We start from the raw sequence: 55979 nt of genomic DNA, 5'->3' as shown, positions 1-55979 counted from the left end.
TGGAGGCCGGTCACTAGTGGCGTTCCCCAGGGCTCGGTGCTGGGGCCAGTCCTCTTCAATATCTTCATTGATGATCTGGATGAGGGCATTGAGTGCACCCTCAGTAAGTTTGCAGATGACACCAAGTTAGGTGTGTGTGTCAATCTGCTCGAGGGTAGGAAGGCTCTGCAGGAGGATCTGGAGAGGCTGGACCGATGGGCCGAGGTCAACTGCATGAAGTTCAACAAGGCCAAGTGCTGGGTCCTACACCTGTGCGCAATAACCCCAAGCAGAGCTACAGGCTGGGAGATGAGTGGTTGGAGAGCTGCCAGGCAGAGAAGGACCTGGGAGTGATGGTTGATGGTCAGCTGAATATGAGCCAGCAGTGTGCTCAGGTGGCCAAGAAGGTCAACAGCATCCTGGCCTGTACAAGAAACAGCGTGGCCAGCAGGGCCAGGGAGGTGATCGTCCCCCTGTACTCGGCTCTGGTGAGGCTGCACCTCGAGTACTGTGTTCAGTTTTGGGCCCCTCGCTACAAGAAGGACATGGAGGTGCTCGAGCGAGTCCAGAGAAGGGCTACGAAGCTGGTGAGGGGCCTGGAGAACAAGTCTTAGGAGGAGCGGCTGAGGGAGCTGGGCTTGTTCAGCCTGGAGAAGAGGAGGCTCAGGGGTGACCTTATCGCTCTCTACAGGTACCTCAAGGGAGGCTGTAGCGAGGTGGGGGTTGGTCTGTTCTCCCACGTGCCTGGTGACAGGACGAGGGGGAATGGGCTTAAGTTGCACCAGGGGAGTTTTAGGTTGGATATTAGGAAGAACTTCTTTACCGAAAGGGTTGTTAGACACTGGAACGGGCTGCCCAGGGAAGTGGTGGAGTCACCATCTCTGGAGGTCTTTAAAAGACGTTTAGATGTAGAGCTTAGGGATATGGTTTAGTGGGGACTGTTCGTGTTAGGTCAGAGGTTGGACTCGATGATCTTGAGGTCTTTTCCAACCTAGAAAATTCTGTGATTCTGTTTTCCAATGGCTTCAGTTGCACCAAAGACCACTCCTACAGGATCTTAATTAAGATACACATTAAATAGAGAACATGCACCTGATCTATGAAAAGCTAGCTTTAAGCAGACTATTCCACATCAGGTAAGAATACCGGAGAAGAGGAGCATCAAAGTAGTGCTCAGCTGTTGCTGCTGCAAGTTTCTATAGGACACGCGGTTCCTGAATGTATTTAAAAGCAGCAACAACAAATAAAAACTGAAAAAAAAAAACACTGTAATACAGATCAGAACACAACATGGAAGGGGAACAAATTATACTAGTGTATGAAGCCTTAATTCTGACATTTTTCATTTCTGAGAGTCTGATACTGCAGCCTCAGTCACTATTATTTTCTTTCATTTACAAGGAAAAACTAGATAGGAGCTTCTAGTAGATCCCGGTTGTTGACTTTTGTTTTGAGTGAATGCCACTAGGCGGCCTCATACCTATGGTCTCAGGCTGTGTGAGCAAGCCACAGCTGTAAATCTAATCAGATTAATCTCTTCCATGCTTTGCATTATGCAGTGTATCTCTCATCCATTATTTCCACTCCTTCAATAATTTTTAATATGGTAATTTTTTTCCTAGTCTCTATATGGCTTTTTGGCTGTCACTTGAGTTTAGATTAACGTTTCTTGCCAAAGAACATAGTGCAGCACCACTGAAGTACCTTTTAAAGACAGGGAATCATTAGCATTTGCTTCTTCATATGTTTTTGCTAGAATATGACTAGTATGACTAGTGCCCCTGATGGGAATCTGAAACTGGGGTCTGTTCTAAAGTGTGCCTTTTTTTTTTTTTTTTTTTTTTTTTTCCCTCCTACATAATGCTTAGGTGGTAGGTAGCTTTCATTGATTTCAATGGAAGTTGAATAAGAAGATTCCTGTGAAAAATGGAGAGGGCACATCTTAGGTTCTTTTGGTACTAAATCTCATGTAGGCAAACAATGGACTAATCCCACTGAATTTCCTGTCTGTTTTAGCTGCATATCCTGTGGTAGAACAGCTGATGACATGAACAGATCTATTTCTGTGTTGGGTCAGACAGCGGTGTGCCTAACTCAGTATTTTGTCACTGTTAATAGCAGATACGTAGAGCAACATAGTAGAAGAGAACAATGAGAGTGATACTTACTTGGGTACTCTCCCATCTTCTAGTAATCTGTAGTTTAGAAGTTTTCCTGAGGTATATCTCAATGCACCAGCACTCCATTAATTGGCCTAATTATTTTCTAAATCTTAAGAAAACTTGTGTCACCTATAAAACCTTATGGCTCTGCAAGTTCAAGGAGGAAACATTTCCTCATTTCTGATTGTCTCGTTTGATTTGATTGAGTGTTGTGATCCCTTTCTATTACATGCTCATGCTCAAGGAAATTCTGGTTCCCTACTGTTTCCCTTTAACTGTTGAGAATTTATAAACTTTTGTACTCTTTTCTTTCTTTTCCACTTTTGAAGTTCTGTTATTGGTCTGTAGCAGCTGCTTTGTACCTTTTTGCCTTTTGCAGTCTCTTTTCCTGTTGTATCCTTTGTCCATTTGATGGTGGGTAAGAGTAACTGCATATATAGCAATCAAGGGTTGGGCTTATCGTGGCTTTACAGAGTCCTTCAGTGGTGCTTGCCTGTTTAGCTTTGTATTCCTTTTTTCTAATAATTCCAAACATTTGATGTTTTTATTATATTTTATTTATTTTGACGGCTACTGAATAATGATTAGATGGTTTCATGGTATGCTCATCACGTGAAGCCATGCTAAAATAAGATTCAATTTCATCTGTGATTTTTATCCCTGCTCATTTATCGATGAGAGGGTCTTACTTCGTATCCTATCTCTAGTGTCTTACCACCTGCAATATTTTTTTTCTGTTAATCTTCAGTTTGCAATTACTGGAGGTGCTTTAAGTACATAGAATCTAGAGGCACAGGTTTAACACCGTTTTGAGGGGAGCTTTTCGAAGCAGTATGAAGAGGGACGTGTTGTTTTCCACGCTGTCCACAAGAGGTCACTGGTGGAGCAGAAAGCAGCAACGGGTCTTCAAAAGCATGCGGCTTGCCTCTAATTTGCAGCTGGCTCCTGGTCAGTCTTTTTCATTTCTGATCTCTGCTCTGGACAGAAAAGCTTTTCCTTTCACTGGGGCTACAGGGCTGGATGCGGTAGTTCTAGTGGGGGTCTTATGAGGATAGAAGGGGAGAATCATGACCTTCAAGCTGCTGGCAACACTTATGTTTATGCAGCCCGAGGTATGATTTGCCTTTGGAACTGCAAGTGCACCCTTGGCTCGTGTCCAAATCTCCACCAGTCGGTATGCCACTGTTCCTGGCAGGGCTGCTCTCAATGAAATTAGTGCCTGATCTGTACCGATACTGGGGGTTGCTCCAACACAGATGCAGGACTTTGCACTTGTCCTTTTATTTCATGAGGTTCACCTGGGCCCATTTTTCTAGCCTGTAAGGATTTGGACTTAAGGTTTCTTCAGAGACTATGTATTCTAAGTAATAACGATTCTGGTTTGGACTTGCTGCTAATTGCAGGTGTATTTATGCTGAAAATGTGGTAACTCTTAAATTACTGTGTAGTGCTCCAAGTTGGAACAGGTGACTTGTATAGAATTAAATGTTCCTGTCTGCTTCTTTTTTTCTCACTTTTTTTTTTTTTCTTTTCATTCTTGACTCATTTGGAAAGCCTTAAAACTTTATTCTTAGAAGACAGATGGTTAACAACTCAGAAGAGCAATCCCATTGACAATAATTATTCTGTAGTTACCTCTACCTATATGCTGTTTTCTTCCACTCTAACTCCCTAAGTGATGTATAGTCCAGCAAAGGTACTAGAAGAGATCAGTTCTATATGGAAATAGGAGATCAAAAAACTGCTATATTTAAAATAATTCAAAGTTCAGTGTGCACAAATAATTTGTGGCAATGTTACTGCAGCCTTTCTGAGGTATGGAGGCAGAAGATGAAGGACACTATAAAAAACAAAGGAAATCTGGTGGGAGAGCTGAGAATTTAGTGGACAGCATCTTGCTGTGGCTTCCTTCTATCCTTTAATGACTAGTTATAGCATGAAAGTCACTCTAAACAACATTCTTTCCTGAAAGAGCTTACAAGATTGGTAACATAGAAATTCTTATAATAAAGAAATGAGACCTAGTGCTCTCTTCCTGTGTGCCTCTTTTTTTTTTTTTTTTTTTTTCATTTTTTTTCTTTCTTTCTTACGCCTGTTTTGACACACATTTCTATTTTGGCTTTCATATAAATCAACAACCATAAATCACAGCTGATCTTCTAAGACTGCAGAGAGTGTTCTAAGGTGAAGGGGCAAAGCGTGTTTGATTTTTGGTGAAAACTAGAAAGTGGAAATTAAGTTTTTCTCATTGTCACTAGGGAATCTCATTTAGATTCCAGGGATTTTGTTGCTGGAATTTTGAGTTGGAGCTGGGCATAGAGCTCAGCCACATCGATTTTGAGCAACTATCAGATTTTGAGTGCTGCTTTAAAACCTGGGTGGACAAATACAGATAATTGGGGGTGGGGGGGAAGAAGCCACCAGGTAAAAAAAAAAAACAAAAAACTCAATGAGTACAGAACATATGGAGAACACACGTGATAATATCTTCAATTTTAATTACAAAATGAGTGAATCCTGGCAGTGTTCAATCTCCTTGTCGGCAGAACCTCTACATGTCTTCCTTCTGAGAGGAAAACATGATTCATACTGATGGAAGTTTCAGTGCTAATATGGATTTAAATACAGCTGGAGAACCTTAAGGCTTGTAAACCAAATACTGTGATAAGTGTGCCCGTTGATAGTGTGGGGACTTAAAGAGAAGTAACGCCTAACTGATTTTTGGCTTAATGCAGTTTTTTGTTATGATGTGCAAGAGAAGACTGGTGATGCGTTAAGGACACGTGAAGATGTTTCTAATTTGGAAAGTTTGGGAAATACCTGTGAGGGTGAAAGCAAGAGAATGAACATTCAAGACTTCAGGAATGTGGAAGAAAAAAAAAAAGAATAAAAATGTCAATGAGTAAAAAATACAGCCCAGTCCAGTTTTGGGAAGAAAATCCTCAGCCATGAAGTGTGAGGGAATTTATTGGAAAGAAATAAGTGGAATAGGTCTGAGGGTTATAGTGCATGGTGCACATGGGCCTACTTTGCAGATTAAAGGTTGGAAGCATGTCTTGGGATGGTGATGAAGGACATAATAGTGCTAATGACAATGACTGTTTAACCCAGTTAATGAACTTTCATCCAGACTTACCATTCCTGAAGCCCATGGGTTTAAAATATTTCAGAAACAATAAGAAAGTGTGATTCACAGAATCCTTTCTTGGCTAGAATAAGATTTTTCCTTGGCTTGGACCATCTCTTTCTGCTCCAGTTCCAGTTGACTGTCCTTCCTCATGCTAGAAGCCTACTGGTGTTCATTGGAGCCTGCCCTGTAAGCTGCTCGTTTTCTACCATGGTAGGTAAGCATTCTTGAGTTTGCTGCAGATGGTGGCAGAAATGCTGCAGCCTTCAGCTGTATGGGTGTTTTGCTCAGTGTTTCCTTGTTAGCAGTGGAGGGTGTCAAATGTGCTTACTAGCAAACTCCAGAAATTCTGCATCTTAGAAAGAATCTAATAATCTCCCTCTCTCCTTTCTTCAGTGTATCACAGTGGTACTGTGCTGCAATACAAGACCAGCAAAGGATCATTATTTGACCCTGAAAGAAAGTGGAATAGTACAGCTTTTGCCTCCTCTCTCCCGTCCCCACTCTGTACATCCAAGCCGTGCAGAAACCACTCCCATTACCCAAAATATATTTTGTCCACACCTTTAAACACATATTAAGTATTTTAAAAAAACAAAACAAACAAAAACCAAAAACAACAACAACAAAACAACAAAAAACAAACCACAATGTTCAATCACTTGTTAAAATACTATTGTAGTATGCTTGTACTACTTGACAAGATATTTCTAACCCTGTGCATTTACCTCTTTCACCCCGTTTCCATTTTGTTGTGCTAGAAAACAGGTCTGTACCTGCAGTCACTGCTTTTGCAGAACATTAGCTGTGTCTTTATCTTTGGTGTAGGTATTTAGGCTATCTGTATTTGTTCATTTGCCTTGCCTAGACCCATCATGCGCAGTAGGTGCTTTTTTTTTTTTCCTTTTTTTTTTTTATTTTTTCTTCCATTCCCTCTGATTGTCTTTTTTATGTTAGTAAAACATGCTGTGTAATAAATTTGGCATATTTCAGTTGTGATCTTAGTGGAGTTCACAGCAAGGAAGCTCTTACATCCAAGCTGTTACATCCCTGTATATGGTGGTGTGGGAACCTTGATCTTCTACGCCTTTCTTCCTGGCATTTTACACTATAGTTAATTTGTTGGCCCTTGTTCATTTTCTGTACCACCGTCTACAGATTTTGCAACAAAATCTGTAATCTCTTGCTAGCTTTTTTTTTCTTTCCCAGGATGAATTTGTCATCTTTTCTAGTACTATTTGTGTCCTGAAAAATAAAGAAAGGCTTCTTTCTTGGATTTCCATAATTTTCCATAATTTTTTTTTGACAAAAACATAATCTGTATGCTTACTAAAAATGCTTTTATCTTTTTAAACAGTGTTTATGAAAAAAAAGTAAAACTGGAATGATTTAAAAAAAAAACAAAACAAAAAAAACCCACCCAAGCTAATAATCTAATTTGATGCTGGGATTCATATTTTGTTTCCAGCTTCAACCTGCTGCTCCCCACCACAGAGATACTACTGCTGTGTTTAGGTGTCTCTGGATTTAGATGGCAGCTAAGCAGAATTTTTAAAGTTTGCCACTTCAGCCTTTAATAGATTTTAGGTAGGAAAGAGAGATTTACTTATCAGCTTGAGATGATCTCCAGGTCCCCAATTTAGTTTCTGAGACTTGATTTCACTTAGTCTAGTCTCTTCAGTTGTTGGAAACAGAGACACACAGGCCCTCTCACCTGTAATCTACAATTGCTGGCATTTAGACATCCAAGGGCACAAATGCACACAGAATAGAGAGACCCTCACTGAGCACTATGCTTAGACAAGGAGTTTGATAGCATCACAGGACAGACTGGTATGTGTGTCTGTATCTTCACATTTATGAAGTACTTTTTTTTTTTCTTTTTTTTTTTTTTTTTTTTTTAGCTCCTGCAGTGACAATCATAGAATCACATAATGGTTTGGGTTGGAAGGGACCTTGAAGATCATCCAGTTTTAACACCCCAGCCATGGGCAGGGACACCTCCCACCAGACCAGGTTGCCCAAGGCCCCATACAGCCTGGCCTTGAACACCTCCAGGGATGGGGCATCCACAGCTTCTCTGGGCAACCCATTCCAGTGACTCACCATGCCTCACGACCCTCATAGAATGGAATTTCATCGTAATACGTAATCTAAATCTCACTTCATAGCCATTGCTTCTTGTCCTATTACTTCACTTTTTGACAAAAAATCCCTCCCCAGTTTTCCTGTAGGCCCCCTTTAGTTTCAGAAAGGCCGCTATAAAGTCTCCCTGGAGCCTTCTCTTCTCCAGGCTGAACAACCCCAACTCCCTCAGCCTGTCTTCCCAGGAGAGGTGCTCCAACCCCCTGATCATCCTTGTGTCCCTCTTCTGGACTCCCTCTAATACTTCCATGTTTTTCTTATGTTTTCTTAAAAATCCAAAAATGGCTTTCGCAGTCTAATTTACTTTAGATTTATCTCAATATTTAATGGCTTACTTCACTAATTATTATATTAATTAATAAAAAACAAGTCAGCCACTCGTTGTCCATAAATCAACATCAAGCAGATAGATAAAGGACCGAGCCTGCATTTTTATCCTCCCCTTGGGGAAAATTTCTGTGTGGAAAGGAGAATGTGTTTAGGAAAACAAAAAGACACATCAAAATGTTTTTTTGTGGGTTCCGGTAGCTGGAAGACCTACTAACACCTTTCTGTTTTTTCTAGGTTCACGGTTCTTCTAGCTGATGGTAATTGGAAATGTCTATGTTGTGACCAGAAACTCATTATATATGTATTTTAGGATTCAAATACTTTGTGAAGTAGCTCAAACTGAATTGCAGGTATGTGGATGGTAATAACTATTGTGGGGTGTTATCCTGCTATTTAGAGTTGTTTATTCTGCATAATCATATTATCATACACATATAATAGTAACCTTAAAACTTTTCATTATCACAGCTCTGCAGGGTTATTTTCCAGGGCCTCTGTTCTTAATATTTCAAGAAAATCCCACTCATCTATCCAACATTAACAGAATTCAAAGAAATATATATATTTTTGATGATACATTACACTGTTTTTCAGGAGATCTAAACGTGGGGAAAATGTACTTGCTAAATAAGGTCAGAAAGACTTTGCTGTGGAATACAGGCCACATTTTATTTGTTAATGTGTAGAAACAAGGCAGTTGTAATAGCTCAGTGTTGGGTGAGATCATAACTTGGAGTTACTACGTTAAATCATTCCAGGCACTGAGTGCCCCCAAGTCATATATCATGCCTTGCCTTTAAATTGATATTTTGGGTCTGGCTGGGATGGAGTTATATTTCCATGCAATGGCCCATACAGTGCTGTGCTCTGCACTTGTAGCTAGAACAGCATTGGTATCACTCCAGTATTGTGTCTACTGCTGAGCAATACTGGCACTGCATCAGGACTCTCTCCAAACCCCCAGAGCCAGCAGGCTGGGGGTGGGCAAGAGGTGGGGAGGGGACATCACTAGGGCAGTTGACCCAAGTCTGCCAAAGGGATATTCCATACCATGTGGCATCACACAGCAATAAAAGGTGGGAAAGGGGAATGGGGGGTGAGGGGTGGCAGCTCTCATGGTGGAAGTGTCTGTCCTCCAGAACAACCGCTATGTGTATTGCCCTGCTTCCCAGGATGTGGCTGAATGTCGCTCACTAATGGGAAATAGAGAGTAACTGCTTCTCTCTCTTTGTGCTTCTGCACGGCCTTCGCTTTTTTTTTTTTCCCTTTTCTTTATTTTCTTTCCTTTTTTTTTTTTTTTTTTTTTTCCCTCTCCCTTTTCCCTTTGATTAAATCATCCTTATCTCAAACCTTGAGCTCTTTGTTTCATATTTTCTCCCACTTCCTCTTTGAGGAGGTGGAGTGAGAGAGCGGCCATGGTGGAAGTTGGCTGCCCACCCGAGTAAAACCACCACAATTGACTGCTTTGCAACTTAACTTACTAAAAGTATGAGGTAGTCATTTGACTAATGCTCTATATAAGGTGAGATGCCATAGCTGTTTAAGATCACAAAACTTTCTGATAGAAAGAAAAGATAAAAATCAGATACTATGGGAGGATACTGAGGAATGCAGAATGTTTTTGGAACTGTGAAAAAAATCAGCTTTTTCATTCTCTGCCGTAAGGATCTTTCTAAAGTTCCAAGTGAGACATCCTTAGGGAGAAGCTTTTAGTCAGTTCTTCCTGGCCATTAGAGGACTGTGGTGTCAGAGGACTTGAAATTGTGCCTATTTCTCACAAATACAACATGGAAGATCATTTGATGGACAATGATAATTAGTGCTGAGCCCTTTCCAGTTCTGCCCTTTGTGGCAGAACTGGAAAGAGTCAAAAACCTGAACCAGGAAACAAACTCCGTAGCTTCTTGGAACTGTTTGTCCTTTATCCATGTTTTTCTTCCCCAGAGTTATGTGAGTTTGAAAGTAATTACATTCTACATGTGAGCAGTTGCATTTTTAACAGCAATCCCAACTGATAGTTCAGAGGCAACAGAAGAATCAAATAGAGCTCCTTTGGCTAAGTGAGACTCAACTTGTTCAGGACTTTTGAAATGGCCCTGATTTTTCTTCTCCATTTTAACATTCCAGCATTACTGTGCTGTTGTATGTATCCTAAAGCCTTATGTAAGTCAGACGCTTATGACCTCTTCCTTTTAACAGAATTTTAATTTTTCCAGAAGTGCATAAGTGGTGTGAGAACCCAATTCCAATAGAAACTTTGCTTATTTTGTAGGTGTTCTTGAAGTGGTGCAAAGATATTGTCTTTGAAGAGCTGAAAAATATAGAAAAGATACAAAGTATTTTCCTATATAGTATTTAAATTGTATTTATTTTGTATTTATTGAATTAAAGCAGACTTAAACCCCATGATACAGAATTGCTTTCTTATGTTTGAAGTACACAGAAGGATGTATGACTCAGTTCTAATGTTTTGTGATAAACTTGAGAAGAAGGAAGTGGTTGATGCAAGCACAGGTAAATAAGGAATTTTTGAACACCTTATTGGTATGGGACCTGGAAAAGACTGTGGTGGGATTTCTACTCTGTTGTACTGGAGAGAAATTCTGGTGGTTTTGCTGAGAAAAACTCACTGGTAAATAGTCTGGGGAATGGAATGTGCAGTTCATATAGATAACAGTGCTGTATAGCATATATATAAGTGGAGAGTGTGTAGAATGATTGTTGTGGTTTAACCCGGCTGGCAGTAAACACCACACAGCCGTTCGCTCACCCTCCCCCCTCCCTCTCTGGGATGGGGGAGAGAAATGGGAAAGTGAAGCCTGTGAGTTGAGATAAAGACAGTTTATTAAGACAGGAAAATAATGATAATGATAATAGTACTACTAATAATAATGCGTACGAAACAAGTGATGCACAATGCAATTGCTCACCACCCGCTGACCGATGCCCAGCCTATGCCAAGCAGCCGCCCCCCCCACCCCGGCTAGCCACCCCTATATATTGTTTAGCATGACGTCAGATGGTATGGAATACCCCTTTGGCCAGTTTGGGTCAGCTGTCCTGGGTCTGTCCCCTCCAATCTCCTGCTGCACCCCCAGCCTGCCCGCTGGCAGGACAGAGCGAGAAGCTGAAAAGTCCTTGGCTTAGTGTAAGCATTGCTCTGCAGCAATTAAAACATCAGCATGTTATCAGCACTCTTCTCATCCTAATCCAAAACATAGCACCCTACCAGCTACTAGGAGGAAAAATAACTGTCCTAACTGAAACCAGGACAATGATAAAAAAGATGAAATAATGCAGTGTATGCAGTGCAAATAGGTAAATAATGTGCTATTATGTGATATCAACCTCTAATCCAATTGAAAACAATTTCAGTGCTTAATTTAAAGGGAGTAGGTTTGTAAAGTGTCATTACACTGTTTGAAATTAAATAAGAAAAATCAAATAAACCAACCAATAGAAATATATTAGCACACACTTTAACATTTATATGGAAAGATACAACGTGCTGTTATGAATGTTATCATTATGCAGTCTGAATATGAAGGTGAGCTCACTAGTTAGGCATTCTCCATTCTCTAATTCAGCCATGTAATTCAAATGCAACATGCAAAATGAGGCTGCAGAGGCTGTCTAGTGTTAGCAAAGTTCTTGGAAGAAAGCAGTAGTTATTGATGGCTTTCAGAAGACATGGAAAAATCTCTCCTGTCCCACACTGTTACATCAGCTCTTAGAAACTATGACAGCTCACTGCTCCAGGACATTGAGAGACTTCTGGGAAGTTTTCTACACCTGAAAGAAGCTGTTTTCAGCTAATGGATGGACTCAAAGTAACTCATAGAATTATATAACATCTGAGTTGGAAGGGACCTACAAGGATCATTGAGTCCAACTCCTGGGTTCCCAAAGTCTACATATATTCACAGTTGCCACTTCCCAGGTGCAGAATCTGGCACTTGCTCTTGTTAAACTCCATATTGTTGCTGATAGCCAAGCTCTCTAATTTGTCCAGATCTTTCTGCAAGGCCTCATTATCTTCGATGGAGTCAACAGCTCCACCCAATTTGGTATCATCCATGAACTTGCTCAAAAAACCTTCAAGTCCTTCATCCAAATTGTTAATGAAAACACTGAAGAAGACTGAAGTGGGAACCCCATTCATGACTGGCCGCCAGCCTGATGTAATCCCATTTACAAGAACCCTCTGAGCCCGACCCATCAGCTAATTGTTCATCCATCTCATTATGCTTTTATCTAACTGTATTCTGGTCATTTTGTCCTGACGCTGTGAGAGACAGTATTGAAAGCTTTACTGAAATCCAGAAAGATTACATTGATTGATTTCCTTTGGTCAACTAGTTGGGTACTCTTGTAAAAGGAAATTAAGTTTGTTAGACATAACCTTCCCCTAGCAAACACGTGTTGGCTCTGACCAATGACTGTGCTGTCCTTCAGATGTTTTTCAGTAACTCCAAGAATAATCTTCTCCATAATTTTACTAGGCACTGAAGTGAGACTGACAGGCCTATAATTGCCAGGATCTTCTTTCTTGCCCTTCTTAAAAACTGGGACCACATTTGCCAGCTTCCAGTCAACTGGGATCTGGATTCCCAATACCATTGAAAAATAATTGAGAGGAGTCCTGTGATGACATCAGACAGCTCTCTGAGTACTCTGAGATGAATTTCATCAGGCCCCATGGACTTATATGCATCCAGGTGGAGCAGCAAATCCTGTACAAGTCTGGGGTTAACTGGGAGTTTATCATTCTCACAGTCATGGTCCTTCAACTCAGGGCAGCTGGGGTCCCAGGGCCCATCACTCCTGTTGAAGACAGGTGAAAAATGCATTAAATGTCTCTGCTTTGTATATGGCCCTATTGTTTAGGTGACCATCCTCATCAAGTATCGGACCAATGTTTGCTCTGGTCCTCCTTTTCCCAGTAACGTACTTTTAAAAAGCTTTTTTGTTGTTGTTGTTGTCCCCCACACTGCTGGCAAGCTTCTGCTATAATTGAGCTTTGGCTGCCTTGATTCTCTCTCTCTACAAAGGCGAGCAGCACCCCTGCAGTCCTCCCATGTGTGGTGGTTTTACCGTGCTAGGCAGCTGAACTCCACCACAACCACTCTCTCACTCCCCCTCCTTAGAAAAGGAGGGCAAGAAGTAAAGGAAAGAACAACTCACGGGTTAAGATAAGGATAATTTAATTAAAGTGAAAAATAATTATTAAGGAAAGATTATTATTAATTAAACAATTTAACTAAAGGGAAAAAAGGGAAAGGAGAAAAGGGAGGGAAAAAAAAAAAAGTAAAGGCTGTATGGAAGTGCAGAGGAAAGAAATTACTCTCTACTTCCCACAAATGAGTGATGCTAGACCACATCCTTGAAGCAGGGCCTCAGTGCATGTAGCCATTGTTCAGGACAGACATTTTCGTGAGAGCCCACCCCTCCCCTCTTCTTCCTTTTTCCACCTTTTATTGCTGTGTGACATCATATGGTATGGAATATCCCTTTGGTTGGTTTAGGTCAGCTGCCCTGGTGATGTTCCTTTCTCACTTTTTGCCCACCCCCTGGGAAGGTTAGAGAGAGTCCTGATGCTGTGCCAGAACTGCTCAGTAGCAGACAAAACACTGGTGTGATACCACTGTTGTCCTAGCTACAAGTGCAGAGCACAGCACTGTATGGGCTGCTGCAGGGAAAGTTAACATCCCAGCCAGACCTAGTACACCATGTTCTCCAACCTCACTTCCAGTGGCCATCCACTTTGTTTTTCTGAACAAAGAAAATCATGAAGATCTCTGCTCAGCCAAGCCAGCCTTCTGTCTCTCCAGCTTGACTTCTGACATTTTGGAATTGCCTGTTCCTATGCTCTTAGGAGGTGGTGCTTAAAAACTGACCAGCACTGATGGACCCCTTTATTTTCATGTCCTTTGATCCATATCCAGAAGCTCTCAACCCCATTGTTGACGACTGCAAGCTCCATACAGTCCAGTGCCTACATTATATAGAGCATCATCATCTTGCCTCACCTGCCCTTCCTGTCCCTTCTGAAGAGCCTGTAACCATCCATCACAACACACCAGCCACAGGCTTCTTCCCACCATGTTTTGCTTATGCCAGTGATGTTGTAGCTCTGGGACTGGGCCAAGGCTTCTATCTCCTCTTGCTTTTTTTCTCATGCTTTGTGCATTTGTATAGAAACATTTAAGATCTGCTTCACTTGTTCACTTCACTGGAACAGGCTCCCCAGGGAAGTTGTCACAGCACCGAGCCTGTCTGAATTTAAGAAGAGATTGGACTGTACACTTAGTCACATGGTCTGAACTTTTGGGTAGACCTGTGCGGTGTCAGGAGATGGACTTGATGATCCTTAAGGGTCCCTTCCAACTCAGGATATTCTATGATTCTATGATTCACTGAACCCAGCTCCTCATGGGGCAGACTGAAGGGTCTTACTAGCACACAGTCCCTCAATTTTTGGCATGCAGTCCCACAGTTTATCACTAGTGTGGTCTATTTTTGCCCCTTTCCCCCTTCAAATCTAGTTTAAAGCCCTATCAATCAGCTCTGCTAACTCCTGGGCAAAATCATTTTCCCCCCCTCTGAGAATGGTGCTCCTTATCAGGAACCAGTATGCTCAGTGTCATGTAGACCTTCCCATGATCTAGAAACCCAAAACTGCATCGGTGGCACCAGCCTCAGAACCACATCTCCTGGGCCTGCCTGTTCCTTTCAGTATTGATCCCCACTACTGTAAGGATAGAGGAAAACACTACCTGTGCATCTCATATTTCAACCAATAGACCCAAAGCCCTGAAGTCCCTTAGTCCCTTTTGATCACTGTTGGACTTTTCTTTGCTATCTCATCATTGCCAATGTGAAATAAACAATAAGGGGTAATAATCAGAGAGCTGTACCAAGCAAGTGACTTTCTAAGTGACATCTCTTACCCAAGCCCCAGGGAGACAGCAGAGTTCCCTATCCCTGTGGGTCAGGTCTGGACCACAAATTGGGCCCTCTGTTACCTTCAGAAGGGAGTCCCCTATGAGTCCCCTATGACTATAATCCTTCTTTTTTTTTTTTATTTCTTGGTGGGGGTTGTTGTTGTGTAGGGCATATACTGACTCGCCCTGGGCAACTTCCCCAACATGAATGGACCTTTGCCCACATCATTTGCCTGACCATCCAGTTCCCAGTTCCAGAGCCTCATAACTGTTGCGTAGGGGCACCTGGGAAGGTGACGTATGCAGCAGGAGGGTTCGCCTGCTGTGCCGAACAAGAACCTGCTTTTGACTTCCCCTTGCCTCTTAGATCCCTTCCTCTGCCTGGCGGTGAGGGGGTAAGGGAAACTTAATTTACTGTATAGTGGCTGGCTGAGGAGCCTGTCTCAGGGGTGGCAGAGCTCTACCCTACCACTCAATCTCCTTCTCGGACTTCCTGATGCTCCTCAGCCTGCCCACCTCCTCCCGAAGCTTTGCCACCTGGCAAAGCAGTTCTTCAACCTGGTCACATCTCCCACAGATGTTCTCACTGCTGCCATCCTGTACTGACATAAGAGAAGGGCACACTTGGCAGCTTGACACCTGAGTGGCAGCATGTTCCCCCCCCAGCTCTGTCTGGGAGGCTGCATTGGATGTGGTGGGTGCCAAACTCCAAGAGGCCATTGCCTTCTGTTGGGTGGATACCATCTCTCCCTGGTTGGGCTCTCCCTGCAGTGCCAACTGCCATGCCACACCCTGTTTGCCTGCTCTGTTCACATGGAGTCAGTCACCTCTCCTTGCCTGGAAGATAGTCACTAAAGCAGCTGCTTGCATTTCTGGTGGAACTCAGAGGATTATTGCTTTTTTCTGTAAAGACGAGAGCAAGATAGAGCTAATGTCCTGAACTGATTACTCTGCTGAAAATCATATCTTTTTGGTGAATTGGCTACATATGAAAAAATTCAGCTGCAGAATTTGTATGCCATCCAGGTGTACACATGCTAATCTCATAGTGTGCTTTAATTATATATAGTATATAACATTTCTAGCTGATAATGACCAGGAAATATTGAAGTGGCTCATATTTTATTCCAGACTTCCTTGTGTGATCATGTGCTTTGTTGCACAACAGACTTTGACATATATATGCAACAGCCCTGCTCAGACAGCATCCTTCCTGGTAAGCACTCAGTGAACTGCATTCTTTCTCTGACAGTGGTAATGTGTACAGTTGCATAAGAGCATGAATGAGAGAACACCTTTAAGCTGTACTTTATTACCATCAGTTCCATGACTCATTAGACTCAGTTAATTACTTCTGAGCAGTCCTTGTTTCTATTTGACTGAGAGGCATTTGAAACAGGAAATCTAAGAGGAAGACTCAGTGCGGACCTAGAACCAGGTACAATCTTCTGCCAGCAGAACCTAGAGTTTCTCTACACTTATAATGGCACCGTGGAGAAGACCGCATAAAGTTGCACTGTTAATCATGAATGCAGGTTTTGTCTGTTATCTTGTGCACTTATTGCAAGATCAAAGAAAGGGAAGACATGATTCATTGGAAGTTAATCCTCGATCTCTAAATGGAAATCTTATCCTTGAGAGACTGAATCGTTTGGACTGGAACATTTATAACCTATGTAAGTAAAATGCTATGCTGCTTAACTTTTTTTTAGAGTTAGGTTTCTAGATTTTCTGAAGGACAGAATAACAATTAACAGCACTAATGTTTACTTGGATTTCCCTGGACATTAAATTTTTTCTTTCTTGCAATCTTGAAAAAGATGTGATAGTTTCTCAACTTACATGCAACACATTAAAGTCTTTCACAGTCATCACTGTGTTCTTTATTTTTGCATATTATACAGCTTCTTGCCCTGAACTATTAAGCAGTTTTAAGGCAATTGTACCAGTATACTAATCTCAAGTGGTTATTAAGCCTTTCATTATTTTGTTTGCCATAAAAATTTAGTTTCATGAAAAATAGGAAATGCTCCATTTCCTCAGCCTCTGCTGTGTGGGTGAGAAACAAGGGTACTTCTGACCAGCACTGTCTTTTTCCTCCATCCAACTCGAGCATATACACAGTAGAGTTGCTGTGAGGTAAATAGGTAGATGAACTTTACATCACCTGGTCAATTGGAGTGAATTTCAAAGCAGCATTTGCTAAAATTTGTGGTCAGGGTTATTTCTCACTTACAGTATTACAGTGCAAGGCCAACAGCATCCCAGCTGATGTGCTTATACATGAGGGATATTAATTGATCCCTCTTCTTTCTCACAGCAGGGTTTGTGAATTTTGAAGAATTGTGTTTTCAGATATTTGTTGTTGGACTGTTGGGAGGTGGGCACAACAGAGCCATCTGAATGACAGCTTGTAGTAGGTTAAGTTTGCCTGGCTTTTGTGCGCCCACTCAGCTGCTCTCACTCCACCTCAGCAAGACAGGGAGGCAATAGGAAGGAAAAAGCTCATGAATCAAGACAACAAAAGTGAGATAACTCAGTAATTACCATCATGGGCAAAACACACTCAGCAAAAGGGAGATTAATGTAATGTATTGCCTACTAACAACAGTGAGAAACTAAAAGCAAACAAAAAAACAACTCTTTCATTCATCCTCTTCTCTCTCATCCCCCCAAGTGGTTCAGGGAAATGGGGAATGGAGGCTGCGGTCAGTCACTGACACTTTGTATCCACTGCTCCTTCATGGTCATTCTCTTCTGCTCCAATGAGGGGTCCCGTGGGAGGCCATCTATCTCAAACTGATCCTGCGGGGGCTGCCCACAGTCAGCAGCTCTTCAAGAACTACTCCCACATGGCTCTGTACCACGGGGTCCATCCCCCAGGAGCAAAATGCTCCAGCACAGGTCCCCCATAGTCAGCAGCTCTTCCCAGACCCCTTGCTCCTGCGTGGTCTCCTCTCCACAGGCTGCAGCTCCGGCCCAGGGCCTGTTCCTGCGGGGGTTCTCCATGTGCCGCAGCCTCCTCCAGGCCACATCCACCTGCTCCACTGGGGGCTCCTCCATGGGCTGCAGCGTGGAGATCTGCTCCATGTGGGACCCATGGGCTGCAGGGGGACGGCCTGCTCCACTAGGGACCTCTCCATAGGCTGCAGGGCAACTTTGAACCAGAAGCATCTTCTCCAGGCACCTCCTCCCCCTCCTTCACTGACCTTGGGGGTCTACAGGATTGTTTCTCCTCCATTTTCTCACTCCTCTCTCCCAGCTGCTGCTCTGCAGCATTTTTCCCTTTCTTAATGATGCTTTCACAGAGGTGCAACCAGCATTTATTTGCTGAGCTTCGGCCAACAGCAGGCCCCTGCTAGCAGAGCCAGCTAGAACCAGCTGACATGGTGCCAGCTCCTGGTCTCTTGTCACAGAAGCTTCCTTTACAGCCTCCTCCACTACCAAAACCTTGTCAAGTTCACCCAGTTCAGGGCTGAAGATTTCAGATCTCTATTTTCTTTGGACTACTTTTGATTTCCTACTTTTTTGATTTAATTTGAATCTTATTAGCCTTAAGTAGTCTTAAGCTGAAGAAAACAAGGAAACCTTGAAGAATACAGGGAAACTGGTAGCCTTTAGCAAGCAGAAGCAATAGAGAGAAGAGATGAAAGCTAGAAAACTGGAAGGAGGAAAACAACTAAAGGAAGATTCCAGACTGACCTATGGTAACCTTTTCCCCATTACAGGGCATACATTAATAAACGCCATACATTATTTAAGTAGTCAAGAATGGCTGCCTTGGAGCTGGTGCAGCTGCAGCACCTGACCATGCGTTACAGGGAGATCTCAGGCCCTTGCTTTGCCAGGGGCGGCCCAGGACAGCCCCTGTCCTGTCGCTGTCAGGCAGAGAGAGGGGACCAAAAAGATGAGGAGGGACCAAAAAGTCCCAGTTCGGCGCTGCGGGCAACCCCCCTCCCTATCTACCTCGCTTCCCCAGGTGCCCCTCTGTAATAGGTTTGAGGCCCTGGATCTTGAAGGAGAGGTAGGTGAGGATATGGTGGAAGGCCTGCCTACAAGGTCACACAGGAAGAGGCAGTTGACACTGCCTCAAGATTGCCTTCAAAAAGAAAGAAAGAAGGGTAACTGTAGTAGGAGATTCCCTTCTGAGAGGAACAGAGGGCCTGATATGCAGAGTTGACTGTCATCGAAGGGAAGTCTGTAGTCTCCCTGGAGCCCAGATCAGGGATATCACCAGGACACTCCCCAGCCTGATGTGCTCAACAGACTACTGCCTGCTACTGATCTTCCAGATAGGTGGGGAGGAAGCCACATCCTGTAGTCTGAGGGGAATGAAGAAAGATTTCAAGGCCTTGGGATGGTTGGTGAAAGAGTCTGGAGCACAAGTCATTTTCCCTTCCCTCCTTCCGTTCTGGGGTGATGATGTGGGCCGAATAGAAGGATCCAGTCCATAAATGGTTGTCTGTGTGACTGGTGCTACAGGCAGGGCTTTGGGTTCTTTGATAATAGCTGGTTTTATAAGACACCAGGCCTGGCAATAATATGTGGGAAAAGTCACAGGGGCAAAAGGGTTCCAGGACAGGAATTAGCAGGGTTCATTTGGAAAGCTTTAAACTAAATCTGAAGGGAGAGGGGGTTGTAGCTGGTCTTTCACCGGTGGGGCAGCACTCTAGCAGTGGTGAAAAACGGGAGACCTCCCTAGGGTGAAATTGGTGTGCTCAGCTCACTCCCTGAAGTGCCTGTGCACCAATGCATGTAGCATGGGGCATAAGCAAGAGGGATTAGAAATCCATGTTCGGTCAGAAGACTATGATCTAGTGGCAATAACAGACATGATGGGACAGCTCACATGACTGGAATGTGGTCATGGATAGGTATGTCCTCAAGAAAGACCAGCCAGCAAAACGAGGTGGCGGAGTTGCTCTTTACGTGAAAGGGAGGATGTCCAGGGGGAGATGAGGAGTGAGTTGAGAGTCTGTGGGTGAGAATTAAGGGGTAGGCTGGCATGGGGGATACTGTTGTGGGTGTCTGATACAGGCCACCAGATCAGAATGAGGAAGTTGACAAGGCCTTCTACAGGCAGCTGATAGCAGCCTTGCAATCACAGGCCCTGGTTATTGTGGGGGATTTCAACTACCCTGACATTTGCTGGAAGGCCTACTCAGCCAGCCATCCACAGTCCAGGAGGTTCCTTCAGTGTATTGATGATAACTTCCTGATGCAAATGGTGGATGTGCCAGCTAGGAGAGGAGCGCTGCTGCATCTCGAAGGAAGGGCTGGCTGAAGCATTGAAGGTTGAGGGCAGCCTTGGTTGCAGTGACCATGAGATGGTGGAGTTTAGGATTTCATGTGGCAGGAACAGAGTACCAAGAAGAATCGCAACCCTGGACTTCAGTAGGGCTGACTTTGGCCTTTTCAAGCATATGCTAAGGGAAATCACATGGGACAAGGTACTTGAAGGAAAAGGAGCCCAAATAGCTGGTTAGCATTCAAGGACTGCTTCTTCCGAGCTAAAGAACAGAAGCAACAGGCAGGAAAGAGAGCCAGGAGACCTACATGGTTAAACAGGGCAGATTCAAGTGGAAGAAGAGATTCTACAAATCATGGAAGGAGGGGCTGGCCACTTGGGAGGAATATAAGGCTGTTGTCAGAATGTAAGGAGGCAACTAGGAAAGCTAAGGCCTCCTTAGAATTAAACTGTGCAAGAGGGGTCATGGACAACAGAAAGGGCTTCTTCAAATACATTGCAGATAAAACTAATACTAGAGGCAATTTAGGCCCACTAATGAATGAGGTGGGTGCCCTGGTGACAGAAGATAAAGAGAAGGTGGAGTTACTGAATGCCTTCTTTGTCTATAATCCCAGAGGCTCTCCTGAGGAGCCCCATGCCCCTGAGGTCCCAGACAAAGTCAAAATAAAGGAGTTTGCCTTAGTTGATGAGGGCTGGGTTACGGACCGATTAAGCAAGCTGGACATCTATAAGTCCATGGGTTCTGATGGGATGCATCTGCGGGTGCTGAGGGTGCTGGTGGAAGTCATTGCTAGGCCACTCTCCATCATATTATTTGCTGAGGGACTGCCCTGCTGGAAAGCAGTGAAGAGGAAAGGGACCTGAGGATCCTGGTGGACAGAGGGATGACCATGAGCCAGCACTGTGACCTTGTGGCCAATAAGGCCAATGGTATCCTGGGGTGTATCAGAAGGGGTGCAGTTAGTAGGTCGAGAGAGGTTCTCCTCCCCCTCTACTCTGCCCTAGTGAGACCACATCTAGAATACTGTGAACAATTCTGGGCCCCTCAGATCAAGAAGGACAGGGAACTGCTTGAGAGAGTCCAGTGCAGAGCCATGAGAACAATTAAGGGAGTGGAGCATCTCCCTAATGAGGAAAGGCTGAGGGAGCTGGGTCTCTTTAGCCTGGAGAAGAGGAGACCAAGGAGTGACTTTATTAACACTTATAAATATGTAAAGGGTGAGTGTCAGGAGGATGGAGCCAGGCTCTTCTTGGTGACACCCAATGATAGAACAAGGGGCAATGGGTGCAAGCTGGAACGTAGGAAGTTCTGCTTAAATATAAGCCAAAAGTTTTTTATGGTGAGGGTGAGAGAACACTGGAACAGGCTGCCCAGGGGGGTTGTGGAATTTCCTTCTCAGGAGATTTTCAAAACCTATCTGGACGTGTTGCTGTGTGACGTGATTTAGGTTTTCCTGCTCCGGCAGGGGCATTGTACTAAATGATCTTTCAGGGTCCCTTCCAATCCCTAACATTCTGCGATTAAGGGTAATTAACATATTCAAAAACACACATAAAAATGCAAATATATGGAAATGTGGAATTTGGTGTCATTGTCCACAACACCCTCCCCCCCCCGAAAAAAAAAGTATCAAAAGTAGCCAGAAATAATGTTTTACAAGTTATCTGTATATAAATAACACTGATTCAAGTCAGAGGTGTACTTGCTTTGCAAAAGATCACCAAGCACACAGTTCTGCAGAATTATTTAATTAACTATGTAATTAAGACCTTTGTGTGGATTCCAGCTCTCTGTGCTTATTGGCCATTGTTGGGGTTTAAACTGGTCAGCAGCTAAACACCACACAGCCGTTCACTCACCCTCCCCCCTCCCTCTCTGGGGAGAGAAACGGGAAAGTGAAGCCTGTGAGTTGAGATAAAGACAGTTTATTAAGACAGGAAAATAATGATAATGATAATAGTACTACTAATAATAATGTGTACGAAACAAGTGATGCACAATGCAATTGCTCACCACCCGCTGACCGATGCCCAGCCTATGCCAAGCAGCCGCCCCCCCCACCCCGGCTAGCCACCCCTATATATTGTTCAGCACGACGTCAGATGGTATGGAATACCCCTTTGGCCAGTTTGGGTCAGCTGTCCTGGGTCTGTCCCCTCCCAGCTCCTGCTGCACCCCCAGCCTGCCCACTGGCAGGACAGAGCGAGAAGCTGAAAAGTCCTTGGCTTAGTGTAAGCATTGCTCTGCAACAATTAAAACATCGGCATGTTAACAGCACTCTTCTCATTCTAATCCAAAACATAGCACCCTACCAGCTGCTAGGAGGAAAAATAACTGTCCTAACTGAAACCAGGACAGCCATGTGCACTGGGCACAAACCTATGGATAACATCATCACTTCATGGCAGTGGTAGGAGGGGTAAAGCAGCCAGAACCATGCTGGCTGTCATTGTTTTAACAGTCATGTTGTCTACACCTCCTCACATTAGAGCTAGATTTAATGCTAGGTAAAATAGAAGAACAAACTTATAATGTCCCAGTCATCAAGCCTGAAACTAGCTGTTTCAAATGGCATGTGGGGCACCTTTGAACTTAGTGAGGAATATATCGCATACAGCTTGGTCAGCTTTAATATCCCATATCCCAAACATTAATATCCCATAATGCCATGTTATTGTTGACACTTGCAACTGTTCTCATGGACACCAATAGTTATGTATATATTTTTTAGAGTATTTTAGAGCCATTTGAAAGAATTGATCTGAAGCCTTCACTTCAACACTTAGCCACAGAACCACAGATTAACTGAGGTTGGAATGCACCTCTGGAGATGGTCTAGTTCAATTCCCATGCTCAATGCATGATTAGCTAGAGCAGGCTGTCCAGGATATTGTCCAGTCAGGGTCTGAAATTTCCAAGGAAGGAAATGTGGAAACCTGTCTAGATTACCCATTCTTATTTTCAGTCACTCTAGCAGGCAAAAAAAGTATTTTAAAAAATTTTAAATGGAATTCCATGTATTTCAGTTTGTGCCGACTTCTTTTGTCCTTTCACTGTGTACTAGGAGAAGACTGACTTTGTCTTTGTTAGTCCCTTACATCAAATATTTATATTCATCAATTCAGCCAAGCCTTCTCTTCTCCAGCTCCCTTAGCTTCTCCTTGTAATACAGATGCTCTAGTCTTTTAGTTATCCTAGTGGTTCCTTGTAGGATTTGTTCCAGTGTGTCCATGTCTCTCTTGTTTTGGGAATCCCAGTACTGAATACATCCCTACACATGTGGTCTCATCAGTCCTGAGTAGAGGGAAGAATCACCTCCTTTGACCTGCTGTCACTGCTTTTGCTAATGTAGCCCAGGATACCATTGACATTCTCTGCCGCAGTGGTACTTTGCTGGCTCATGTTCAGCTTGTCCACCAGGATCTCCAGGCCCTTTTCTACAAAGCTGATTTTCAGCTAGAACTGGTGTTAGAATATGGGGTTATTCTCTTTGTACTTGGCTTTGTTGGACTTTATGATGTCCTTCTTGGCTCATTTCTCCATCCTGTTCAGATCACTCTGACTGGCAGGATGGCTCTCTGATGTATCAGTCCCTCCTCCCATTTTGGTATCATGTGCAGTCTTTACTGGTGTGCAATCCACCCCATCATCAAGGTAATTTATGACCATGTTAGATAGTACTAGACTGGTGTCCGTTTTGACTTTGTGGCACTGAACACAACCTTCTGAGCCTGTCTGAGCCCCATTGCTATCCACTTATCTAGTGCATATGTCCTCAGCTTGTGCATGAAGATGTTTTTAAAGACGTTGTCTTTAAAAAACATAATTTCATAAAAATGGTTTGGGCCTCATTAAAAAAAATTATGCAGTTTCCCTACTTCCTGATTTCTCAAACACTACTACTTCAGTGTATCTTGCTCTGTGTTTGTATAGAATTTGATGCGGGATATGTGGAATGTAATGTTTCAGAAATGATCTCAAGTAGAATGGAGGGTCTGATGCTACTCTCATGTGAATATCAATTTAGCTGTAACTTCATGGATCACTTCACCTATAGCACCTTGAGTAGAATTTGGCTTACTTATAATGGGGTGGTGGTTTCACATTGGTAAGAAGCTCAGCACCACCATGCAGCTTGCTCTCACTCCACGTCCTCAGAAGGACAGGGGGAGAAAATATGATCAAAAAAGACCCTCGTGGGTTGTGATATGGACAGAGATAAATCACTGATTACCGTCATGGGCAAAACACACTCAGCAAAAGGGAAATTAATGTAATGTATTGACTACTAATAACAGAGCAAAGATAACTAAAACCAAACTACAGACACCTTCTGCCCCATCCACCCTCTTCTACATCCTCCCCCAGAGCAAGGCAGGGGAATGGGGAATGGCGGCTGCAGTCAGTTCATAACACTTTGTATGGAAAGTGTTATGGACTTCCTTCCTTCTTCACTGACCTTTGTGTCTTCAGGGTTGTTTCTCTTGCATTTGCTCACTCCTCTCTCCCAGCTGTGCTGCATTTTTTTCCCTTGCTTGAATTTGCTCTCACTGAGGTGCAACCATCAGTGAGCTGAGCTCATTGATTCACTCTGGCCAGTGGTGGGTCCCTTTTGGAGCCAGCTGGAACTTGCTTTTATGCATGCTTTTAACATGGGGCAGTTTCTGGACTCTTCTCATGGGAGCCACCCCAGTAGCCCTCCACTGCCAAAACCTTGCCATGTAAGCACAGTACATTTTACCTCTTGCATCTGTAAAAAACATATTTTAAAATTATGATTAATATATACATTCATCACACAATCTTCACACACTTCACAGAAATCAGCAAAAAGAATTCTCCACACCAAAGTGAACATAACATCATCACACCTACAGAGCTGGACAAGTACACAAAGTCTACCTCTTGTCCATTTACCATATTGCCACAACACAAATTCACCAGTTATTACACTCTTTGGCAATGTGTGATGGTTTTACTTGGGTGGGCAACCGAGCTCCACCGCAACCACTCTCTCACTCCCCCTCCTCAAAGAGGAACAGGGAGAAAATACGATGAAAGGGGCTCAAGGGTTGAGATAAGGACAAGGAGATCGCGCAGTAATTATCGTGACGGGCAAAACAGACTCAGCATAGGAAGATAGTAAGATTTATTGCCTATTACTAATGAGCTAGAGAAGTGAGAAACAAAGGAAAGAAACCAAAGCACCTTCCCCCCCATCCACCCTCTTCCACCTCCTCCCCCTGAGCAGCACAGGGGAACAGGGTAATGGGGGTTATGGTCAGTCTATAGAAATTCTTCTCTACCACTCCTTCTCGGTCACTCTCATCCCCTGTGCTGTGGGGTCCCTCCCACGGGATGCAGTCCTTGCTGAACTGATCCTGCGTGGGCTTCCCACAGGCAGCAGCAGCTCTTCAAGAACTGCTCCAGATATGGGTCTGTACCACGGGGTCCATCCCTTGGGAGCACACTGCTCCAACCTGGGTCCCCCACGGGCAGCAGCTCCTGCCAGGTCACCTGCTCCTGCGTGGTCTTCTTTCCACGGGCTGCAGGTCTGGCCCGGAATCTGCTCTGGCAGGGGTCTTCCACAGGCCGCAGTCTCTGTTGGTGCAGGTCCACCTGCTCCACCGCGGTCTCCTCCACGGGCTGCAGTGTGGAACCCTGCTCCACTGTGGTACTCCATGGGCTGCAGGGGGACATCCTGCTTCACCATGCTCCTCACCACAGGCCGCAGGGGACTTCTGCTCCGGCGCCTGGAGCACCTCTCCCCCTCCTTCTTCGCTGATCTTGGTGCCTGCAAGGCTGTTCCTCTCCTCTCACTCTCCCAGCTGCTGTGGCGCAGCGTTTTTTTTTTTTTTTTTTTCCTGTCTTAAATATGCTCTCACAGAGGCGCAAACAGCATCACCTATTGGCTGGGCTCTGGTCAGCAGTGGGGCCCTTACCAAACATGGGGCAGCTTCTAGATCCTTGTCACAGAAGCCACCCCTATGGCCCCCTGCTACCAAACCTTGCCACATAAACCCACTACACAATATCCTGTCTATGGGTTGCCTGTTAAACTCTCTCAGTTACTGTCCTTACCTCAAGTTCCTTACAAACTACATGTTGGTAGCCGGAAAGGGCTGTGCTGCTTTATCTCTAGTAGGTTTAACTGGTCTAACACTGCTACCAAAACCTTGCCATGTAAACTCAATACAAATGGACAGTGTTCTCAACTGATGTTATAATCAATCCTCTTTCATTTTCAATCAGCTAAATCACTGGAGGAGGTCCATGGAAAAGTAAAACAAATAGAACATGATCAGAAGCTGCAATATATCTCCAGGACTGAAGTACGCCAAGCTGATAATATGAAAGAGGAAAAGAAGATAGTACATCATTTGTTGTACCCAGACTCAGCTCTGTTCAAACGCTGGGGTGCAGATTTAAGTGAAGAAGAGCAAACTGTTGCACAGGAGCTGTTCTTAAAATATGGGTATAATGTATATATCAGTGATCACCTGCCTCTGGACCGACCTATCACAGATACCAGATCTCCCAGGTACAGTATAAGCCCTCTCAATATTCACAAGGTGACATGAAATTAAGGAGAAAAGAATCTGCATTGTTTTGGAATAAGTTATTATAAGGTATTTTTCTAGAAATTAGTTGGTTCTTGAACTCAATAAATAATATATTTTAAGCAGACCAGTGGTACTATAGGAGCTGATGTAAGTAACCACTAGCAACCTTGTTAGGAATGAGTATCCATTCAAAAAGGAAACACATTTTTTTTGCATCATATGATAAGATACATGATTTGTTGCAAAATATAATATTAAACTGTACTGGAGTTAATTGGTATAAAGGTGGAAGAATGTCACAAATATACTGAGAGCCTACATCTTAGTACCTATAGATCCTTGTATGAAATTTGACAGAGTTTCAAATAATGTGGCATGTAAAATGGGTTGCAAACTGGGCCTGAGTTAACCATGTCACGTTGTTGGTTAAAAGGGAGTTGTCTTACTGGCAGCCCTCTGGATGATTTCAAGAGCAGGTTAGCCTAACAGCCACCAGTAATGACATAGACAGGAATTATCCTGTCAGGAGGTAAACGGGGTTCCCCTCTAAGCTCCTGTGGAAGAGAAGGACAAATCCCTTTTCTCAAGGTGAATAGTACCACTGGTTCCTGATCCTGTTGCTTGGAGCTGGTTCCATTTGGGCCCTTGATTGTGGGTGTCCTCTGAGTCTTGCATCAAGCCTTAACTCTGGTGCATAATGTCAGTTTTCTTCAGAAATTGTGTTAAAATTGTTCTTCTATTACAGCTGTAAAAAGAAGACATATCCCAAAGACCTTCCAACAATTAGTGTTGTACTTATATTTATGAATGAAGCACTGTCAATCATCTTACGTGCAATTACTAGTATAATTAATCGAACACCTGCTCATTTATTGAAAGAAATCATCCTGGTAGATGATTACAGTTCAAATGGTAAGTGACCCAGGGAAGGCAGAGTCTTGCAAATGTATGCTGCTGTTGTGTCAAATTAAATTTGGTGGCCGTTAGTATACACACAGGATTGACTACTCAAAATTAAGACACAAATTGAGCATGTGAGAAAAAACACACCTCTTTAGTAGCCTGGAAAATGTCAATAAGGAACAGCATGATGCGCTGCAAGTATTTGAAAAAGGTTAAAAGCAGAAGTTAAAAATTTATTATCCTGGGCTCGTAAGACAAATTATGAAACTAAGAGTATGCTTAAAAAGCTATCTCTGGAAGCATCTGAAATAACTCCTTGAAGAGTGGTATACTGAGTTGTGGAAAATAGTCCTAAGGGAAGCAGAGGATGCATCATTGCTCTTAAAATTGAATGGAGCAAAGCACTGTAAAGATTATCTGTAAGAAATGGTTATGTCCCTTGTCTTAGGAGTACTTTTTCTTCCTTGCCTAATGAGTTGTGTGTGATTTCTCAATTTTGAGGTTTGTAACTGCTAGAAAAACGTGTCAGTTTGGGTGCAGCAAGAATTCAAATGAATTTCAAAAACAATGCTAAGAGGTTCCAAATTTTCTATCCCTTTTCTCTAACACTATTTTTTTTCCTTTTGATAAGGGAGTTGGCATGCCTACAGCTCTTGTAGGACCATTTCACATTTTCAGGACTTGTTTATTTTCTCTTTTCCTTTCTACAAGCAATATGATACACACATAAATTATTACACCAAGACAGCTAATTACTTGCTTTTATGGCATGTCTAAAGTAAAGTTTGTACATACTGAGGCATTTGTACAAAATTTAGAAACCATACAATATCACAATATGTAAATTAAATGTAGGTACATAATCATACTCCTGGAATGAAAGCTGCATTTTAAAATAAACCTCTTGAAATCATTAGTACCTGAATAATTCTACCTATTCTACTGTAAAGAACAAATCAGTTTTCCATCTAGAGCTGTGAGAAGCTAAAAAGCTGTTACGCACATGATCTTCTCCAGTTCTAAATATTGATGACCTCTATTATTATTTTTAAAAATCATTAAAACGTGTGGGACATTTTTAGATGACCTGAAAGGACCTTTGGAAACACAGATAAAAAGTTACAATGCAAAACATCCTGGACTACTGAAAATTGTCAGACATAAGAAAAGACAAGGACTAACACAAGCCCGGATTTCTGGCTGGGAGGCATCAACGGCAGATGTCGTTGCAATTTTGGATGCCCATATTGAAGTGAACATGGCTTGGTAAGACTACTAAAAGTGAGGGGTTTCTGACATGGGGATATAGAGGTGGACAAAGAGTTCAAGTGTGCAGCTGGGACAAACTTCTGCATATGGCTCTCCTTTCTGGTCTGCCACATGTTAATTAACAGCCAACAAGTCATTTATTTTTAAGAGGGAGAGAAATCTAATTGTTTGAATTAAACAGCCAGACAGATATCTAACATATCTGTAATTTGTCTAGTGAAAAGCAAGAGAGAAATGCTTACTTTCTGTGTATATTCATTACATTTCTAGGACAAAAGTCTTAATTCAGTGAAATAATCTGTCTGATGCAGGTTATTTTGTTCCAGCGCCAGTAGCTTTGGCATTTTATAAGCATATTAGAGAACCATAATACTCAGTGACTTTAAATTGGTTTGATTCCTATTCCAGCTTTTTTAGATAGTTTGTTTACTGTTGCCTGTTAATTTAATAGTGCATCACAGTTCTATAGGTCTGCTTTTGCAATGAGAGACAGAACAGGTGGCTGGTGATGGATATTTACATTCTGTTAGGTAATGAATTATATGGTGCTGTTTTATGTGCTCTTTGTATTCTGTCCACTCTGCGTTGTTGAATTCTCTGGCTGACTCTTGTCCATGTTGCCTCATTTCCTGGTAAAAAGGTTTTTCTCTCAGTCCTTCGTGGGCCAAAATGGCTCTGGTCCAGATTTTTGTTTCTCCCTTGATAACATGCTAACTGATATTCTCTATTTCTTACAGTCTTAAAGGTAATATTGAAGGCCTCTAGTCATGGCTTTATGAACTCTTTTGGAGAGGTTGGGGTGCAAGAATGTGGAGGGAAAGATAAGGTCAGTTCTTCCAGGTCTAGCAGTAATTGGGGCCCAGCAAAAAGACTGTCCCTCTGTCAGATTACAGAAGTCTCTGACCAGGTTCTTTTAGATACTACACACGAGATGTGTTTCATGTTTTAATTCTAAATTTACTTATTTGAACATTTTTGGCCTTACACAGAATTTTGTTTAGAAAAGTGATACTACACTATACTGAAGTCACAACACAAGCATAATATAGCAATTTCAATTGAACTTCAAATTCAATTTCAGTTGAATCACAATATGAACATGATTCACATTACTGATCCCTATATGCCCACCATCAAGATGCTAGATATCCCCATCTGCTCAGAAAGAATGCATGTGTTGAAGCCAAGTCAGTTACTCTCTTCAAAGTTAATTTTGCTGGGTGTTCAATTTTCACCTTCTATGTTGGGCTGAGCCACATATACACTTCTCCAATATCGATCTGGCTGGCTCAGGAAGATAATACTTTCTACTACTATTTTAGGAAGGACATGTACATAACCAGTTGCCCCACTCTATCGGTACTGCCATTTATCTACAACAAAAGACATCCATACAAAGGTCCTTGGTGTTGAGACAAGTTTAATTTCCTTTACAATCACTGTGGTCACTCCCTACATTCTTCTCTGAGCTTTATATCAGTCCTTGCCTATCTTTGAGATGTCTTCCACTGTAGCGGTTCATTGATTGGTCAACCCTTCCATCATACAGCAGCTGTGCCATCAAGGCACAGGGAAGGAGGGAGATTGATCAGTGGTTTACAGTATCTTTCAGGGTCTTTTTCTGTTCTTTTTCTCTTCTTTCTTGTTTCTTTATGCAGATAGTGAAGACTCTAGAATCTGTAGGAAGCAGTCCAGAATAGCAGTAAACCCAGCAAGTTGTGTGGAACTTATGTTTATTATAATTAGTGACAGTCAAATTCAGATGTTGCCTAATGTAAGAGAGAATTGAACCATGGCATTAGAAAATCATGTTACCAATGTTCTAAAACTGGTACATAACTTTTCTTGGAGGCCAAAGTCAATGGCTTAAATAAATTATTTAACCCAGTTTTATTGAAACAAGTTGTAAAACATAGTTCTGTTCAACAGATTTCATCTTTTTCAAGCTGAAATACTGTTAATTCTTTTTGGTAGGGCTGAACCTATTTTGTCTCGAATAAAAGAAGATCACACTGTTATAATATCACCGGTATTTGACAATATCCGTTTTGATGACTTTGAGCTTCTTCAGTATTCAGTGGCTGCAGATGGATTTGACTGGGCACTCTGGTGCCTTTATGAACCTTTACCAGATGAATGGTATGCTCTTAAAGATGAAACAGCTCCAGTCCGGTAAGTATAAACAGCATTTGAGACAGTTGTTTCATAGGTGGTGGGACAGAAACTTATAAAGCACATTGTAACTAGATAGTTGGTTTGGAACCAAGGATTCTTCAGCAGGCCTAGAAATCTCAGTATACCAGTTGCAGAGTTGTATTCCAAAATCTTCCTGTGCTGATCCTGCTGTTGGACTTCCAGGCATTTGCAGAGAAGTTGTTGATTTTTCTATCCAATACTCACGAAAAAGGAGCGTAGTAGCAGTATTTAACTGTGCAAGATGAACTGTGGCCCCTGTCTATGCCTATCCAAGAATCTGCAGTGGATCTTAAAAGTTTGCTGGACAAGCATGTGAAGTTTGAAAAGTTTGAAAAGTTTGCTGGACTGAGCTGTGAAGACTCATATAGATTCAATTATTTCTTTCTTTGGAGATGCTGGAGTGATGCACAGTAACAATAATCTTCAGCAACATTTTTCAACCCTTATTATTCATGCATCACACAAAACCAAGAAAAAGACATGAACACAATGCATATAGCTGATATACCTACTCTTACTGCTAGGCTCCGATCTATTTACTTGTGTTTCTCACATCTTCCTTAAACACTCAGATTAGTTTATGTATTCAACAGAAGATGGTCACTAGTACTGTGGTATCAGCAACCAGCTTGGGATGAATAATAGAATCATAGAATGGTTTGGGTTGGAAGGGACCTTAAACATCATCTAATTCCAATCCTCCTACCATGGGCAGGAACACCTTTCCCTAGACCAGGTTGCTCAAAGCTCCATCCAGCCTGGCCTTAAACACTTGCAGGGATGGGGCATCCACAGCTTCACTGGGCAACCTGTTCCAGTCCCTCACCACCCAGTGAGAAAAGAATTTCATCCTAATATGTAATCTAAATCTCCCTTCTTTTAGTTTAAAGCCATTACTCCTTGTACTATCACCACACTCCTTGACAAAGAGTCCCTCCCCTTCTTCTCTTTAGGCAACCTTTAAGTACTGGAAGGCTGTTATAAGGTCTCCCTGGAGCCTTCTCTTCTCCGGGATGGACAACCCTAACTCCTTCAGCCTGTCTTCATAGGAGAGGTACTCCATCCCTGTGATCTTATCTGTGGCCCTCCTCTGGACTCCCTCTAATACTTCCATGTCCTTCTGATGTTGGGGGTCTTAGAGCTGAATGCAGTACACTGGGTGGGGTCTCACAAGAGCAGAGTAGAGGGGGAGCATCACCTCCCTTGACCAGCTGGCCATGCTTCTTTTGATGCAGGCCAGAGTTTTTGAATGGCTTTCTGGGCTGCAAGCACACAATTCTGGCTCATGTTGAGCTTCTGAGCAGCCAGCACCCACAGGTCCATCTCAGGGCTGCTTTCACAGAATCATAGAATCATTAAGTTTGGAAAAGACCTTCAAGATCATCTGGTCCAACCGCCCCCCTATTACCAATGTCACCCACTAAACCATGTCCCTAAGCAACAAATCCAACCTTTCCTTGAACACTCCCAGGGACGGTGATGCCACCACTTCCCCGGGCAACCTGTTTGAATGCCTGACTGCTCTTTCTGAGAACAAATATCTCCTAATTTCTAACCTAAACCAGGCTCAACTTGAGGCAATTCCCTCTAGTCCTATCACTAGTTATCTGTGAGAAGAGGCTAACCCCCAGCTCCCCACACCATCCTTTCAGGTAGCTGTAGAGAGCAATAAGGTCTCCCCTGAGCCTCCTCTTCTCCAGACTAAACAACCCCAGTTCCCTCAGCATCTCCTCACAGGACTTGTGTTCCAGGCCCTTCACCAGCTTTGTAGCCCTTCTCTGGGCATGTTCCAGGGCCTCAATGTCCTTGTACTGAGGGGCCCAAAACTTGAGGTGTGACCTCACAAGAGCAGATTACAGGGGGATGATCACCTCCCTGGTCCTCTTGGCTACACTATTCCTGGTACAAGCCAGGATGCTGTTGGCCTTCTTGGCCATCTGGGCACACTGCTGGCTCATGTTCAGGCAAGCATCAATCAGCACCTCCAAGATCCTTTTCCTCTGCACAGCTTTCAAGTAACTCTGCCCCAAGCCTGTAGCACTGCATGGGGTTGTTGTGGCCAAAGTGCAGGACCCAGCACTTAGCCATGTTGAACCTCATCCCATTGGCCTCTGCCCATTGACTCATCCTGTCCAGGTACCTCTACTGGGCCTTCCTACCTTCCAGAAGATCAACACTTCCCCCCAACTTGGTGTCATCTGCAAACTTACTGAGGGTGCACTCAATTCCCTCATCCAAATCATCAATAAAGATATTAAAGAGGAAGGTCCCCAGCATTGACCTCTTCAGAACACCACTCTTGCCCAGTCTCACACTGGATTTAAATCCGTTCACCACCACTCTCTGGGTCTGGCCGTCCAGCCAGTTTTTAACCGAGCAAAGCGTGTACCTGTCCAAACCATGGGCTCCCAGCTTTTCCAGGAGAATACTGTGGGAGACTGTGTCAAAGGCCTTGCTGAAGTCTAGGGAGACTACATCAACAGCCTTTCCCTGATCCACCAGGCAGGTCACCCAGTCATAGAAGGAGAAGAGGTTGGTCAGGTAGGACTTGCCTTTCATGAACCCATGCTGACTGGGCCCAATCCCCTAGTTGTCTTGCACATGCTGCGTGATTGCATTCAGGATGACCTGTTCCATCACCTTTCCTGCCATCAAGGTCAGGCTGACAGGCCTGTGGTTCTCGGGTCCTCCTTATGACTGTTCTTATAGATGGGCGTCACATTAGCAAGTGTCCAGTCATGTAGGACCTCTCCAGATGACCATGACCACTGATAGATAATGTAAAGCAGCCCAACTCCCTCAGCACCCTTGGGTGGATCCCATCAATCCATTCTCTACCCTGCCTGTATTTGTGCTTGGTATCACCCTGACCAAGATGCAAGCATGTACTTGGCATTGCAAAACCTCATGAGGTTTGCACAGGACCACCTGTCAAGCCTGTTAGGTCCCTCTGGATAGCATCCCGTCCTTCCAGTGTTTGGTGTCACTGGCAAACTTGCTGAAGGTGCACTCAGTCCCACTGTCCATGTCACTGACAAAGATGTTAAACATTAGGTGTCCTAATACTGTGGAACACCATTCATTACTGATCTCCACCTGGACATCGAGCTGTTGACCGCGACTCTTTTAGTGTGATCATCCAGCCAATTCCTTATATACTTGAATGCATCTGTCTCCTTTTTCTACAAGGATTTCGGGTGATCTTGACAGTCTCTTAGCTCTTAAAAACCTGTCACACTACATTAAAAGAAAAAAACTGGTAACAGATAAGATATAATTAAGGCAGATGTTTGTATGCTGCTACATGTTGTAACTAAAAGTTGGAGATAAAGCTGCACAGATACCTAGACAAAATGCTATATATGAAACTGGTTTCTGTAATGTGTTAAAACATTATATCGTAAACAGTAATTGTTTGACAGGAGAATGGAAAGAAAGAAAGCCATCTGTAGCATTGGGGATTTTTTGTTGTACTGCTAGAGGCAAATTAAACATGCTTCTATTTAAATATGAAAAAAAAAATCCATGAACAATGCACTGGAAAAAGTCCTACTGCCCTAAATGGATCTACAGAGTCTCCAAAGATGCAACACAGGATGATTCCTTACATATACCTTCACCAGCACCAGCCATAGGAATGCTGTCGCCATGCACCTTACCTGGTGTTTGGTTCATATCCCTGTACCAGTTCTGTTTGCTAAAAATGGTTTGTGAGCATCATTACTTTTCTTAACAACAAGGGAATCTTCCCTCCATTATGTAGAGTTGTTCTGACCCTGTCATTCCTACTTCCATTCACTTTAACTCATTCTACTGTCTGGCCCTCTGGCACTCAATGTCAGATCATTCCCTGGTCACAACTAAGAGCAAGTACAATTTCCCCTTTTGTAGCTTAAAGAATGGTTTGGTGTTGGGGAGCTTGGGGAGGAGGTCCACAATTTTTAGATGGGAGAAAATGGAAATGGGTTTGGTCACAGTGGACGGTAATATCAAAAGAGGACCAAATCCACCTTCAGTCCCCTTTTCCCTAGCCTCTATGCTGGATTAATCTGTACTGAAATTGTTCCTGCCACACAATTGTCTCATCTCTTTCAAAACCTCAATTGACAGCAATTTCATGATCCCCCTTAGCAATGTGTCTTACTGTGTAAGTTTTTAGCATAATGTCTAACCTTACTCTTCCTCGTTCCAGTTTAACTCAATTTCTTTCTTCTTGTTTTAAATATCTGAAAACTGCCACCAGATCTCTTCTCAAAATAGAACTAATTCTTTAAACAATACTAGATCATGCTTTTTAGACCATTGATCAAATTTATTTGTTGTCTTCTGGATTCCTCTCTGCTGATCCACGTTGTTTTAAAGTTAACCTGTTACTCTCCTTTGAATATTTTTGGAAGTTCAAGCTTTGACTGATGGCCAGTAGACTCTCTTTTGTTTTCATCATTGTTGCTTATTTCCAATTGTGCTTGTTTTATACTATAGGAGCCCATCTATAATGGGGATTCTTGCTGCAGATAGAAAATTTCTGGGTGAGATTGGTGTACTGGATGGTGGAATGCATATATATGGAGGAGAAAATGTTGAACTTGGCCTGAGGGTAAGCCATTTTATATTTTCCTGAAAGAAGCAGTGAAAATTAGTATTTTTTTTTTTTTTTGGAAAAAAATATCTTACTCCTATATTTGATTTTGCATCTCTTCACATCCTCCACTCTCGAGTTTTTCCAACATTTGGGCACAATATTTTCCTTCAAACGTAATGGAGGGATGACAGGCTCTGCCAAGAACATACTTTTTTGATACACGTCATACGAGGATTAACACAAGGAATAAGCAAGCAGATCAAAATACACAATGCCATTATTACTATAGTACTAACAAATAGTTGCTTGAGCCAACCCCAACCAGGCAACAACAGAATCAATTTTTCCCAAATGTCTCTAAAACCCCAGGAAGTGTTGTCTTGGGCCACCTCATGTAAGATTTTGGTTTTCTCCCAAATATTTTTGAGATCAGTCTACATAAATCCAGCAACTGGCGTTAATTATAGTGCAAAACCCTCCTTGCAAGACCAGTAATAAACCCATGCCCATTAGATTATGGAATACCATTTTTGACAAACTTGTTACCTCTTCTTGCACTGCCCAGCTCACATCTAGAGTGTTATTTTCTAAGTCTTCGACTATGGCTGAGATACTCACAATAGTTTTTCCTAATTCACTCACTCTTAACCAGGGGATAAACCACCCTGCAAAACGATGAAACACTGTTCCTCTCTCCACTACAGGATTAATTGAAGTTCTCTTGATTCTGCTTAGGTGGGTCCCAAGGAGACCTGTGCTTTGGTTTTGCATATCCTCAATAATGATTATATTCAGAACTATTGCTTGCACCCAGGGTGCAAGCTCCCTTCCATCCTAGGGGCAATGCTTTCCTGGCCCTATTACCACATTGCCAATACCACTCTTTGCCATTCGAGACTGGCCATCCAGCTACCAAATAATTCCTGCACTATGTTTGGTGTGCATTATATATATTAGCACTCCCATAATTACCATATTTGGTACAATATGGATAATTCCCTACCTCACGGGTAACATCTCCACACCCATGATTAGTATTACTGCTCCCTGAATTTCCATCAGTATAAAGAATGATATGTCTACTAATATAAAAACCAGAATACAGTGGGGGCACTCTAATTCTATGTAATCCAACCCTTTTCCTCAATTACACATGGTATTCATTAATTTTTCCTAAGGAGAAGTTAAAGGTTAGTTTACAACTATGTTCCACGCTTCCTCCTAATTTTAATTTTAAAGGTTCTCCTATAGGAATGGTCTCCCAGGTCTCTGGGTCTACTGGTGCCTTCACCCAGATGTAGTGAGTCCACCCTTTCTCAGCTGTTCTTATTCTAAGTAGTCAGGAGTACTTGGAACGGTCACTCCCACTCAGGTTGTAGCTTTGATTCCCTTCATGATTGTATCAGAACCCAGTCTCCTGCTTGAAATGGTTGGATTGGGACTTCCAAAGATGGGGTCTGAGCTTAAAATCCACAGGCCCTAAAAGATGACAAAGAGGACGACAGCCCAAGTATATAATTTTTGAGAAAAACATATTTTGTCTCAAATTGAGATAACTCATTCCCTTTGCCCAGGTATGGCAATCCAAATAACATTTCATATGGTGAAACTGCCACTTCTTTTCTTGGTGCCATTTGAATTCAGAGAAGTGCCAAAGGTAAGCACTTCATCCAGGGGAGCCAAGTTTCCAGTACTAACTTAGTCAGTTGCTTCCTTACTGTCTGATTCCACCGCTCCACCCTTCCAGAAGAGGAAGGATGCCAAGGAGTGTGAAATTCCCTTGTAATTCCTAGAGTCCGCATTAGCCCTTGCAATATTTGTGATGTAAAGTGACTTCCTTGATCAGAGTCAATATTTTAAATGATTCTATACCTGGGAATTATCTGTTCTAGAAGTACCTTAGCTACCACATTTGCAGTGTAGAAGATACTGAAGGAACAGCTTCCACCTACCGTGACAAATGATCGACTAATAAGTATTTAAATCTACTTACTCTAGGGAGTTCTTTACTATCTACCTGTACACTTTGGAAGGGTTGAATTCCCGGTTCTTGCCCCCTTTTAGGCTGGCTGCCAATAATTTTCATGTTTATTTACTCTGCATACTTGGTTAGCCGGAGTATATATTCCCTCACATACATATTTCCATAGCACAGTGCCACACACAGCTTGAACTCTGCAATGACACCCTCGATGTAAAACTTAATATTTCTCCTGTCCTGACAATAGAAGATCTTCCACATATTGTAACATTAGCGCCCCTTCCAGTGGTTGGAATTGCTCCAAAGTCTGCTCTAGAACTTTCCCAAATAAATCTGGTGACTCTGTAAACCCCTGAAGTACAACTGTCCATCTGTATTGTTGCTTCTGCCCCATTTCAGGGTCTTTCCACTTGAAGACAAATATATTTTTACTCTTGGGGTCCAATGGACAGGCTCAGAAGGTATCTTTTAAATCAATCACGCTAAACCACTTACATTCATGTGGGATCTTGCTTATCAGAGTGTATAGATTTGGAATCACAGGGTGCCACTTCTGCACTATCTCATTGATCTTTCTTAGATCTGTACTGCCAGCCTTCCTTACCATCAGGATAGGAGTGTTAAAGGGAGATAAGCATGGTTCCAATAACCCATCTTTAATCAGCCCTTTTATTACTTGTGTAAGACCAATTTGTCCTTCAATTGAGATAAGGTATTGCTTCTGATTTATTGCCTCATATCCTTCCTGCACACCTGTCTTCAGGAGAGTGATATTAAGCCCTCCTCTATTTCCTTCCATGACCCATACCACAGGGTCTCTCTCTTTTTCAACATCCTCTGTCAATAACTTCATTGACACTGTTATTCCAGTCTAACAACTTACTATTTGAATGCCCAATTTCATCATCAAATCCTTTCCCAACAAGTTAGTCCCTGCTTTAGGTACATACAGTAATTGCCCAGTGATCGTTTTATACCTTAGTCTCAGTTTGATGTCCCTAAAAACTGGCACTGTTATCCCAGTCCCTTCTGCCGCTGTCACCTTTAGGGTTTCATTAGTTAATTTAAGCCCTGATACTTTATGGGCCAGTGATGACCTAGCTGCCCCAGTGTGCTGGGTGTATGTAGCAATGTTTTAATAGTGGGGGGCTGCAGGCGTGGCCTGTGCGAGAAGAATCCATAAGTTGCCCCATGTCAGATCAGAGCCAGTTTCAGCAGGCTCCAAAGGGACCCACTGCTGCCCAGAGCCGAGCTGACAAGTGATGTTGTTTGTGCTTCTGTGAGAGCAGATTTAAGAAAGGGGTGGGGAGTGGGGGGAACAAAAACAAACAAACAAACAAAAAAACTGCTGCACAACAGCTGCTGGGAGATGGGAGTGAGAACCAGCCCAGCAGCTCCCAAAGTCAGTGCAGAAGGAGGGAGGGAGGTGCTCCAGACATGGAGCAGCTGTTCCCCTGCAGCCTGTGGAGAGGCCCCTGGTGGAGCAGGCTGTTTCCCTGCAGCCCATGTGTCCCACATGGAGCAGATCTCCATGCTGCAGCCTGTGGAGGAGTGCCCGGTGGAGCAGGTGGATGTGGCCTGGAGGAGGCTGCAGCCCATGGAGAGCCCCCGCAGGAGCAGGCCCTGGGCTGGAGCTGCAGCCTGTGGAGAGGAGCCCAAGCAGGAGCAGGGGGTCTGGGGGGAGCTGCCACCTGTGGGGGACCCAGGCTGGAGCAGTTTGCTTCTGATGGATGGACCCTACAGCATGGACCCATACCAGGAGCAACTCACAAAGAGCTGCCACCCGTGGAGAAGCCCACACAAGACTAGCACCCCATGGGAGGAACCCGACGGTGGAGCAGAGGAGAGAGCAATTGTGAGTGAGCTGTGGAGAAAAAGTGTTGCAGACCAACCACAGCTCCCACTCCCGCCCCCCCCATGCCAGTCCGGGGGAGGGGAGGAGGTGGAAGAGGGGGGAATGGGGAGAATGCGCTCCCATCTTCTTTCTTCTTCTTTTTTTTTTTTTGTTTTTGTTTTTGTTTTTGTTTTTGTTTTGTTTTGTTTTGTTTTGTTTCACAGTGCTCCAACCCATCAGCAATAGGTAATAAATTTTATTAATCTCCCTATTCTGACTCTGTTTTAACCGTTATGGTAATTGTTGAGTGATTTCCCTGTCCTTATCTCAGTCCTTGAGACCTTTTCATTGTATTTTCTTCCCCTTTCCCTTTGAGAAGGGGGAGTAATGCAGTTGTAGTGGAGCTCAGCTGCTCAGCTGGGTAGAACCACAACACTCAGTATCTATTTTAAATACAACTCCTTCATTAGGTCCCACCGCTATATTTATCAGGGGTGCTTGGTGGGACCAGCTTTCTGAGAAGCCCTGACTCTCCTACTCTGAATTTGTAACAGAAAACAATCTCTCCTCCTTCTTCCATTCCGGACACTCCCGTTTGAGATGACTGGCTGGGCCATACTTAGAACATCTTCTCAAAGCCTGTTCCTGCTAGGATTTAGGATGTAACACAGGTAGCTTTCCTAGCCTGCCATTCTTCTGTCTCTCTTCCTCTCCCTTCTATCCTGGGCCCAACTTCCCCTGAAACTTTTCTTCCTCTTTCTCCAACCCTCTACCTCACTACCTGGTCCACTGTGAAGACCATTAGTTTCGCTCTCTGCTTTTCCTTCTCATCTACCTTTCTGGGCCTCCCACAGGAGGGTCTCCAGTGACTGTTTGCTCTGTCCTTCCACCTTCTGGAGCTTTTTCTGTATATCCAGCCAGGCTTTAGTCACAAAATGAACTTATAAGAGCCCTTGGGCTACTGGGTCCTTAGGATTCATCCCCAAGTACTCTCCTATTTATGCTTCCTTAACTGCCATTATTATTATATCCCTTAAGTCTCCCATATGATTTCAGTGCTGTGGGTTATTATCCCAGTTGGGATTGGCAAGTGGGTATTTCTTCTCTTCTGGAATTACTCCTTGTCCTGGGTGTTTGGTTCTTTCCCATTCTTGCATAGCTGCCTGCCTAATCATTCCCCCCTCTTCTCCAGTGAATAACATACTCAAGATCGATATTCTCCCCCCTGCCCCAAATCTAAATTAGGCCCTAGAAACTGGTGTAACTCTTCTGCTAGTCCTGTAGGGTCTTCAGTTAAAGCCTTCACTTCCTTCTCAAATTTCCTAACCTCTCTGCTGGTAAGGGGTGGGGGGGGGGGGGGGAGTTCACATAACCTATTTGTCCTTGTCCCTCTGGGCCCTCCCTAGGAGGATACTTAGGAGCGTTAGTACTGCTAGTATAAGGGAAGGGGAAATTCTCAATATCTCTTCGAAGTTGTTCTAATTCTTGCCAGAGTCTAGAGTGCACTTTTTGTCTAGGGACAGGGTTAACTGCAGTCCTTGGCTCCCTTCCTGGAGCGGCTGCTGCTGCTACTGCTGCAATATTATGATTGTGGTGTGTGTGTAAATTATCCAAGGGTTTCCATCAACCCGCACTTCCCTCTGCCTGGTCGTGGCCCTTTTTCAATAAAAACTGGCTTACCTCCTGCACACAGCAAGCAGCATAACAACTCTTCCTCCAAAAAAGGAGCCTTATCATTTACGTATAAATTCAAAGCCTGACAAACCCAATTTTCACCATACCCATATTTTGGCCAAAATACTGCTGTTCCCTCAATTGGTTCCTTTGTTTAGATTAATACACAGTATTTAATCATTTTCTTTTTATTATTTCCTCTAGTTTTGGGATTATTTTTTTCCAATTTCTTATCATTCTTCCTGAAGGACTACTGGTAGGCACTGCCCTAGGGATATCTCGCAGTCCCCTGGAACCCTTATTTCCTATTTTTCCTAGCCCTTGTCAGTGTGCTGCTGAAGAAATTTTTCCCCCTTCAGGGTACCACATGCTAAAGTTCAAGAAAATGGGGGTGTACTGCTGAGCACTTTGCCATGCATGGAGGTAGTGTACACCAGATTTCCACAAGACTCTTCCTTTCTCTCTTCTAACTCTCACTTCGTCTGTCTCTGGCCATGCCCCTTGTGGAGCTACAGAACTGTGGATCAGGACTCTACACTCACTTCGTACAAAAGTACGTCTCAATCACACTTCACACGAGTCTTGCCCAACCCCCAAGGCAATACTTAATATTTCTTACCTTGGTCTGTGCACAGAGTTACTGGGTCAATTCTCGAAACTGGAATGCCTACTTTCCTTTCTTCCCTAATTCTTCACCAGTCCTGCTGTCGTAATCAGTCTCGGTTCCTTTGTCAGATCTCTGCAGAAGCACCGTCACCAAGGCACAGGACCGCTGAAATCAGTGAGGCATGCCTTCCTGCTGCAGTGGTAATGGGGCTCCCCTGAAGGCAACTGGATCCTGGGTGAGCCCCCAGTTTATGAGAAACAATCTGCAGCTCAGGCGAGGATCTCAGTGAAGTAGCATTTTTATTCATGATTGCAATGGTGGGCATTCTGCAAGCAGGTGCGCACAGCGGAAGTGTATCATAGCCCTGTATTCCCTATTACCTGACGCTTGATTCCTTCCTTGTTTCCTCATTGGCTGAGTGCTACAGGTTCATGAACTATGCACTGCTTGTTAAACTGCCCTGTATATGCAATTTTATTTGACCAACCTTTAATTTCACCTATTTCTCCCCTTTTTTTTTTTTTTTTTTTTTTGAACTGGAAGGGGGGCCATGATTTTGTAGCTTCTTGTTCTTGATGATTCTGCAACTGCTTGTCTTGTTTTTCTTAGTCATCCTCCTTGTTTTGGGACAGTGGGACCTTCCACTGTCCCCTTACTTGCTTAACATACTCCCCACTGCTATGTCTGTGCAATCACTTTTGAATATGCATGGTTAGTGGAATTTTCCACTGCAAAAGCACAACTTTAATTCTTAAAACAACGACAGGTCCATGTCCCCTAGAAAGTAATGTATTCTTCAACTTCAGATGTCTTCAAATCAAGAATGGATGACTTCCCCCCTCCCCAATATTTTTATCTGGAGCATATTCAGCTATTAGGGAACATGTTTCAGAACTAAAAATTCCATTAGCAAATATTTTTGAAAAGTAATGGTGGATGGAGATATTCTAGAAGACCTAAGAAGATTAAAAAAAAAAAAGAAAGAAAAAAAAGAACATAGTGCTTATCTTTCTAAAGAAATATGAAAGCTAGGGGGCTTTGAAAGACAGTAGTAGCCAGGTTCAAAATGAACAAGAGGGAGGATTAACTTCACTCTTCCAGCTGCAGATTTGTGGATCTCCTTCCAAAAAATATGGTGGGTCTTAAAAATTTGCAGTCCTTGATGGGAAGACTGAAGAGTTATTGAAGAAAAATGTACTCAGAGTTAGTAAACACCAGGCAGAAAGCCTCCTGGCCGGAAAATAACTGAGGACTGTGAGAGGTAACAGATGTATTTGGCTTGTTCTTACCCTTTTCCAGGAATAAGTTTGTAGTTTGTTCTGTATACAGAATACAGGTTAGATGGACCTTTGGTCCAGTATGGACTTTTTCGCATGTTCTTACAGCTCTTTTTATTTTTAGTTCTGAATCCTAATTAGTAAGCTTGAGTTTAGATTAGCATAGCTTCTGGCCTCTTGAGGAGCTTCCACACTTGCACTGGTTCATATATAGTAAGGTTGGGTATGTTTGTGCTGGATATTTGGTACTTTTGAAGTGTTGGCTGTAGCCTGCTTAGGTATCTTTTTGAATGCCAAGTACATATTTTCCAGGAACCCACTGGATTTTTTTTCTTCCTCTTGAATTCTTCCTAACATATATAAGATTTTGCAGGATGAATTTTGTTCTCAGGATTGTCCAGGCCATGTCACTGCTCCTGACAGTTCCTGATTCAGGCCCACATCCACCACAGTATTTAGCAGTCTAGCTTCTAGTGAGACTGTTTGGAGGCATATACCAGTTTGCCTTAGAGTATCAAAGTGGTTCTGAGTGCCTTGCAACAGGAAACTGGTGAGCAATTTTGTTGATGATGATGGCAAAGAAAAGGAAGAAAGAATATTCTTTTGCTCTCCTGGACTTGTGATAGGGATACACACAGTAGCATTGAGAGGTATTGAAAAATTCTCATTTACTCAAGCCAGGAACTATAACTTGAAATGCTGAGGGCATGGCAGCTCATCTGGTGAAAGACTAGGGAGATCAAAAATGGGAACATTTTAACAAAAATGCATAGATCTTGAAGAAATGGGCAACTTTACCTGACATTCTCTCTTCTTGATCCAGGCCTGGCAGTGTGGAGGTAAAATAGAAGTACTGCCCTGTTCGAGAATTGCTCATTTGGAAAGAGCTCACAAGCCTTACTTGCCGGACTTGAGTATTGCAGTGAAACGCAATGCCTTGCGAGTAGCGGAAGTATGGATGGATGACTACAAGTACATGGTCTACTTTGCATGGAATCTTCCAATTGAGGTGGCAATGTTTTCCTATGTTTCAAACTGATAAGCAGAGTTTAAAAGTGGTCAAATAAGAGCATATGGCCACAGGAAAAGAGGCAAGCTATCATGGTTACGAGTAGTTATTAAAAAAAAAAAAAGTTATTAATATTGATGTGGTGGTAATTATTGGTATGGATGACATCTAAGAGCCATGCTTATAGATTTGTTCCTCTTTGGCTAAGAAAGCACTGTGAATTACATCAGGCACCACTCAAAGTGTTTTCAAATGCAGTAGTTCATTCATGTTAATCACAGTATATTGACTTCTCATTTGGCTTGATGTTCTTAACACTCACTGAGATCTATGAGGTAAGTCTTATAAAATTAGGTCCCTGTTTGATTCTTTGTTGGAACTTTCTGTTTCTCTCTCACTTTGTCAAGTCATTTACCGTTCAAGACTTTTTACTCCTGTTCATGAAAAACATTTTTACACTGCTATTTTTCCTTTAATAATAATCTGTCCTTTATTTATGTATTTATTTATATATATGTATATGTTTATATATATTTAATTAACTTCAATACCTCTGAATATGATTTTAGCCTGTACAAACTGTTGAAGATATGAAATTGTCAAGTCATTTGAGTATATATACTTTGGTTACTAACAAAAACTGTATGAATTCTCCCAGTCTGCCCTTAGTGGGTTTATGAATCTTTAACAAAGGAAGAACAGCTTCCTATCTGCTTGTATTTTCCTTGTATTACAGAAACAAAATACATAGTCACATACTATAAATTAAAACCTCAGAATAATTCATTTCCCGTTCCCATTAACCTTTACAGTAAATATATGGAATTTCTCATCTGAATATGGTAGTCATCAAAAACTAAGCTTTTAGTTGTAACATATATAACAGTTTTCACAATGAATGAAACCTGTGTGAAAATTCTTCATTTTTAATGACCATTTTTCTCTGGGATGTACGAATGCAGTTGAAGTTCCTAAGCTGATTCAGGCCTCGGACTGCATTTTAGAACACTGCTTAAAGACTGGATCTAAATTCTTGTAGGACTTATCTCTGTCAAACTTTCCTAGTTTGATATTCTTTATATTTATGAAATCATAGCATGTTAGCTTTTCATCAATGTATTGGTACTTCTAGGCAAAACAAGTTCTGAATTTCTGAAACTTAAAAACGTGCATGGATTTTTTAAATGACCTTTTGAATATAATTTGTATGCCATCAATAGGAAATATGGAGAAATAAGTCTGTGTTTTTCCTGGTTTCTCAGATGACTTCTATGTTCTGAAATTAAGTATGGTGTTCTTGCAGAATTCTGGAATAGACTATGGAGATGTTTCTTCCAGAAAAGAGCTAAGGAAAAAAATGAACTGTAAAGGCTTTGACTGGTACATAAAAAATGTTTACCCTAATTTAAGATTTCTTCCCAACATTGTTGGCTATGGAACAGTAAGTACTGAGTCTATTTCAAATATGGAACGACTCATTAACTCTAGTGTTAGGAAGAAATGTTGCAAACACTGTTTTTCTGATTGTAATATATTTCACTAGAAACCTTAAAAAGTCTTTTAACATGTCTTTCTAGACATTAAAGCTTTCAAACACCTTTTTCATATTAGTTATCAAACTAGAATTTCTAAACTGTGGTTATTGTATATGTAGTGATGAGAGTAGAAAAGAAATTTGGGAAAGTGCATAATATACATCGTTTTACTATATGCAAAACTCACCAACTGATCAACAAGAATAGATCAACAACTTCTTGTAAGTACCTGCATTTTTCCATGGAGTTGAACGATAAGGATTGGATTGTATGGACTTTTTCTGCAGAAGTTAGCAGGATAATTTGGAAAACATGAAAGTATGAATTGAGACAGCAAATAGCTTAGCAATAGTTCTAGAGAATAACAATATATATAATTACAATAGTTTTTCCTGTTTACAAAAGGGAGAACTAACCATCCAGGCTGCAGTGGCTTCTTAACATAGCTAAGCAGTTTCTAGACCCAGGCTTATATACCTTGCTAGAGCTGGGCAGTGGTACCCACCTGTTTGGAGCTGCCTGGTGACTTCTGAGATGGTGCAATGTTACATAACATTGATGAGCCTTTGAAGTACCTTAGATCTGCTTTTGATTTTTACTGTGATGAATAATTTCTACAATAGTAACTCAAGATTTTTTTATTTTTTATTTTTCTAAAACCATAATGTATTTCCCACTTCAGGATTCAATACTCTGAATAAAGTAACATTACTCTCAGGACAGTTTCTAAAATTAGGGATGAGGAGTCAAAAATAGAATTGCTGTTCCTCATGGTAAATTTCCTATTTTATTCTGTAGATGAAAAACACATTGAAAGAAGACCTCTGCATTGATCAAGGTCCGGTCCCTGGAAACACACCAATTATATATCCCTGTCATGCATACTCACCACAGGTAATACAAATAAGTGAACAGATATTCACATATGAGGTATTGCTAACTGTTACTTTTAAGCTCTCAAGGGACATGAAAAAGGCTATCATGACTATCCTCCCTATGCTTTTGAAAGGGAAATATTAAACTTTATTTCATTAAATTCTGATCCCCAATCCAACTGGTATCAGAGCAGGCTCATTTGGACATCTAAGTGCATTAAACTAAAGTTTTTGATTTAGCCTTGCTGAAAAACATGAGACCTTATGTTGATACTGATCCTGTTGATTGACAGAAGATCAGTGCGTTAAAAGGGAGAGAGATGGAGCTCTTCCACACACCTCACTGCCTATTCTCTCCATAGGTAGGAAGCTGAGGGTTACCATTCAGGAGTAAGCATCCTGCTTTTTTTCATTACCACAGGAGAAAGACATTGTATGGTGTCACATTCATCCTAGTTTCATTACTGAGAGATCAGTGAGTACTGCTACTGTACAGCTGATACAGCTCAATATCAGTTTGGGAACTGTCTTCTATCAGTCTGCTGATGAGATTTTGACCATGACACATTTGACCATGAGCCAGCAGTGTGCCCTGGTGGCCAAGAGGGCCAATGGGATCCTGGCGTGCATTAAAAGGAGCGTGGCCAGCAGGTCAAGGGAAGTGATCCTCCCCCTCTACTCTGCTTTGGTCAGGCCTCACCTGGAGTACCATGTCCAATTCTGGACTCCCCGGTACAAAAAAGACAGGGATCTCCTGGAAAGAGTCCAGCGGAGGGCCACAAAGATGATACTAGGCCTGGAGCATCTTCCCTATGAAGAAAGGCTGAGAGACCTTGGTCTGTTCAGCCTGGAGAAGAGGAGACTGAGGGGGGATCTTATCAATGTGTACAAATATCTGAGGGGTGGGAGACAGAAGGATGTAGCTAACCTCTTTTCAGTGGTTTGTGGGGATAGGACAAGGGGCAACAGCCGCAAAATAGAACACAGGAAGTTCTGCACCGACATGCGAAAGAACTTCTTCACAGTGAGAGTGACGGAGCGCTGGAACGGGCTGCCCAATGTGGTTGTGGAGTCTCCTTCTCTGGAGATATTCAAGGCCTGTCTGGATGCCTACCTCGGCAGCCTGCTCTGAGGAACCTGCTTTGGCAGGGGGGTTGGACCTGATGATCTTTCGAGGTCCCTTCCAACCCCTGCAGTTCTGTGATTCTGTGATTCTGTGATTTTCTTAGTACTTTAACTCACTGTCAGTGGTGTCACCTTGCCTTTCAGCATGTGTTTTATCACAGCACAGGAGAAATGTTCATAGGAGGTTTACGTGCCCGACTAAATGCAGTTGATCGATGTGTAACAGACCCTGGGAGAGGGGACCTGCCAATTTTAGAGCAATGTGACATAGCTGTGAGTAAAGGCCTGAATTTGCACTGGGATTTTAAGCAGGTAGGTGCATTTCTATACCCCCACGTTTTGATAAGCTTTCCCATTATGAGGAACACTTAAACACTTTCATTGCACAACAGTTTGCCTCTGAATAGTGTTGCCTCAATTTCAAGACTTGCAGGTGTCACTACAAGAGCTAAGATGAAGTTGATTTAGTCTTCAGGGGTGTGTGATATGGGGAATGGTCATACAACAGAAGCTGACTGAGTTACCAGAATTTAAGTAGTATTCACTTGTTATCTGAACCATAGCCACTTACCTTTGTCCATCTGTCTGTCTTTCTGGGTAGAATCAGCTGGCTTAAGCATGTTACACAAAGGTTAAAGCATAAAGGTCTTTTAATTTTTAGCTGGGAAGACTAAAAACATTCACTTGCTCACAGCTCAGCTGAAAGGTAGGAAATATGCAAACCCAGGAGTCTCTATTGCTTTTGGTCTGACTGTGCATCGTGAACCCTCTCCACTATCCACCATCTGTCTTCCCATTCTTCTCATGGGACCTGTTGGTCTTAAGGGAAAAAGTAACAGGCCGACACCACATCCTGCTCCCTCTCTGGTACTTTCATCTGTTACAGTGTCAGAGCATGGAAGTCCTAGCCAGAGATCAGGCTAGGGTCATCTTTTCAGTGCTCTGGTTACAGCTGGCCATTAGAGTCTTCATGATATGAAAAGTTCAGTTGTCTCCATTTGTGCAGTATTTATGCTAGATGATGCTGACATGCTTAAGAGCGTCAGTGATACTTTCATCTTCTGTATTCAGTACCTCTTCCTTCTGCTTAGTCAGCTAGTCTAGGAGAGATACAGCCATGGTGTATCATGGTGCTGGGGGAAGATAAACATTGCAGCAATAGCAGTGATGAAGGGAGAGGTGGAAAGGAAGCCATGCATCTTCACCCTTGTCAGTCAGTTCAAACCTTATTAGCTTATGTAATTAGTAGTTAATTAATTTTACATATAATGTATGGGCAATGTCTACTATATATCCCTCTCAGTGAAAAACTAAACAGGAGACAAATCCAGTAAGAGTGGTAGAAAACAGAGTTGAACTGGTGAAAGACAAAGGTTTCAGTGAAGTATAACAAATAATATAGATCTACATGTTCTCCAGAAATTCTAATACAGATTTTCTTTTATCTTTAGTCTGGGCTGTAACCATAAAACTTAGAAAAAGTGCAGGTGTGTTTCTGGAAGATTTAGATCCACCTTAAAAGTAAACTTTCAGTTCCTCATATGTGTCGAGCATTATCATAGTGAAACAACTGGCAAACAGGAGTCAGTTAAGATCCTGTTGGTCTGGAGCCCAGCTACTTGTCAACATCCTCGTTTCCAGTGTAATGAGATGACTTAATCACACCCCACGCCTTTCGCAATAGTTAAAACTGAAATATTGACTTAGAGATAAGGGATGACTATTCTTTTATCTGTTACTAGTTTTATGGAGAAATAGGATGTAGTGTTAAGATATGTTAAGATTTATTTAGAAACAGGATACAGTGTTAAGAATTGGCAGTCTGTTGAAGTTCCTGCTGACTGGAAGAGGAAAATTCATAACCCCCCTTTTTAAAAAAGAGAAAAAGGGAAGATCCAGGGAACTACAGGCCAGTCAGTCCCACCTCTGTGCCTGTCAAGATCATGGAGCAGATCCTCCTGGAAACTATGCTAAGACACCTGGAAAATAAGGAGGTGATTGGTAATAGCCAATATGGCCTCATTAAGGGAAAATTATGCTTGACAAATCTTGTGGCCTTATGAATTGGGGTTACAGCATTGATGGATAGGGGAAGAGCAATTGATATAATTTGTGTGGACTTGTGCAAAGCATTTGACACTGTCCTGCATTATACCCTTGTCTTTTATTGGAAATACATGGATTTGATGGATGGGCCACTCATTGGGTAAGGAATTCATAGGATGGTCACACTCAAAGAGTTGTGGTCAATGGATCAATGTCCAGGTGGAAATCAGTCATGACTGGTGTCCCTGAGGGGCAGGTATGGGGACTGACACTGTTTAACGTCTTTATCAGTGACATGGACAGTGGGATTGAATGCACCCTCAGCAAGTTTGATGATGACACCAAGCTGAGTGGCGCAGCTGACATGCTAGGAGGAAGGGATGACATGCAGAAGGACTTGGACAGGCTTGAGAGGTGGGCTTGTACGTACATCGTGAGGTTCAAAAAGGCCAACCACATGGTAATGCATCTGGGTCAGGGCAATCCCAAGCACTGGGATCCCAAGCACAGGCTGGGAAGAGAATGAATTGAAAGCAGCCATGAAGAGAAGGACTTGAGGGTGTTGGTTGTTGAGAAGCTCAACATGGGTTGTCAATATGCACTTGTAGCCTAGAAAGCCAACCTTATCCTGGGCTGCATGAAAAGAAGTGTGGCCAGCAGGGCGAGGAAGGTGATTCTCCCCCTCTGCTGTGCTCTTGTGAGGCCCCACTTGGGGTACTACGTTCAGCTCTGAGGTGCACAGCAGAAGAAGGACATGGAAGTATTAGAAGGAGTCCAGGGGAGGACCACAAAGATTGTCAAGGGGCTGGAGCACCTCTCCCGTGGAGAAAGGCTGAGGGAGTTGGGGTTGCTCAGCCTGGAGGAGAGAAGGCTAAAGGGAGACTTTATTGCAGCATTTCAGTAACTAAAGGGGGCCTACAGGAAAGCTGAGGAGGGACTTTTTGTCAAGGAGTGTAATGATAGGACAAGGGGTAATGGCTTTAAACTAAAAAAGGTAGATTTAGGTTACATATTAAGAAGGAATTCTTTCCTATGAGGGTGGTGAAGCACTGGCACAGGCTGCCCAGAGAAGCTGTGGATAACCCATCCCTGGAAGTGTTCAAGGCCAGGCTGGATGGGGCTTTTAGCAACCTGGTCTAGTGGGAGGTGTCCCTGCTCATGGCAGGGGGTTGGAACTGGATGTTCTTTAAGGCCCCTTCCAATCCAAACCATTCTGTGATTGTATGATTCTATGATTATGATTCTATTATTTTATGATATAATAAAATGTTTATTTGAAGTGTAAAAGGAAACAAACAAAGAAGAATAAAAAAATCCAAAAAGCAGGCACAAAATAAATCTCTAAATATATTTAATAGGCATTGAAGGGTACCAAAAACTGTAATGCTTCATTAGCATGAGGCAAATGTAAAATTTTTCTTTTGTATCAGTCACCTAGTATTGTTTGTCAGACTCATTTGTAGAGGCCAAGACAATTACTTTCTGACTAAGCACTAAATTTACATGCCCACATCTTCTCTCATATTTTTTTTTCCTTTTGTAGGGATCAGCTGTAATCAATAGAAACACTAAAAGATGCCTTGAAATCACAGCAGACAGTACAGGTACATACAGACTTGTAATGCAGACCTGCACAGGACAAAGGTGGAATATTCAACACACAGTAAAGGACTGGGGAAAAGACCAAAGATCTGGAACACAGGATACAGCAGTGAAAGTGTTTAATTGAGGATCTTTTTCTTTGAAAACTGCTGTGTTCGTAACACAGCACTGAAAGCAGTGAACTGAAGAGTTACATAGCAAGGGTTTTAACAATGTGTTACTTAATACAATAGCTGTCATCTACTAATGCAAAGGTACACATTAATCTCTCTGTGTTCTTGGCATCCCTTGCCACGTGCCCTTGCCAATCCCACTCCTAACCATGAGTTTCTTTGGTTAGGAGTGGAATTGTCTTTGCTCTGTTTCGTCATCACTGGAGAGAAGCAGTTACTCCTAAAAGTGTTTCAGCCCACTTGAGTTATTGATGATGTCATTTGGAAGTGCTTACCTCTTCTCATTAATAACAGAGCAGGTTGCAATGCCTCTCACTTTGTAACTTATGAATATTCAGAAACAACAAATATGGGTCTAAGGCTTCTTGCTTAAACACAGCTTATGAGTTTATCTTAGGCTGAATTGGATAATTTTTCTTGGATGATACAGATAATGCAATACTTCTTGTCATTATGTGTTCATGCTAGTGGGTGAAATGAAGTGCATTTTCTTTCTGTATAATTTACCTGGACATGAATCAGTTTCTCAGTAAAGTTTATTAGATTCAGCAGTGTGCTACACTAAGGCTATTTTATTAATACCTTCATGAATCTGATTTGTGTGAGCCAGCTAAGAGTGTTTATTAAGAGAGATTTAATTCAGTAGTTTCTGCAAACTAATATCAGGCCAGTGCAGTAGTGTATGCCTATTGAAGAAACCATGTAAAATACAGTCAGAGTTGCTAATGAGAGGCAAACTCCAGGTAGACTCAATATGAATTCCTCTTCTCTAGTATAGAAATAGAGGTAGGAGGAACTAGCTGTCTTACTTCTTAGAGTAACCACTCCTAGGACCTACGCTTATTTGTTAAAGGGAACTCCTGCAAAACAAACTTACTGAAAATATACAGTTTCAGCCTGAAGTAATTTCATTATCAAAAAAGTGCCAAGCACTTTATTTGATTAGAAAATGTGTTCAGAGTTTGTTTGAATATAATCTCATGAACTGATATGACTTCCATTTTGTTTTCTGATTTCTCTGTAAACTTGGTGTGAACCATCTATCCCTGATATTCAGGTCTGGAATTGGACAAACTCTTCTTAAAAGAAAATCTTTTTTTTTTTTTTTTTTTTTGTTCCCTGGAAATTGATTTTTAGAAGTGCTACATTTTATCCAGATTGGATTATTCCCATGTTTTGTGTCAAAGCCAGACACCAAAGAAAATGTTTTATATGTGCTCTGCTGGTTTTCTGCATCTTCAACAGTGTGTCTGACCAAAGCCAAAGGATTTAGCAATTTGGAAAGCACAGTGAAGATTGTGGAAATTTTGCCAGCACTACTGAGAATATAATCTGTTTTGCTGCTGCTGGTGATGGTAAATAAAAAGTGTTCACTTAACCATTTCTTCATCTTTAATACAACCAAAATGTAATAGGCATTTGAACAAGTCTGTTTTGAAATTAGAGTTTGGAAAACATCAAAATATTCCAGAAAGTCTGGATATTCTGTTTCTTGATGTATGGCCAACAGTTATACACAAGGATCAACAACAAAACAAAACAAATGTACTAATACATTGGTTTCTCTCAAGTATGTGTTGTCTTATTTTTTTGAAGCCCATCCACAAATGCAACTGTTTGGCTAATTTAGGAAAGACAGTAGCCATAAGAGAATAACTCAATTCTCTGACTAGTGCTTTCTGGTGATCCTTGGTGAGACATAAAGAACAATTTATTTATTTATTTATTTATTTATTTATTTATTTTTGGTGCTACAGCAGTAATGCATTGCTCTCACTAATAATACTTTTTAAATTGGAAATTCACTGCATGAGGGTGAACTAGTGCATGAGTTCTCAGCAAGTCAAGAGTGGGGGTAGAAACCGTATGTCATGGTGTGTCACGAGAAGGAACCTATGGCTGTAGCTGTGGTGGTTTCACACCAATGGCTAGCTAAGCTCCCATCAGACCCCCTGCTCCTGCATGGGCTCCTCTGCACAGGCTGGCCCTGAGTCTGCTCTGGTGGGGGCTCTCCATGGGCCGCAGCCTTCTTCAGGCTACATCATCCACCTGCTCCACTGGGGGCTCCTCCACGGGCTGCAGCATGGAGATCTGCTCCATGTGAGACCCATGGGCTGCAGGGGGACAGCCTGCTGCACCAGGGGCCTCTCCACAGGATGCAGGGGAACTGCTACTGTGGTGCCTGGAACACCTCCTGCTCTCCTGCTGCACTGACCCTGATGCCTGTGGGGCTGGTTTTCTCATGTTCTCACTCCTCTCTCCAAGCTGCTGTTGAACAGCCATTTTTCCCTTACTTAAACATGGTCTCACAGAAGCATAAGAAATGTCACTCATTGGCTCAGCTTTGGCCAGTGGTGGGTCCCTTTTGGAGCCAGCTGGAACTGGCTCTTCTCTAACATGGGGCAGCTTCTCGGCTCTTCTTATAGAGACCCCTCTTGCAGTCCCCCCTGCTACCAAAACTTTGCCACCCAAGTCCAGTGAGTAAATGAATGGGATCTCTTCTTGATTTGGTAACCAGTCATTAGCTGAACATTCAGAAACGCAGAAAATCACCTCAGCTACTGCAGAATGACATGTGAGTCATGTGTTAAACAGAGGAAAACAAATAATAAATAATAACATAACAGAAGTTTTTAATGAGTGTTCAGACGCAAAGGGAAACTTTAATTCAAACCAACTATCAACAAAATGACTGAGATTCATACCACTGTGAAGCTGTGCCAGCATAGAGAGGCAGAGCTGCTCACAGACAGCCACCCAGAATCCCTCAGTAACCAAAGCACAAGCCTGAAGATTGCCAACAAGATAAGGAGCTCATCAACTACAGAGGGTAAAACAGGGTAATGCCCTGTCTCTCACACCTGGTAAATATGGCACTAGGGCTTTGCATAAGTATTATTTAAGCAAGCATCTTCAGTATTTAAAGCTAGCAACATATGGTTAATGGCAAACATTATCTTAAGGGAAGACAGTAGTTTGATAATGGCAAAATACTCGTCTCATACAGGTAACTTTGCAAATACATTGTCAATTCAGCATATTTCAAGGAAAAGAGGTGCAATATTAGAGTGCTACGCTGACAGCCATGTCGAAAAAGACTGAGATACATATGTGCAAACCTATGATGCAAGGAAACTTCATCTGATAGCTATCACACACCGGAGCCATCCAAGTTTGCCTCTGCATCTCATTTGGACTTGAATTTCTGTGTGTCTGACCACACCACACCTTCTCTTCCAAGGTGCTGCCTGTCTTGTTGATGTTCTTTGTTTTCTAGTCCTTGGAGATCAGTGAGACAGGGCCCTAGTAATTACCCATGCAGTGCTACAAGTATTACTGTATTTCTTGTTCCCCTTTCCTAAAGCAACATCACCTGCTGACTTCCTTCAGCAGCTACTCCACCTGCTTCCTACATAACTCCACCAGATCACACCTTGCACGGGTGGAGCACCCCACACTCCTCCACCCAAGAGTGTGGGTTGCAAAATCTCCACCTGGACAGCAGCCTCACTGAGAGGAAGCTCTGTCTGGATGGTCTCCTCCACTTGTCCCTGGCTAGGTTCCTGGCTGCTGCAGAGCACAGCATATGCTTGCTCTCAATTACCATTCTACCAAGAATCTCAGAACACTGCTTATAAGCACTGATTATTTCCTGAAGACCTTGAGCTTCTCAGTAGGTTTGCACAGACTGCAACATGCCAGAGAGACCATTGAGGAACACACAGTACAAGAGCGTTTTGGCTCAGGAACCCCCTCAGATACCTCCAGGGACCTCACAAGCCTCGCGTGCTTCTCAGCACACTGAGACTGCTGCTGCCCTTCAGAAGAAGTTACAGAACAGATTAAAACTGCAGTAATCAGTGTTTATTGAATATCTGTGGTTAAACATCCTGCCCACTCCACCCCCAATCAATAGCATGCCTTTGGGGTTGCAAGGAAAAAGCCCTTTAAACAAGCTGATGATGACACAAACACAGTTTCTGCTGTGAGATAAGCAAAGAAGGAAGTTTCAGCGTGCCAGTTCTGGGACATCTGTCTGTGAGATCCTGAACTACACCATGAAGGAACCTACATCTCTGTCTCCAAGGGATTATTTTCCTCCTACTTCACCTTGTGCAAATATGTGGTTACTCACTAATCTAAAGTGTATCTTACTTCAAGGTATCTTTCTTGTGTAATCTTTCTTTTAATCTGCCTTAAAACTGTGTGTACAATGGGTGTGTAATGTGTAGGCAAACACGTAATAGCCTTAATTTATCATTGTTCTCATAAAACATTTTATTTTGGAATGAAAGAATTGATTTTATACAACGTTATAATGATTTTCACCACTGCTTCTTGGATGGTCTTTCAAGCCTTTGAAGGGAGTGAAAAGGATGGCAGACCTTTCTAGAACAAGGGAACAAGAGTTACTCTACTTCATTTACCTTATTCTGGCAGTTATAGGTAAATTTTATGGAAGTAAGTATCAATGTTCATTGCAATAATTTATCTGGTAATTTTGGACAAAAGATGAACAATTATTTTGTAATTTGGCAATTCCCTGCATCTTGAAATTCAAGTTTGTGTTCCAATACTTCGGCAGTAAGGGAGCTGGTGATTTTGTGATACATCAGAAAATACATTATTTTCTAGAGAAAAAAAATCACCAAATCAAACCATTTACTTTAAACAGAAATCTCTCAACATACAAAATCATTAATAGTATTTTGGATAAGTTATACAATTGTTAGCAGCCATGATTCAGAGATTGAAAATTGGCAGGCTTACTGACAAAGGCCTGGCCCAG

The 55979-nt window shown here is 42.5% G+C and overlaps 1 protein-coding gene across 1 annotated transcript; it reads left to right on the top strand.

Annotated features, from left to right (window-relative positions):
* Positions 1 to 20828: 20828 nt before the first annotated feature.
* On the top strand, positions 20829 to 52720 carry LOC118160115 (probable polypeptide N-acetylgalactosaminyltransferase 8). Its single transcript, XM_035314648.1, has 11 exons — positions 20829 to 20868; positions 26192 to 26480; positions 27248 to 27414; positions 28488 to 28671; positions 30649 to 30846; positions 35353 to 35467; positions 43649 to 43834; positions 45138 to 45275; positions 46168 to 46263; positions 47514 to 47681; positions 50959 to 52720. The coding sequence occupies exons 1-11, from the start codon at positions 20829 to 20831 to the stop codon at positions 51142 to 51144; spliced, it is 1767 nt and encodes a 588-aa protein (XP_035170539.1). The 3' UTR covers positions 51145 to 52720.
* The last annotated feature ends 3259 nt before the right edge of the window (positions 52721 to 55979 follow it).

The sequence above is a fragment of the Oxyura jamaicensis genome, unplaced genomic scaffold (assembly GCF_011077185.1).
Source record: "Oxyura jamaicensis isolate SHBP4307 breed ruddy duck unplaced genomic scaffold, BPBGC_Ojam_1.0 oxyUn_random_OJ97988, whole genome shotgun sequence".
Lineage (NCBI taxonomy): Eukaryota > Metazoa > Chordata > Aves > Anseriformes > Anatidae > Oxyura > Oxyura jamaicensis.
This window is presented reverse-complemented; position numbering and strand designations above follow the sequence as displayed.

What these genes read in the sequence shown, in the direction of transcription:
- LOC118160115 (XM_035314648.1), top strand. Translation starts at nt 20,829, where the DNA reads ATGAGCCAGCACTGTGACCTTGTGGCCAATAAGGCCAATG. An exon ending in ACAGATACCAGATCTCCCAG is followed by an intron (nt 26,481 to 27,247) that starts GTACAGTATAAG and finishes CTTCTATTACAG; the next exon opens with CTGTAAAAAGAAGACATATC. An exon ending in GATGAAACAGCTCCAGTCCG is followed by an intron (nt 30,847 to 35,352) that starts GTAAGTATAAAC and finishes TTTATACTATAG; the next exon opens with GAGCCCATCTATAATGGGGA.